Source organism: Mya arenaria, chromosome 7 (assembly GCF_026914265.1).
Source record: "Mya arenaria isolate MELC-2E11 chromosome 7, ASM2691426v1".
Classification (NCBI taxonomy): domain Eukaryota; kingdom Metazoa; phylum Mollusca; class Bivalvia; order Myida; family Myidae; genus Mya; species Mya arenaria.
In genome coordinates this window covers 11,328,940-11,401,028 of record NC_069128.1, presented here as the reverse complement: position 1 = coordinate 11,401,028, position 72,089 = coordinate 11,328,940, and the positions used below count along the sequence as shown (strand labels likewise).

Sequence of the window (72,089 nt, the reverse complement as noted above, 5' to 3'; positions counted from 1 at the left end):
GATCGGACCCGTGGGTACCTTAGAAAAGGGCCTGAAGTGTCATGCAAAATGTTGTATAATGAAGCATTCGGGTTAATAAATGAATGTAGTTTAAATTCATAGAGATAATTGGCAACTGCACCTACCATTTTCAGAATCAGATGCTTTTAGAAGTTTATCCATAAAGGCTTCTTTCCGTAACAGTAAAATCCTGTCGTAGGTCACTTTTGATATCAATTCGTTTTCTTCTAGCCTCTTGATTGAGCTTTCAACGGTTTCAATGGTGTCTTCGTCAAATCCTCTGCAAAGAGATCTGATAGCACCTTTTGCTTCGTCGAAAATATCATTGTTGTGTAATTGATATTTCGGAATATGCGACAAATCATTCCGAATAACCCTCAATTTGTCGATATCCGCTTCTTCTTGAACGCTAAGGCTGACTAGGTTCCGCAAGATGTAAGTGAGAAGTGTAACATCAAAACTTTCTACTGTTGGATGTTTTTCTGTAAGCAAATTGTGCTGTTTCTGCTTTAATATTTTCTTTTTGAAATGTTTTTTTATTGTGCTCGCTTGTGTCGAAAGTAGATTCTTTAGGCTTGGTGATTTCTTTTTCAGTAGCTCTCTAAGAACATCGCTTGTAATGTCAACATTCAGCTGGTGAGCTTTGGAATACTGTAGCGACCCATCTCTGTCTGACAGCATTTTATTGGTAGTTTCTGTCTCAGCTAATCACCTGTTGTATTCCTACAAAGAAGATACATTGCTCTTATTGAATGAGTTTTGATACTTTGGACTACTGATGAAACGATTATCGAGTACTATCGATAAATCGTTGCTGAAAATCTTATGTTGGCGACATTCGATAGTTGTTGTCCAAAATCGATGTCGCTAATATTACTTCCGGTTACAACGTGTTTATTTGATAGAAATCACATGAAAAACGTAAGAGGAGTTGCGAAGAAACCAATTTTAAATTTTAAAATAAGCAAAGGGCAATAACTCTTTTAAAAGTGGTCAAATCAGGAAAGCCCGACAATATGTGCTGCTTCACTTTATGATCATCAATCTGTGAAAGTTTGGTAGAAATCGCATGAAAAACGTAAGAGGAGTTGCGAAGAAACCAATTTTAAATGTAAAATAAGCAAAGGGCAATAACTCTTTCAAAAGTGGTCAAATCAGGAAAGCCCGACAATATGCGCTGCTTCACTTTATGATCATCAATCTGTGAAAGTTTGGTAGAAATCGCATGAGAAATGTAAGAGAAAATGCAAAGAAATGAATGTGGGACGGACGGACGCACACACGCACGCACACACGCAGGCACGCACGCACGCACGCTCGGAATCGCGCCTACCATTACTATATCCCCTCGCCTTTTCAAGGCGGGAGATAAAAAACACAATAGCAGCCAGCTGAATTAATCCTCTGGAACAATAATCCTATTTGACCCACTTTTTATAACAAAAACTGCCACAACAATAAAAGCCTTGTTTTAAATTATCTTAAAGCCTAAAAGCAATCAAGTTATTTTTCTTAAAGTTGACAAATTCTGCCATTATTGAACCTTTTCTTAAAATAACCTTGATACATTTTGCCATTTTTTTCTAAAATATATCACATCAAAACAGCAACATGTGCCAGAATAATGACTGAATTGATTTATCAGTGCAAAGGATGAGTAACTATGTCAGTACACTCTTTCTAACACAACTAGATGGTTTGGAAACTGTTGGCTTGGAACATGATGGACTGTTATTGCACAGAGGAGTGATCTCCTCTAAGATCTTTTTGAATGAAGGTGCCTGATTTCAATTCTCTCTGGCATTTCACCACTGCAGACAGGGCAACATCTGGATTGTCAACATATTCCAACACAAACACAGTCCCTGGATGGCTACTTGTGATCCTGCAAGACAATTAACACAAATATATATATAATAATGTAAAAAAATTGTTAGTTTACATTTTTTAAATATTTGCACAGCCATTTCATAACTGTAAACAAAAGCATTTCGGATAATATCTATCATCTATTTCCTTAAATGATCAAAAATCATTATATATTCGATTTAATCGCATGAACCATGAATATGATTTTGTATTATCCAAACTTAAGATTATGAAGGTGTATTTACCAAAAATGGTGGTACTTGGTCAGTCCTGGTATTGGCTTCAACATGTTCTTTAAGAAGTCCATCAAATTGGCTGGGTCACCGACTTGGCGGGGTCTTCTATTAGCTGCGGGATATTGTACAAGGTACCCACCATGGGATGTCTATTTGACAGTGTCCGCCACTTTTTTCATTGTACATATCTCTGCATTAGACAATCACCATTTGACCATTTCAGTTATCTTAAGTTAAAAACAATTTGAACAGAAACAATATATATCAATATCATTTATGTGTAAATTCTGAAATGTGCCGGTTGGGACTGAACTTTGCTGCCTTCTGTGTCCGAAACGTCAACATTGTCAACATTTCCAAAAAATTTTAGCCAGATCAGCGTCAAAATAACTAATCTCTATTAGTACTTACTGTATATTGTTGGCTGCACATGAATTTTTTAATTTATTTAAGCGATACACTGCATGACTAAACATAAAAATATGTCTGGACATCAGTGTTGACATTTTACATAAGTGTTTAAAGTACATAGCGACACCGATTGTATCATGTCAAACACAAAATCCAGGTCCATGAAATCTTTGATTTTGTATCCTGAATAGCATAATGTCACTATATTTTCAGAGTCAATGTACTGGTGTAAGTATTTAACTTGACTGTGTCCAAACACTAGAGCCATGGTTACTCCAAACACAAAGACAACATATATAAAAACACAAGTTAACACAGTAGAACACAATTAAATATATACGTTTTTTTAACACAAAATTTAATTTGCTAGCAGATACCAATATAAGGAACAATTAGCTATCTTTTATTTCCGAAATTAAACTTACCTTCTTGAAAATACACATTTTTGTATCTGGTCAATACTACCAATAAGTTTTTTTAATATGTAATGTCAAAGAAATCAATTTATTCCATCTTTTTTAGCACTTTTAGGATGATTTTTCTGCGTTTTCCCTACTTATATATCTATATTGGCTGCGCTGCTGCGTTTTATACCCTAAAAACGCAGCCTGCATATTGCAGGCTGCGTAAATCGCTGCGTTTTATACCGACCCACATTTTACATTGTCCGCCATTTTGACTTCCGGTTCAAATTTATTTTGCACTTTTAGCAATGTAAATCTGTCGGTGATCGATATTATGATTATTCCCCTGATGGTTTGAATATACAAATATAAAAACATGTACATACCTTCGTTTTATTACATAAATTCTGCCAAATTCTCACGTTTAAAGTCAAAAACTCCCGTAAGCTTTTTGACCTCAATGTTTCTAAAAATTGAGGTCATAAGCAATCTGAAACAAAGGGAGATTACAGCAACGAAACGCAAGTAAATGGGAATTAATTTGTAAAAACCTTAATGAAAAAGGTCAAATACAACTGTTTGTAATATATAAACCACCTGACAGTTCAGCAAGAGACAGAAAACGCTTAAATAATGTTTGTTTTGTGGTATCTGGTATCCAGCTAGTAGATTAGTCCAAGGGAGATAACCGGGAACCAGGACCTGGAAGAAGGGAGACGAATCCGAGGCATGAGGCCAGGAGCATGCTTGCTATAGTTGAAGGTAAAAAGCCACTTTATTAGACAAATATACGGGTTATGCAGATACCTTAAGGAGAGGTAATTGTCCCAAATAACCTATACTAATTGGTATATTAAAGTAAGCTTAAAGTCACCACAATGGTGGCAGCGTTGTTTGAAAAGGACCCGTTTCAATTTTCGTCCGCTCCGAGAGTTGTGACTCAGCTGTTCTGGCTGGGTTCACATTTCTATTTTAGCTTGCTTTTAAATTAGATGCAATGCAAAAAGCTCTAGTTCAGTACTGCCTGCAGTATTGCTTTATTGAATTGCTGTACCAATATGATTGCAATTTGGCTAATTGTGGCATTTTTCTGAGTTTTAATAGCCGGAAAAAGTAAATTTGTTTTTCAAATTGGCCGCCATTTTGTTTCATCATTCTTATTTGTTACCTTTGATAGTGGCTGGGACTTCCTCTATTTGTTTACCAAATGAGTGAAAATACTCATTAAAAACAATTGTTAAACAAATTGGCATGATTTTAACGTCTCCGGCATATTTTACTCTGAAATATGTCCATGGTTGCAGCGACCATGGTGTTACTGCTACTGTGACTCGGTTCCGTAATAATCGGCAACAAACAATTCCGAGTACTCTTCCATAATCCCTAATTTGGGATGGGGAGGGGAATTAGGGTGTGGTAAGTTCACTTATGCTGGGTGTAGAACGAATATTTGTGTGCTCTCAGCTAGTGCCTTTCAGGCAAAGGAGCTGATTATTACGTTTTGAAAGCCAAACTGTACTCTAATTGTGAGGAACGCTTTGGTAACACTGAGCTGACAGAAACTGGGTTATGACCTATGGAAACCTTTTAGGGACTTGACTGAAAAGTTTATGAATGCCGGCAATACAACTGGTACAAAGGTATCAGCAAGTTCACACTACTGTGTATTGTTCTAGTACAGACAGGAGTGTACATGTATTTGCCATGGGTCTTGCTGCAGGTAGAGCAGCGGGTGCCGTTCAGGTAACCATGCCCATCCTGATGTGGGAGAGGTTGGACTCGGGTATGTTAAATTGTAATTAATGTTATAAATGCCTCATAGACCTTAGAGACAGATTTTGAGTGGTAACCAAAGTTGGGTACTACCTGAATTGGTTTGAGCTCAGTCGGGGGGTCTCTCCTGATGGTAGCTGCAGGCCAAGTTAAATGCCTAGTGAATGACCAGTCGGTTATTTAAAATAGTCGGATGGGGTTGACACATTTCCTGGAACCACAGGGGGCAACGTGTGAGAGGGCCTGATCAGCCCTTAGTGAATATGGTACAAAAGTACCATGCTGGCCGAGATCATGGACGGAGCACTTTCTTGGTTACTCTTAAATAGAGAATGCAATGGTTGCCATGACAGGCTAGCTGAGTTGCCATGTGGACAATGTGTGCTGTTAGTGCCAGACATAGCGGTCTGCAACTGATTGACGGGTCAGGACTGTTTGGGAGGTCTTCGGGACCCGGTAACAGCTGTCTACGAGGGCAAATGCTTGACTGCACTGTCTCCGTTACACTTAAATAGATAGTGCAAATGTCGCCACGGTGGGGTAGCTATGCTACCTGGTGGGTGTTGGTATTGCGCATAGGTTCAGGGAAGGTGGGGACCTTCTTGGCTAGTGTGGACCACATGGTGCGGATAGGAGCCCGGTGTATACAGTGTAACTGACAATGGTCAGGACTGATCGGAGGTCTTCGGGACCTGGGTGCGGCCGTCCACTGAAATGCATGTAGAAATGTGGCCAATCCCTGAATAACAGTGTGAACCAGGGTTCTCCAGGTGTCACGGTTTTGTTAAGTGAACGGTTGGTTCTAGGCATGTCACTGTAAAACGGGTAAATAGAGTCCATGAATTCCTGTAGACATGAAATGCAGGGTTGGTTGACAAATCAGTTATCCATAGCCATAGGTGGGTTATGCTCAAAAGATGAATTCTGAAGCTCAATAGAAACCAAACCAGAATACTGTATTCTGGTAGGGTAATATCAGCTTTAAGGTAGCAATGTCCTAAACCTTAAAGCAGTTCCAAGTTACATGTACACCTTTGTGTAGTAATGTAAGTTGTCCTACCAGCCGACTGTATTGCTGTATGGCAATACAGTCACAGCATTGCTGCAATGGAAGATGGCTAACCATCTTCTTTCTATGAGCCCAAAAAGGTCTCTCATTTTGTGAGACGTTCTGTCTCGCACATTGGGAGAGAGTTGGGGTGCTACCCTCACTGCCGGTAGTCATTAAAAGTCACTGTCATTGGACGGGACAACCCTTGTGTTAACCAATAGGGTAGGTGTGTGGGCCCCTTAAATGCCAAGACTGAGGCATGGAAAGTAATGATGCTGGCTGTCTCTTGTTGGAGACAGACTCTCCATATTTCCGTCGTGGGCTTGTCACAGGGCACGGGAGGTCCATTCCCGGCTTCTGTATGGTCACTACGCAAAATATTGGTGAGGTCCTGTGACTAGCCTTGAGGGATGTCCTCCAGATCTACAATCGAAACATTCAACGGCTGTTTCTTGAAAACAGTTGTGAAATGGGATCTGGAGTGGTGGTAGCAGCATAGTCTATGGGAAAGATTTTCTAATATTTGTAGATTTTGGCCATATACACCATATTTCCTTGTATTAACATTATGTAGATTATACCTAAATTAAGCTATCAAACTCAGTGAGACGTTCTGTCACACTCTGGAGTAGGAGTATATTTATAAGTTTTTATATATCGCACGGATAGAGACGTACTGTCTCTTGAAGTATAAATACCAATTAGTGTGTATTCAGTGATTACCTATTTTAAACTTTTAGGCAAATTTTCCTCCAAGGCAAATATGTTGTTTTCGGAAGCTAGAGTACTGGCGGGGCTGATGAGTACTGGTGCTCATTAGTAACTAATACAGAGGTCTCTAAGTATTTAGCAAAATGCTCTTTGAGATTTCGTCTGAAGTCTCAAGGCAGTTTTGCCAGTTCTCTTTCTGGCTGGGCTGATGAGTACTGGTGTTTGTAAGTAACTAATACAGGGGTCTCTCTGTATTAAGATAAATGCTCTTTGATATTTCGTCTGAAGTCTCAAGGAAGTCTTGCCAGTTCTACTCATGCCGACAAGTATCTCAGGGGTTTGTCTGTTGAAATCCATGTCAGCATTTGCAAAACCGGTATGCAAGTTTGTTCTAAATTGCAACCTGTCGGACAATGTTGTCAGTGCGAAACTCTTGCAAATTCAGAATGGTACAGAACGTGTCATTGCCTATGGCAGTTAAATCCTAACGGAAGAGGAGCAGAAATACTGCACTACGAGAGAAGAGCTGTTAGCAGAAACTGTTGTAAGATTTACTCGGCAGTATAGACATTATTTTCTCGGTAGACCTTTCAAGGTCCGGACCAACCACTCAAGTTTGACTTTGTCGTTGAATTACAAAGAACCGCAAGATCAGTTAGCTTGTTGGATTGAGGAAGTGTCTCAGTTCAACATGGTCTTGGAGTGCCGATCAGGAAAGAAGTCAGATCCTGGTCTCGCAATTCATATGTAGCTAGAGTTGAAGTTGAAGATCTTCCTTGCGGTGGTTGTAATTATTGTGTGAAGGCTGACAACCAATGTGGTTCATTTTCCCGGAAGGTAGATGTAGTTCCAGTGGCAGCGCAGAAGGCTGAGGTTGGGGGAGGTCGCGCATTCGAGAACCCAGTATCCGGGAGTGTCTGTCAGGGAGTGGGGGTTACAGCCGCATTGGGTAGTACACAACGGGCACATAGTAACTCGTGGCCGGAGGGCTCAATGATGCAGTGGGACATTATGTACAGGGGATCAGCGAGTGCACAATACATTACAGAGCAACAACACCATGTCCGTGACGACAATGGCAAGCTGGTGGACCGAGTCGGCTCTCCGCAAATAGCTGTCTCTGAAGTAGCCGTTTCAACTGAGCCTGATACTCAGGCTTCTCCGACAACAGCAGAAAGCAGGACATGGGATCCAGGGGGGGGGAGAAGTACCAATGACAGCCAACGCTTATGGTCAGCGGCTGTAAGCGGTATCTTGAAGTACAGGATTAGCTACCTTCCTTTTCTTCTAGGTGGGATGAAGTCGAAGTAGATGAGCCCATTACACCTAGTTGCAGTTGGTTACTTCAAGTAGCCTCAACCAGAAGTGCTGGATGTAAATATTTACTGATGTAGATATTTTTGTAGTCGTCATTGGCTCATTCAATTCCCTCGTGGGACCAGTCCTAGCAGCAATCTTGTCAGTTCTTGATGACTTGATCAGTCTTCAGCCAACACCAGTACCGTCCAAACAAACGAAACAGGGGGAAGGTGTAGTGCGAGTGCACTATTTGACCTGTTTACACATAAAGTGCTGACGTCACTGGTCTGTGCGCACATTTCGGGGAGTTCGAGACCAGCTGTTGAAGAAGAAAGACGTTCTTATGAACTGCTAAATAAAAGACCTCAAGTGTTCATTCCTAAGACTAAATGGTAAGCTAGGTTTGGTCTGTATTAATAATAGGGAACACTTTAAAGTTAATTGTGTGACGTCAGGTTTGTAGTTGATTTTCTCGAAAATGAGGTTACCTCATTTGAACCCAAAATCTCAGAGTGCGTCACATATATAAACTACCTGACAGTTCAGCAAAAGACAGAAAACACTATAAAATGTGTGTTTATTGGAAATAAAAGTTGATTTCTGTGTCGTCAGGTTAGAATATTTATGCAAAAAGCTGCAGAAACAAGCTCAGTAGCAAAAAGTTTAAACATAAACCCGGTTTAATGGCACTCAGGGTAAACGCCCAAGACATAGAACATAAAATCACAAACAAGCAACCTAGAAGAACAGCACAAAAATCCACAAACTGCACAGTGCATACATACTATATATAAAAAAACTAGGTATTTTTATCAAGAATTGCTAGGTACTGCCTTGGAATTTTCTTGAAAACTGTCGTAATATCTGTTTATCTGTAAATTTCATCATATCCCCTAAAAGAGCCCCTCACGAGAGATAACGCAGCTACCGCAGCCGGTAACAGCAGGACAAGGCTTATCAGCAGCAAGGAAAGCAGGATTTTTTTTATCTAAAGTTAAAATATTTAAAAATCGTGATTTGTTGGTTACATCTGGGAGTAAGATTACAGGGAGAGGAAACCAAGCTATACAGCACAAGTCAGTCTGAATATGCTGTCGTCAGTTGATTTTATCACTGATAACATAGATTCGATCGATATCAGCGCGCGCTTTAAGATTTACAGCGATGCGGTATCTATCGAGTGAAATGTGCTTGCCTTTACAAAAAATGTCATTTCTTAAGTATTAAACTTAGGATTTTTACAATTTATACACTGATAAAAAGCTGAATAAATTACCTTTCCTTTGATATAAAATGCGTTAATAAAAAACAATGCATTGCGTTAAAACGGTGAGTTAAAAAGAGGCGTTAGATGAAAGTCGGCAGTATTTGACCGCCAGTACAGGTTTAAAAACAAGGAGTGGTCTAACGAAAATCATAATTTATTTAGTTTTAAAAATTATATTTCATTAGTTTATACATCGATATAAAACAGAATAAATTACCTTTCATTTGACATCAAATGCACTAAAGAAAGTATATGTTTAATGTTGATACGGCGAGTTGAAAACGCGTCGTTAAATGAAAGTCGGCAATAGTTGACCGCCAGTGCACGTTTGAAAAATGGGAAAGGTGTAATGAAAATAGTAATTTATTTAAAACTAAACATGAGAATTTGACAACGTATACACCAATGTAAACCTAATCAAATTATCTTTTATTTGTTGTAAAATGAACTTATTAAAAAAATGGTGTTGATCCGGCGAGTTAAAAAAAACGTCAAACGAAAGTCGGCAATATATTACTGCCAGTGCAGGTTTAGATGTCTTACGAAAATCGTCATTTATCTAATTTTTTAAAAAGAGATTTTAACTATTTATTTGCAGATGTCAAGCTTATGAATATATCTTTCATTTGGTTTAATATGCGCTAGGAAAAATATTTTCGGGGGTGGAATAATAATAAAACGATACATATTACCCCTAACTTGAAAACATGCCAGAATGTATTTTAAGTTGTTGTTGTTAAGTATGAAATAGATCGCCAACGTGTATTTTAAAGTGTGAGGTTAGAATGTCCTTAAATGATAAATGTTTGTAACACCTTAATAAGTAATTACGGTGTTTCATAAAAGTTGTTAAGAGGCGTGCAAGAAAAAAACAATGGGAGGGTAATTAGTATTCGCATCTTTTTTTTTAAGTCGGCACGAATTGGCTTCATGGCAATTAAACGTAATTACTCAAATTGTAATAAATGAATCGTAAACAAACAAATACCATCTTTTCGTCTCTTTAACAAAATTCAAACGTCTTCATTTGTGAGAATGGCATACTCGAAGGGCAATATTAAAAGGCTGACTAAATGGCTGCCCATATAGATATAGAGGGAAAAGGCTGACTAGGCCAGAAAAGGCTGACCAGAAAAATAAAATAGAATTTAAAAGATGTTTTTGATAAAAAAAATAGCTTTTATGTTTTAATAAGTATATTGTATTTTTATATGTTTTAACTTATCGTAATTGGCATAATAAAGTCAATTTAATATTTAAATAATTAATATAATTATGGACTTTGCTAGAAAAAGTTATGTAATAATTGTAACATGAGAACTATTGAGGATGAATACCATTTCCTTCTAGTTTGCCCTAAACACAGAGAACTGCGAAAAAAGTATTTAAGCAATTTTTACTGTAGATGGCCAACATTAACAAATTCAAAAACCTTATGATAACTAAATCGCCAAAATTACTTCTAAATTTATCAAAGTTCGTTTATTTTTCATTTTGCAACAGAAGTGGAAATTAAATGTTCACTCTTCTTCAATGTAAAAGTTTGTGTTCTTGTGTACTTGTACCACTGTATTTCATTGTATGTTATTTTTTGTATGGCTATGATGTTGCCACAACATTAATGCTAATAAAACTTATGTTATGTTATGTTATGTTTACAACTTGTGAAAAATTGTTCTACTTCAAACAAACATAAGGTGTTTGAAGTTTGCCCATTCATAATTGATCAAATTTAATTAGAAGATAAATCTCTTTAATCTGTTGTATAGTCTTGTTTTATTCGTGAATAATCAATTCAAGATATGCAAGCTGTTGTTTGTGAGCAATTGATATTAGTATATATTTCATGGTTCCTGTTTTATATTATTATTATTTTAGATTTCGCTGAAAAGTGAAAAACATATATTGCTCTAGATATTTAATAAATTGTGTGATTTGGATCTATGTGATTTTGATTATAATATTACGTGGATTTGTGTTTAGTTTATTCAAGTACTTGTGTTCATTTATAGACAGTTTAGTTTTTGTGAATTTAACCTTTGACTTTAATTTTTAAACATTTTCATTATGGCTTTAATACTTGGACATTCTCAGACAAAATACTTAAATGGTTTAACTCAGTACCCAGTGTTCTCTTACTCTGCATTTACCGTGCGCGACTTCCAGGAGAAAAGTCTAGAGTTCTATGAGTTGGTGCCACACAAGTCGGTAAGTTATGTAGTGGAATTAAATATTGTATTATTTGACAATGGTATGCTAGATATATGACTTACTTAAAAAATGTCAGTTGCTATTTTGATATTTCAATTTTTGTTGTTAAAAATGTTTAATGTGAATTATGTCAAATAACTATGGCTATTTTGATGAATTATGAATTCAGGTATATTTAATATGATAACTTGATAATTGAATGCAAATAAAAAACGAAACTGATCATGAACGAATTATAACTACTACACTCATTTCCATTATGATCACTCAAGCGAGAAATTGTCACATATCACAATAAAACTGCCACGAGGAGCAATTAGCGCCCCGGGTGTCGAGGTACTGTATTTGTTATGAAATTGTATTGATTTGGGTACAAATAAGGTTGAATTAGCGTACGATACATTTTTCATATATGAAGCTAAAAGACTATTTAAATCATGTTCAAATTACTTGATAATGTTTCAAAAGATCCACTCCTATGCAATCTATATCATTTTAATGGATGTTGTTTAATACATGTATGATACAATAGAAGGATACAGTTGATCATTTGTGAAACTTAATGTCATAGTGTAATTGAAAACATGTATTTCTTATTGATGACCAACACGGTCAGCCCGTATTTGTTATGTTATTCGCTGACTATCACTGTCCGCCTTTTTCGAAACTCAAACTAACGATAGTATATAATAGAAATAAAATATTTAAAAAGTAATGTTAATAGATGTATGCTATAATAGAAGGATACAGTTGATCATTTGTGAAACTTAATGTCATAGTGTAATTGGAAACATGTATTTCTTATCGCTTAAGTTCAAAAATTGATGTTTTATGCAATTTTCTTTTTTTTTACTGTTAGTAAAAGCTTAAGCCATAAGACATTAATTTTCAAATGGAAATATGAAAATCTGTGATTTGATCTTTTGTCAGTAATCTTAAATCATTTGTTTGCGGATATTTAAACAAAATTTGCGCTTTCCAAGATAAACAATAAAAAAAAGTTGTACAAATGGTAAATCTGTGAGAGTGCAGCTTTAAGCATAACAGGTAGTAAAGAAGGGTGACATGGCAAAATGACATAGTGATATAAATACAAGTATTTCTTATAAATTAACATTTTGTAACTGTTTAATTGAGATGTTGAAAAACAGAACATTGTTAAATATATGTACATATGAGAAATTAATTTAAACATTAATGGGAATTAAACTTAAATGCAAAAGCATAGTGATATCTACAGAGCATTATGTCAACATCAGTGTTCAGATAGACAAAACCTTGAATGAGAAGTCTTATAATACTGTCAAATGTCTCTGATTTTAGGAACATGTTTTGTAAATAATTATTGAAATTGCAGAACATTTAAGAAAACAATAGGAAGATAAGTAATCATCATGATGAGGTTATTAAATAATGTTACGATTCTGTAAAGTCATATATGGTGACTGTAAGATATTGGCACAACTGTAACTGAACATATTGACAGAATGGTAAAACACAACAATGGCAAAAAATGAAAGTACACTATTTTATAAATATCAAATCCCCCGCCACGGAGTGGGGAGGGGATTACAGAAACACTTCATCAGTCTGTCTGTCCGTCTGGCTGTAACATTTCGTGTCCGTGCTATAACTTAGCATTGATGGATTACCATATTGCTTTGTACAAATGTTGTCCTCATTGAGACGATGAGCAGTGATATTGACCAGGGTCCATAACTCAAAGATCAAAGTCACATGAGATATTTAAATGTCAGAGTACACATACTCGTGTCCGCGCTATAAACTCTTCCTACATATATCAAACAGTAATCTATTTTTAGTAACAGTGACAACGACCCTAGGGGGCCAAAAAGCATCCATTAAAGCTCTGCATAAACATGTCCTATATACCAAGTTTGGTCACACTATGTCAACCCTTACTTGAGTTATTCAGTACTTACCATATTTCTATTTTGACCTTGACCTAGACCATAACTTTTAGGGCCAAAAACACAATCTCAGGAAAGGTCTCTATAAACTCTTCCTATATACCAAATTTGGTACCAATTAGAAGACCCTTACTTAAGTTATTCAAAACCAACCCTTTTTCTATTAATAGTAACCTTGACCTTGATCATAGGGGCCTCAAACGCATTCCCATAAAAGGTCTCCATAAACTCTTTGCATATAGATATACCAAGTTTGGTCTCTTTAGGTCAAACCTAGCTAAAAAAATTCGATACATAAGGTGACTTTGACGCTGCTCTAACACCAGCCCGCCTGAACAATGACACAGGTCATTCAAATAACTTGTTTTCCCTTTATGAAAATGTGGTTAGGAATATAAAAATGTGCCTTTGAAAAGAAATTAAAAGAAGAATTAAAAAGAAAAAAAAAACATTCAAGGGCAATAATTTTTATTTAGGGCTAACATGAAGTTATGTTCCTTAGTGTAAGATGGTCGTCAATAATTCTGCGAATTATTAAGTGCACTGAATGAAGGTATAGAAGTTTTTTTATTAAAATCCCAACTTGCCCTAAAACTTTAACTTGCCCTTAAACTGAAACCTAAGTCAATCAGGGGCCATAACTTGTATTAAGGATAATATGAATGAAGGGTATAGAAGTTATCAATAGATATATAAACCTGCCCTAAAATTTTAACCTAAGTTCCATAGTCAATCAGGGGCCATTATGTGTATAAATGTGTCAAGGATTAAGTTAAATGAACGAATGGTAGAGAAGTTATTAATAAATATCCCAACCTGCCCTAAAACTTTAACCTAAGTTTGATAGTCAATCAGGGGCCATAACTTGTATAAAGGAGTTATCTATTCCCATTATATGATGGCCCTGAACAACTGTGTGAGGTATTAAGTCAATTGAATGAAGGGTATTGGACTTATAAGTGAAAATCCCAACTTGCCCTAAAACTTGAACCGAACACAGACACCAGAGCGAATAGTATAGCCCACCTTATTCTTAAAATAGTCGAGCTAAAAAAAACACCAATGTGATAATATATTTATAACATGTGTTTTCTCTTCAAAAACAGTGAAACAAGGTTATGACATCACCACAAAATATATGTATCACTTTATCGAAAATACTTAAGGCTTGCTATTTCATCGATGTTATGAATCAAGACTCATTTTCCTTTTTTTAGCCAAAATAACCTTGACATTGATCTTACCTACACTACACACAATATGTTCTTTAACAACTACTCTTTTATTATGTTCAAATATTCGAGAATATTTTAGGTTACTGATCATACAACTTGTATTTCTATATTCTTGACCAGTGGTTGTGTACAATTTTAATCAGATTCAACATACCGGTCAGGTTGTGAGAAAAACAAATTGCCTTGTGTTGACTTGATGTAGTATCAGCTAAAGCATTGAGGCAGGTTGTTTCGTTAAGAATCAGTTGGTCCTTTCACACTTGCAATGACAACTTTTTCATTTTCAAACTTTCGTCTAGTGTTCATAGGGAAGAGCACTGTGAGGTAGAAGTGAAGTGCAGGATCGTCACCGATTGTTTTCATTTCAGGTATTGTGATGAGGAGTAACTCAACTGTTGAAGATCAAGTTGGAACAGTTTCCGCATTTCATACTTACTGCTGCGTTTGATAACAACCTCAGCTGTGCAATAGTAGGCCACTTGTGTAAGGGACTGGCTCTAACATAGAAGACATTTGTCAAGGTCCATTTACTTGTTGCCACACTCTAAAAAGATATGAAAGGAGTTTGTTATGATATCATGATAAGTGAATGTAGCACTGAAGACCTGATAACATGAAACATGAGAAATAAAATAACTCTAAACATTAAACTGAGGTGAATTTGTTAGGTTTCAAGGTTGATTTCATAAGCTTTATTCGAAATGTGAATTGACAGGTAATTTGCAATTTGATGTCAATTCTGAATCAGGTTATACAAATCAAAGATTGATGTATGAATTGCAGAATAATAATTAAGATTAAGATAAATAAGTATTTATATACAAGTAATGATTTCATTCATTTATTCAGCTATTGAGTTAAGCAATTTTGTTAGAAAAAGTGAAAAAATGTTATTAATTTTTAGGAAGGCTTGTTTATAGGTAATGTATTTTGTGCGAAATAAATATCAAAATGATGTCTAAAAAAATGATTATATTGTGAAATAATGTAAGCTTGTAGAGTTATTTTTTTCAACATTATATGAAATTGTGAATAATTGTAAATACATTCAATTATTTATTGAAATGCATTGAAACATTCATATGTTTTTGTTTTATTAAAGGTTGAATGTTAATACCAAAAGCAATGCTATTTAAAGTTGCAATTAAAAACTTAGCAAAAGATTTGCCTAGCATTAGTTGTGTTACATAACAACACAAAATGCAGAAGGTTTGGGATTTCATTTTTAATATGAATGCTGGCTATTGTTCTGAAACCATAAAGTTAACAGGAAACTAAGAAAGAGAACAAACCTGGTTTTGGGCAGCGGGGCAGCACTGATATTTGTGGGCTGAAGAATACTCATTTCTTGGAACTCCTCAGTCCTGGCCCATTATTGTTGGTGGCCATTTTTTGCAGTTTTCATCTTTAAGATGAAGCCCTATCTGTTCAATATTTACAACTCTTGTGGTAGAAACTGGAATGTAGGATGATAAATATAAATATAAATTTTATTGAGACAGAATCCCGTAAAACATGTTTATTATTTTAAACTAATGCACCAGTCAATCGTAACCACGACCCCCAAGGTCCGGGGGTATACCGGGGATAGCCGGGGAAATGGACCATGTTTTTAACTTTCAGGTGGCCCTGCATTGTCGGGTGAATGGGATGGTTATGTCTTCATTTTAAATATAGCAGGGAATCTGTTCATCCTCGCAGGACGGGATGTTGGCCAAGGTTGGCTTAGCCACAATAATGCGCGTTTAGGAAACGTTTTTTAACATTTGGATATTTATTGTGTTCCCTATAACGCCGCGAAGAGTCGCCAACACAAAAATCTTCAGACTCTGAAGCGGCTGTTTATATGGACTAAGATTGGATGGACCTACGGTCAGGGTCCTCGCTATTCCCCTGACCGGGGGGGGGGGGCGTGGTTTCAATTGACTGATGCATTAGTCTAAAATAATAACTGGTGCATAATGAAAACGATGCAAAATTTTAATGACTACGAACAAATCACCTTAAACTCGTTACATACAGACTGACATGCAAACTTTGCGCATGCATTACAAAGAAGGGCTTGAAATATCATCCCTACCATTGTGACTCATTGAGCTAGACGCGTTAATGTCCAAATCGAAAGTTTTGGTTGCGGTATTTCACTTCGAATCACCCTCTCGCAATTTTGACCTTGACCGCACACTCGCCTATGTCTGAAATGCAAGAAGCGTTTTCATTGGACGGCTATCATTCCTGGTTTTAATGACGCAATTTGGAAAAGCCTTCAAATGTTATCCAAAATGAAAGTAGGAATACCGCAAAAAACCGTGCTACTGTTTAAATCGAAAGACACGAAATCTGCTTTTAAAATGATAAATATAAAATAACAATAGTTTTTCAGTTCACTACGTAAAAAGAAAATGAAAATACCTTTTCCCAACCGCCAGCGTGTTGACCTCGATATCCCTAGTCTACTGGACGCTTGCATCTGACCCGTACGTGTCATAACCGAGTAACCAGATAATAGACTGGTTCACAGATTTTCTAAGATTATTGTAAGATACATTCTGCGCATTCGTGGTTTATTCTTTTATGTAAAAATATTTAAATAAAAAAGAGAAGTTTTCTCAACAACTGTGCATTTATGATATTTTTTCTCTAAAAGAGTTATTTAAAAAAATCTCTGGTTTTAATTTGCCTTATATTTTCAAAGCTTCACATATTAGAAGATTACCAATCTTCTATTGTAAAATCGAACAGGAACCAGTCTAATGGCGAACTGCTTCGGAATTATCCGAGAGCGGACGGTAAGAAACGGCGCATGCGCGATCAAAAAAAATGAAAACGCCGCATGCGCAAGCCCATTGCACCAGGGACACTTCATCCTCTTTTATAGCCTGTTTATGAAGCTGTTACACTACTGCGTTTACATATTTATACCTTATAGTAGATAATAATAATTGCATAACGCTCCTGTAACACAAATATTTGTTCAACTTTTAAACTTACCTTGTACAAACACATAACATATTTAAGTGAATTATTATATGTGATTAGACAATGTACATTAGTATAAGTCTTAATAAAATGTCTGTTCTGTTCTGTTCTTAAACAATCAATATATGCGCCGGGCGCCGATGCGCCCGCGCAATAAGAATAAAATTTATTTAATCGACAGCATGGGAAACGAACGGCGTGATGATAGAATTATTCCGGATGGGCTAAAAATTCAACTATCGCAGATTTATGGGGAAAATGAAGACTGTCTAAATATCGTTGTACCTACAATCCAAAAACAAGACAATGCAGTAGAGTGTGGCTTATATGCCATTGCACATGCAACATCTTTTTGTTTTCTGCAAAAACCGTGTTTCGATTTATTATTTAATTCATTAAAACTGCGTGATCATTTATTAGAATGCTTAGAAAACGAAGAAATGTCTGAAATTCCAATCACTTCCAAGACTATCAGTGGACGGCGAAAAAATTCAACAAGAGGCCCAAAAGGGCCTATGCTCTACTGGCATGGCTTTTGTGGTCATATCAATCCAGAGCATGTATGTATGGGTATAAGGCAACAGACATATGGTTTATGTTTTGTGTTTGGCTTACCTGAAAACGTAGCACGTTCAACATCTGAGCCCAGAAAGTATTGTAAGCAGATTAGTTCCATGAACTATTTTAATATGTGCCAAGTAAAAGTCATCTGACAAAAAAAATGCTTTCAAAACTGTACTCATAGTAAAATTTTCTGTAGTTTTAAAAGTTAAAAAAAGTTGGTCAAAAGGTCAAAGTCAAGGGCATCCAAGGACAACATTGATCAATTTGAACAAACATTCACAATCAATTGTGCTGAGATGGATGCACGAACACACAAAAAGATTTTCAAACCTTTCCAGATTTATGTTTACCAAACCTGTGAACCCTGGGTGTGGCCAGTAATGACACCAGGTGCATAACTTAAACATTCACAACAAATTTTGTTAAGATGAATGCGCAAACTACAGAACTTAAAGCTAAAAAATGGCCTCTGGGCTTTCAACAAGAACAAGGCAGAGTAATTCACAAAATCAGCTGCAGAAGCAAAAAGCAAATTGTCTCTCAAAATCCTAGACTTGCAAATTGTCTCCCTTAACTCTAGACTTGAATTTACATGTACATGTAAACTTGGCTAAAAATAGAATTAGCTCATGCAGACCTGGCTAAAAATAGAGAGCATTTCTTTAAAACTTTCATGGCCCATAATCTAGGCATTCATGGGCGGATCTGGCTGGTTTTCGAAAGGAACCGAGCTGTAATGGATATCTAGATACTGTACAAGTTTCATTGAGATACAATAACAAGAGGCACATCAGTGCCTGTGCTCCACTGGCCAAAAGGTTCAAGCAAAGACCACCTAACGAACATTTTCGTCAAGTTTCATAGAAATACAATCATCAATTTTTGAGGAGAAGTTATTTAAAAAAATTTTTTACTTTAATAGCTCTGGCTGCCATGTTGTGCAGTGGACCGAAATGATTTGGGCAATTTGAGTAAAGGAGCACCAAACAAACATTTCTGTCAAGTTTTATCGAAAAAAGGTCATCGGTTTCGACGACAAGTCGTATAAAGTTTTTTTTATTTTTTTAGCTCTGGCAGCCATGGTGTGCAGTGGACTGGAACCATTTAACAAATTTTGGTTAATGACCATCCAAGGAACATTTCTGTTAAGTTTCATCAAAAACTGATCATCGGTTTCTGAGAAGATGTTCTTTAAAGGTTTTTCTATTTTTTTGCCCTGGCAGCCATGTTGTGCAGCGGACCGGAACCATTTGAGCAATTTTGGTTAAGGACCACCCAAGGAACAATTCTGTCAAGTTTCATCAAAATCTGCCTATCCGTTTCAGAGGAGATGTCGTTTAAAGATTTTGCTATTTTTAGCTGTGGCGGCCATATTGTGCAATGGACCAGAACCATTTGAGCAATTTTAATAAAGGACCACCCAAGGAACATTACTGTCAAGTTTCATCAAAATCTGCCGAACCGTTTCAGAGGAGATGTCGTTTAAAGATTTTGCTATTTTAAGATCTGGCGGCCATATTGTGCAATGGACCGGAACCATTTGAGCAATTTTGGTAAAGGACCACCAAAGGAACATTCCTGTGAAGTTTTGTCAAAATCCGCTTATCAGTTTCAGAGGAGATGTCGTTCAAAGTAAAAGTTTACGCACGCACGCACGCACGCACGCACGCACGCACGCACGCACTCACGACGGACAATCTGTGACGACATAAGCTCCATGGCCTTCGGCCAGTGGAGCTAAAAACTGAAGACTGTATCGTGTTCACAACCAATTGTTTACACAATAGCATTTTTTTATACTATCAAGGGCCATAATCTAGGCATGCATGGGCGGATCTGGCTGGTTTTCGAAAGGAACCCAGCTCTAATGGATATCTAGATACTGTACAAGTTTCATTGAGATACAATCAAAACTGAAGACTGTATCATGTTCACAAGCAATTGTTTACAGACGCACGAACGCACGACCACACAGACGCACGGTTGCACATACTACGTACACATTACCATCGCATAAGCTCTTCTGGCCTTTGGCCAGTAGAGCTAAAAATCATTAAAATTGTAAACTATTGTGTATGTAATTTGCCAGAATGCTTAGGCGACCAAGTGCAATGTGATAAATGTTCTCAATGGTATCACAAACACTGTAAAAGCACCACTAAATATATCACAGATTTTTTATTTAACCACTCACTCACTCACTCACTCACTCACTCACTCTCCAATTTTTAATTATAAGATGTTTTTAAAACTGAAATGTGAGATATAACACAAACATCACCGCTCTTTCTGGATGAATGAAAATGTATCATAAAATTTCTGTTAAAAATGTACAGTATTTGCAATGTTTCAGGACAGTAAACGTATAATCATGCATCTATACTTTAATGAATTCATTTACTGTTGACATGTCTGACAGTGATTTTTTGGTGCAATTAACTCACATATTAAGCCTGTTTCCCCTTTCTAAAATGTCTATCCCCCCATTTATATTTTTTCCCTATTTCATGAATGAGATTTTGTTGTAGATAATAAAGCAATGAATTTATTGAAAATTAGACAAAATCTTGACAAGACTTACTCTTTCATAGCATAATGAATGCACAAAAAGGTGAAAACATGTATATTTACCATGTTATTTGCTATTGTGTCCGATTTTCTATTTCTCCCAATCTGAACTTTTATCCCTATTTGCAGGTTGTAAACATATTTCCAAAAAACATGGACCTTCATGCATACCAAAATCTTGTACATCTTAAATTAATAAATTTATGTTTTCTGGAGGTATATAGAGATAAAAAATCAGTAAAATAAAACTGTTGTGCACATTAATGTGACAAATAATTTGACAATATCTTGAGAACAGATACAAAATAACCTGAGGATAAGGATGCATACAGACATGAAATTATTAGAAGCAATGAACAAATGTAAATAAGCATTATCATATGTAACGTCTGGGACCGATAACTAATCCTGCTCTCATGTTTCTAAATGTAATGTTAAATATTCTACCAAAAAAGGCAACCTTAAAGCAACTGTGCACCAGATGATCAATTTGCAAGAAAAAATAAAAAAATTGTCGAAAACTGACATAAACTTGGTGTGTAAAATGCATTGAAACTTACTCAGTGAAGTACCACATAGCTTACAATTTATTTAAGTTCAGCAGTTAATTCATATTTTTCCATTAAAAAAGATTACCTAGTAGAATGCATTTTTTATGCCTGATTTGCTAGTTGATGTTACCACTTGATATTACAGAGTTAATTATGTAACCCTATTAGAGTAAGCCGTCGTAGCCTAGTGGTTACGACGCTAGACTGCAATTTTGGCGACACGAGTTTGAACCCAGTCTCCTACATATCTTTTTTTTTACATTTCGTCCCATTCGTGTATTATTGGTCCCAGGTTACATCAACTGGTAAGAATTTGCTATATTTGTATTAAAATCCTTACTTACAGCTTCATGAGAATTTCCAGGTTCTAGAAGATTTTGTTCAATTGCATTTCACGACGAAATATTCAGGATGACGTTCGTGAAATACAATCAATGATCAATTATACATGTACTGTCTACAGATGTAGACGCTTTCACACATCGGTAAATGCCGTGCGTGATTAAGATTACAGTCGCAGAAAATCTGCGTTTTCCAAAGGCAACTTACTTTAAAAAGTCTCAATAAAACCCACGGCAAACCACCGAGGTAGTCAACATTACAGTGGAAAAATACACCGATATTCCGAAACGTTCCCCATTGTCGATACGACTAAAAGTCAAACAATTCACAAATTAAGGTCGAAAATCAACTAAATTGATTAAATTAACACATGAGTTTCGAAATAATGAACGAAAAATTGCTAAACGCATTCAAAATCTAAAGTATTCATCGGAATTCTTCTTCAATAATTGGTAAAAAAACCTTTGTTCCCAGGTCGCCATTATGACCTACTTTTAAACATGTGCGCGTGGTGCGCGATTTTACTTATGCGCGAACTGACACAGTAGTATTATACTGTCTGAAAATATAACGCAAACTCATTTACATGTGTGTTTTACATACGCTCAAGTCGACTTATCTAAAAAGTTAATGCTACTTTAACATATCACGTGATACAAGTTATTTATAACTTTATGGAAAATCTGTTTACTCTGTCATTGAACATTATATAAAATTGAAGGCAAAATGCTCATTAATAAAAAGACACTCACAAACAAAGAAATGTTTTTGATAAAATGTACTGCAAACAAAATTTGTTGCATTTAAGAGCTTTACATTTATTGTAGGCTAAATGGAAGACGATCAAACCCCGCCGCTGGGCTCCATTGAGAGGTCGGAAGAGTCTAATGTTAAGAGCAGGGGAGATGCCGTGTTATCACGGTTAGAAACAAACATGGAAAAAAATGTTTCTATAGCAAAAACAGTGGGAACGATGAGCAAATCTCTTGAAGATCTCAAAAAAGAGGTAGCTGAAATCAAACGAGAGGACGGGAAAATGACGAGGAACCCGGGCCCTCCAAAACGCAGGCTATAGACTCGCCCTCTGAATCGGAATCTGACAGCTCTGATGATCTTGAACAGTTCCTTGAACCAAATAATGACTGTTCTGATGACGACTTCTGGGCAGATTTAGATCATTTTGTAGCGGAAAATGAGCAAATGGGGGATGAAACATCCCAAAAAATGGCAGAAATTACAAACAAAGCCATAAAAAATAAAGCAGAAGATAACAAAATGAAAGAAATCAAAGACAGAAACAAACGACCCAAAAATATCGAGCATCTGCAAGTCCCAACTGTTGAAGACTTTTTCTGGCGCCAACTTAAGCCATCTACTCGCAGTTATGACTTTATACTGCAAAAAACCTATGCCAGGCTTGCACAAGCAGCAGTGCCAATTGTAAAAGCACTGGACCATGCACAGACTTCAGGTGACAAAGTATTGAAGAAGCACTTGTCTGACTCATTCAAAATTCTAACAAATGGAATGAATCTTAATACTGGACTGAGGAGAGAGAAAATAAATCGAGAACTGGCCCCCAAGTATCGACATCTTGCAAAACTTGAGCCAACAGCAGAGAAGTTGTTTGATAAATTACAAGAAACTCTGAAAACAGTGGAATCAACCAAAATCATCGTTGTGAACAACAATGACAGTTGCAAGAAGTCTTTTTTAGGGCAAAGCCACAGCTTCAAACACAAATGGAATCCAAAACAACAGTACCAACAGAACTGGAACAAGAAGAAACAAAGTTACGAGTGACCAAAATACAACCAGTACCAACAGAAAGGGAAAACGAAATTCAACAAGAAATAAATGTAAGTCTTCAGCAAGTCATCTTGAAAAATAGAAAACTCTGTAGCAGGAAAAACAAAATTACATTTACATAATTGGAAACAAATAACTAAAGATAAATGGATCTTAAAAACATTAAGTGGTCATTCACTTGAAGTAAACAGATCTCCTTTTCAATTGCGTACACCAAAACCATACAAATTTGGTCCACAAGAGGAACATTTTATACATTTAGAAATTATAAAGTTTTTGAAAGCACACGTAATAGAAGAAGTTAACAATGAACCAGAAGTAGGAGAATTTATATCAAATATATTCTACAGACCAAAACCAAACAATTAAATTTGAATAATTTTAAACCTTAAACCATTCATTGGGTTAGACACTAACATTTTTCACAAGGTAGTCCCTCGGACTACTGGATCCAAAATCTGGGTAGTCCAGCAAAAACTCTGGTAGTCCATAAAATGAAAGCCTTCAGTGTTTTGTGAAACTTAGCCTTCTTAGAACATTGTCGGTATAACCCTTTGATTGGTCATGATTTTTATCTGTCTCAATCTTAAAATTTCCACATTCTTCAAAACAATTTTTGGCCTTTAAATTTAATTTTAAAACCAAAAAAATGCTAAAAACTATGCTAAAATACCTCAGATTAAAAATCTAAAAACCATGCTAAAATACCCCATAATCTGTCACTTTCAGGAAAATGTTGCAATAAATCACTTGACACTAAAACACCTCGACTGAGATCGTTGCTAAGTTATGGCACAAATGACAGACATCCTACTGATAAGCAATATTTGATTATTGGTATCCTACTATTCAGTATTCTTTGTTAATCTAAACAACATATCATATAATACTTAATAAAACATAATGAAATAAATTCCGAAAGTGTTATTAATTATTTTTTTGTATGGGAGTAAGATAACAATTAACATGACGCTGCCTGTCACTCAAACTAGGGTCCAGATTAGGCAGGGCTTATCAGTTGCCGTTGCTATCCGCCATGACCTCCGACAATCCTCACATATCAACAGTAGTGTAATTATGCTGTTATATATATTTAACACAAATTATGTCTCATAATTGAGAGATAGTAAAGACAGTTTAAGAAATTCGAAATACTGACATTTTCCCTTTATGCTGCTAAAATTATAATTGATAACAAGGTACTGTTTAGTAGACTAATTCAATTCTCAAAATGTCTTAATGTAAACGTACATAATATACGTATATTTCCGTTTTAATAGCCTTAAAATAAGAAATATCATTATGAGAATTCGTGTACAATATTGATGATATCTTGGGATTTAGTTTGATTTTGAAATTTGTCTCCTTATTGTGCGAAAAGTTTTAAAACCGAGGCATATACATTTGCATTTAAGTTTGTTTGACATATTAGTGAAAAAGACACCTCAATTTATGTGAGTTACATTTTTTATTAAATTTAATTAAATATTTGATATATAGCTTAAGGTCACAAAAAGTATATACGTATAGATAAAACAAAATCATATTTTAAAATGACGCAAATCAAAGTAAAAACCTTTGCATGTATAATGACTATGGTCGTTTCAAAATTTCTATGCTGATTGTTAGAACAGTTTTGCATTTCATTTAAAACGGAAATTTATTCATTGAGAGAAACAATAAGGTAGTTATATAAATAATGATAATAATGCATTACACTAGTATAAAACAGGTGATTCTGAATCGAAAAAGGAAGAAAAACAGCGAAATCCATTAAGTTTTGACAATGGATCTATACAAACATCTTTTTTGTTGATTTTCGGATAGGAAATTAATACATGTTTTGTTTCCCATTATTTGAGTTTTAAAATAGAGACTGTTATTGTACTGTAACAAAATTCCGATGTTATTTAGAAATAAATTATTTTAAAGCCTAGACATTTTTCTACCTGAATTATACATTGCATACAATTAATAATAATGAACTTATTTAATGTTATACTTGGTTTTATTGCTATGTTTTACCATGTTCCATGCATTTTTTTATCTGATTGTCATTTATAACTTTTGAATTATTATCGTCTGCTTCTGGGTATTTGTCGGAGGTCCTAAATTAAGAGGTCATGTGACACTGTAGGTGTAGCCTTATCGCTATCGGCGTGGTGTTAATTGTTATTTGCCCTAGCTTCAAAGTATAAATGTTACATTTTGGCGCGAAAATTAAAGCACACAACTCTGTCATCGTCTGCACTTACACTGCATTATACCTGTTTTGGCAGTATGATTAATTTATCAGCTGTTCTTCTAAAAGCCAGTTTGAAAGATTTCATAAGCCAGACATAATGTTCCTTCTGTTTGCTTTAAATAAACACCGACATTTGGCAATACCCTAAACCATAATAATTATGACGTATTTTCAGAAAATCTAAATATAGTAAAAACCGTCAAGTGTTTATCTGCATCGTATCTTTCATTGTTTTTGACTGAAAATGCAAGGGATTTAGAAAATCTGCCACTTGGACCCAAATCTACCTTGCTGACATTTAAGCAGAGGTGCACATGTCTGACGATTAAAACACACCATAGAGTGTGAAAATGGTTTTTCCCTTTCTAAATAAAGACATTCTACTGACTGGTTTAAACATTAATCGAAAGGCTATACGAAATGCGCGCGAAATTCGGTTAACAGTCCATGTTGTCCGGAACTGCTCGGCCATCCTCGGCAAGCTTTACAATGAGTGTTTACCGGTGATAATCGGCTTCTTGACATCAAGTTTTACGCAACTTTAAGCGTAATAAAGATTTTATGCTCAATTAACTGATGTGATATTTACTTTCTTCTAGCAGTCCGACGGACTATTGACTTAAAATGTCTTGTAGTCCGACCATAAATCTGGTAGTCTCGGACTACCGGACTACTGTTAGTGTCGAACCCTGATTCAATGAAGAATACACAGACAAAATTCATTTTAAAATGGAAACGTTGTCCACAGCTATCTCAGCCATGCGAAAAAAATGTTGGTTCGCTTCCGTAGATCTAGCAGACGCTTTGTATTCAATTGCTGTGAATGAAGATGACAAGAAGTTTGTGCAGTTTTGTTTTCAAGGAATAAAGTACCAATTCTGTGCCCTAGTTATGGGTCTTTCTAGTAGCCCAAGGTTTTTTTTCCAAAATATTTAAACCAGCATTTGCACACTTGCAATCCCGTGGACATATAAGTACAGCATACAGAGATGATTCATGTTTGCTAGGCAATACCAGAGAACAATGTGAACGAAATGTTGTTGATACAATAACACTTTTTGACTCAATAGGACCAATAGGTCTTACAATTAATATTGAAAAATCGGTTTTGGACCCATGCCAAAGACTTGTTTTCCTGGGATTGTTACTGTACTCGTTAACTATGACAGTCAGATTAACTGATTCTAGTAAGGAAGAAATTCAAAAGTTGTGCCAGCAAATGATGTCAGTAAGGCGAACGACTATTAAAGAATTTGCTAAACTCATTGGAAAATAAATGGTTGCAACAATTCCAGGTGTCGAACATGCAGAATTATATATAAAACCCCTGGAAAAAGCAAAAGATGAACAATTAAGACTACGGTACATAAAGGAAATTTCAAGAGCTTCATGACAATACCATTGTCAGTCAACGTAATTCTTGAATGGTGGGTCCAAAATATCAGGACATCTTACAAAAAGATATCTCATGGCACCCCAGACCTTGTCCTAAACAGCGATTCGTCAATGCAAGGATGGGGATTTTTTAACGAAACAGAAAATGGAGGTTTATGGTCGACAGAAGAACAAAAATCACACATTAACATATTGGAATTAAAAGCTTGTCAGCTTACCATCAAAGCATTCTGTAAAAACTTACATGACAAACACATAAAAGTTTTCATGGACAACACAAACAGTGTTGCATATTTGAAAAATTACGGGGGAAGAACAAACATTCTGAATGAACTAGCCAGGGATCTTTGGTTAAGGTGCATAGATAAGAAAATGTCTGAGAAACTGTTTGCGGAAATTTCAAAGAAATACCCAAATATGAAAATTGATCTGTTTGCTTCAAGGCTAAACACAAAACTCTAGATATCCAGACCACAAAGCTCACAAAATAGATGCTTTCTCGTTTTCTTGGGAAAATGATTTATTCTTCATGTATCCACCTTTCAGCATCATTGCATGGGTTTTGCAGAAAATAGTGGAAGACAAAACAGAGGCAGTGTTGGTGTGTCCAATATGGCCAACACAGCCATGGTATCCTATCCCTACACAACAATCCAACAGCAGTACACCCACTGCAAAAGATGAAACTCGGACTTTTTCGATTATCAGGAAATCCCTTAAAAAGCAAAAAATACCAAGAGACGCTAGAAATCTCATCCTTCAATCATGGAGAAACTCAACAAAGAAACAATATGATGTTTATATTAAAAAATAGATTGACTACTGTGGATCAAAGATTAATTCGGTTAAACCAGATCTAAACAATGTTTTAAAATATCTATCAAACTTGTACAAGGGTGGCTGTAAATACAGTGCTCTAAATACAGCTAGAAGTGCTATTAGCACTTTCTTAAAACTTTGTAGCAATATTAACATTCATGAAAATGAACATATATCCCGGTTCATGAAAGGTTGTTTTAACAGTAGGCCATCCCTACCACGGAACCATCACACATGGGATGTGAATGTGGTTCTTAATTATCTACATAAAATGAAAACCAAAACGCTTTAACAGTTATCGAAAAAACTTTGTATGCCATTTTTATTAGTCAAAGGACAAAGAGGCAAACACTTCATGTAACTAAGTTACAAGACATTTCATTCAATACAGATAAAACAGTCGTAACAATTCAGCCAAGCGAACAGTTAAAGCAAACTAAGCCAGGAAAACATTTAAAACAAATTGTTTTAAAAGAATTCACAGGAAAGAGAAACATTTGTATTGTGAACACACTGCTTCAATATATTGAAAGAACAAATCCGCTGCGCAATAGTGACTGTTTGATAATAACAACAGTAAAACCACACAATGCAGCAGCACGTGCTACAATCAGTCGCTGGACTAAACAAATTTTACAAAGTGCCGGTGTTGACAATATGTTTAAACCACATAGTACCAGGTCAGCTACCACGTCTAAGGTACAATACGAAGGAATCTCCTTGCAAACTATTTTGGAAACGGCCGGCTGGTCTAATGCAAAAACTTTTGCAAAGTTTTATTCTAAGGAGATAAAGGAACATAATTCGGTTAAGTTCAAATCAGCTGTTCTTAGTCAGTAATATGAGAACATAAAATGTTTGTAAAATAAAATTAAAACTGTTAAAAAAAAAATATTTTTTACTTTTCCTTCATCGCAAACAAATTGTCGAAAAATCTCTAAAATCTCGTGAGGGGTTCTTCTAATTAGGGGATATGCAGAAAATGAAATTGAATAATTAACCGAGACTTACCTTCGTAGATGGGAAGGTGAAGGTTGATTGTAATTTCATCTCTTCAGCTCTCTCAAGAGCTCTTTTGGAGATTGCAGAAGATGAAATTACAATCAACCTTCACCATCCCATCTACGAAGGTAAGTCTCGGTTAATTATTCAATGTTATTGCGCATACTCACATCAAATATACTCCCGCCATTTTGTGCTTAGGCTAAAACTTATTAAACCATTGAACGGTGTACACGTCTTGTGTGATTTGTTCCACTACATTTGTAGATACTCGATCTGAGTTATTATATAGCAACAAAAATGAGGCTATCTGATATTCTTGCACTAATTTTACATAACATTATTTATTTGTATATACCATAACTTACAAACTTAAATAAGAAACAAAAAGAAGTCTGAAGATAGTACAGCCGAATTGGCTAATCTTAATTATGGAGTACATTATATTCAATACTACGGTGTTTATCTCCGTCGCTATCCATAAGACACAAAATTATTTTTCCAACACTAGTCACATGACCGAAAACACATGTCTGGTATGCAAGAAAATATATATCTAATCATCTCCAACTGTTACATACCTTTGAAATCATGATTAAATCTGATAGAAGGCGAACTATTTCCGTATACTCGTATTTATGTAATTCATATCTGTAACATTAGTAGGTTATAAGCTGAAAATGATACCTGTATACTAATGCATTCTAATCACTTCTTTTATCTTTTTTCTGCCTTTGTGGATACATCGCCAGTATCAAATAGTTCCAATATTAAAAGTCCTGACACACTTAGCCTTCAATGAAAAATGAACAAGATACTTGATCCATTCATATCAATATAGAACTTGTGCGCATGCGTTATATCCAGCTAGACTTGTTTTCAGTATCGTCGTGTGGATGGTAGATAAATTCACAATTCTGTGTTGAGCACAACTCACAGCCGGAATATCAAGAAAATAATCAAGATATTTCTCAATCTCAAGCGCAACTCATTTTTTCCCATAATATTATCTTTATGGCATTTTTTTTAATTTCTATTTTTGACACTTTTTGTCACTTTTTAAGAGCGCATTCTCTTGTTATGTTCATAAACCTCATTCCTCAATATCATAAAGGAAAATATTTCTAAAGCACAAATTGAACTGAAGGTGATTAATACCCCCGAACACCGCCTCTCATTATGATTTATCATTGTATGAAGTTTTATGAAATTCCATCTAGTAGTTTTCAAGTTACTGTACGCACAAAAGTTTGACAAAAAAACAAACAGAAAAAGGCAATAACTCTGTAATTTGCTAAAATAGTGTAATGATTCATGTACACTGAACTCCTTCTCATTGTGCTGTACCATTGTATAAACTTTTATTACAATCTATCCGGTAGTTTTCAAGTTATGCTCCGGACAAGAAAAAAGTAACAAAGGGCAATAACTCTGTAATTGGCTGAAATAGAATTGCGGTTACTGTGCACTGCACTTCCTCTCATTATGATCTATCACTGTATGAAGCTTTATTAAATTCCATCCAATAGTTTTCAAGTTATGCTCCAGGCAAGAAAAAGTAACAAAGGGCAGTAACTCTGTAATTAGCTGAAATAAAATTGCGGTTCCTGTACACTGCGCTCCCTCTCATTATGATCTATCACTGTATGAAGCTTTATTAAATTCCATCCAATAGTTTTCAAATTATGCTCCGGAAAAGAAAAAAGTAACAAAGGGCAATAACTCTGTAATTGGCTGAAATAGAATTGCGGTTCCTGTACACTGCACTTCCTCTCATTATGATCTATCACTGTATGAAGTTTTATTAAATTTCATCCAATAGTTTTCAAGTTATGCTCCGGACAAGAAAAAAGTAACAAAGAGCAGTAACTCTGTAAATAGCTGAAATAGAATTGCGGTTCATGTACACTGCGCTCCCTCTCATTATGATCTATGACTGTATGAAGCTTTATTAAATTCCATCCAATAGTTTTCAAATTATGCTCCGGACAAGAAAAAAGTAACAAAGGGCAATAACTCTGTAATTGGCAGAAATAGAATTGCGGTTCCTGTACACTGCACTTCCTCTCATTATGATCTATCACTGTATGAAGTTTTATTAAATTCCATCCAATAGTTTTCAATTTATGCTCCGGACAAGAAAAAAATAAGTAAGTGAAGTAACTCTGTAACTGGTTGAAATAGAGTTATGGTTCTTGTGCACTGCACTTCCTCTCATTGTGCTTCACCATTGTATTAAGTTTTGATAAATTCCATCTAGTAGTTTGCAAGTTAATGTCTTAAAAAATATTTGACAGCAAAAAAAGCAAATGAAGGGCAATAACTCAGTAATTAGCTAAGTTAGAGTTATGGTTCTTGAACACTGCACTTCCTCTCATTGTGCTTTACCATTGTATGAAGTTCCAATGAATTCCATCCAGTACTTTTCAAGTTATACTCCGGACAAACAAAAGTAACAAAGGGCAATAACTCAGTAATAAGCTAGAAAAGAGTTATGGTTATTGTACACTGCAGTCCTCTCATTATGCTCTATCATTGTATGAAGTTTAATCCAATTCCATCCAGTAGTTTTTAAGTTATGCTCCAGACAAGGTAAATTGCAACGGACCGACCAACAAACCGACCGACCGACCGACCGACCGACCACAGGGTGACTCCAATATACCCCCTTCAAACTTCGTTTGTCGGGGGTATAAAAATAAATAAATTGTAATCATGTACATTGTTGTTATAATGTGGAAATGAATTGGGATTGGTACTGAGATTTGACATCAGCATTTTTGCGATATTGTGACCCGATCATGTATGAATATTGTTACTTCCATGTATTTTTATACTTATATAACATGTTTATGTGCTGAATGAACTTGTAAACTGATTGGGATCTAACTCTCACTGTTACTTCGTTTTTGAAAAAGAATCCTAGCTGTTAAATTAGGATTATTCACAGTCGGTTGTTGGTAAGCTGATGGGCAGGAGACCCTTAGGATCAAGGGCAAGGTAATAGTTGACTCCATAACATCGAAATTAGTGTGTAGTGATAAAATTTGGTTTATAGCAAGCTCATGAAGAAAGTATATGGGGATGGTAGAAAAAAGATGAACATCACTGCATGTTTCTAGTTATCCGAAATTTAAGTATGCCAAATTTCTTGATTGCACACGCTTAAAACCTGGTATTGTCGGAATTTAGAGTTTTTAGTTTAACTGAATTTTCTGATATGAGTCTTGTCATTTACAATTTTGCTCTTATTGGTAAATGTTTGAATAACGTTGAAGTTGAGATTTCGTACACTAGCTGACCCCATAGTAAACTATTTAAATCACGTTGTTGATTTTGTCGTCAAACTGGCAAACCAAAACACCATGATGGGTGTTTAAAATAAAAAAACAACAACATGCATTTATATATCTATAAGTTCATTTTCATCATTTCTCTTTGACTATTTGTAAGGATATTTCACTCCGTATACCAGCCTACATTGAAATGTGATCCACTGGTTTATTGAATCATTCAGTTTAGATATCTAGTGAGTAAACAGAAAGCATGCAATATTCTTGTTTTTCTTGTTTTCAGAAAATTCTAAAATAAACGAATTTGTTTTTATATTGCTATGCACAAAAAGAATTTATACTGATTACAAAAACTTTAATTTAAACTGCATGTGTATAATACTATATTACAAATAACATTAAAACTGTTAATTAAAATATAAACTTTAGGCCCCGATCTGTGAAATGATGACTGAAACCTTTGTATCTTATCACACATTTAAGATAAAAGTTAACTGCTGAAGCCAAAAAAATGGTTTGGTAAGGGTTACATCCTTTTCAATAATAGGAAGGGTAGGTAGACATTTTATTTATTTTCATCAGACTTTATATAAAAAACTTTATTAAATTCATCATTGGAGAATGGTATTAAAGAAAGATTCTGTATAAAGCGCTCAAGGTATTAAACTACATATTAAAATACACTTACATATTAAAAAGTTTCGTATGTAGGGTCGGGTAACCCGAACCAAATGTTTGTAGGCCTGACTACATATACAGCAAAGAAAAGTGGGAAGTGAACCGTAATGTTAAAGTAAATGGTATGTACACAGCAGAGAAAGGACTCTAGTATATTAATGTTTTTAAACGATATGCACTAAAAATATAATGGTTTACAAGTGTAAACGCATTTACCTGTGATCAGTTTAATACGTTTATTGTGGATGTTAAGGTGTGTTTAATTTGCATGATGTTGTATTATATATTCACTACTCAAACACTAAAATAGACCATAAGTTCAATTGCATTACAACCCTTAAATCATAAACTATTGCATGTATTGCTTATTTTATACTTATAAAGGAGAAGTTATACGCCTTAGACAAGGAAAGAAATGGGTACCAGCTATTGTAAGGAAAATAGTTGATGATAGGTCGTACATTGTTGAGACTGCCGATGGGGGTTCTTTTCGAAGAAATCGAAGGCACTTGCTTAAGTCTAGTGAAAAGCCATTTCCGATAATAGACATCAGTGCACAATCACATGGTACACAGTCATCCAGTTGGAAAATTCCTACCCAATAATTACCTGATCAAATACCATCACATAATGGTACATCATCGCAAACACCAGCAATTATCACACAAAGTTCAATGACATCAAAACCATTGACGTTCCCAGTAGTGCAACAGCAACAACAGCAAAGCAACGAGTTGATGATAATAATGATAAAAAATTATGATGTCACTCGTACTAGGTCATGGGAAGACAAATCAGGAAATCTGAGCGGCTGGATTCGTGAAGTATAACAAGTTAACTCATAAAAACAGTGCTTTTACTGCAGTTGTTGTGTAAATATTCATATTTGTTATTTTCATATAATCCGTTTTTTTGGTTGTGTGAAATAGACAAACTGTGGAAACTCTGCCATGGATTTATAAGAACATAATAACATTAAACACATGGTTAATTTAACATTTCTAATGTTTCAATATTTTGAAAAACAAAGTGTCAGCCAAAATAATACAGACCTATAACATATGGAGAAAACAAATTAGTGGGACATTTATCTACGAGGGAACCCCAGAAACATTCTCTCCAAGCACAACTTATATTTTATTACTTGTTATAACTGTGAGTCGATGCTAGGAAAAAAGAAACAAGGTATGTAACTCAAACTTACCAAAAACTTCTTTTTTGTATATCAAAGACACTAAATATCTTCAGATGTGTTGTTTATGTACCCAAAATGGTTTTAAACAACATTTTAGTGACAAACAATGATTCAGATGCCTGTGCAAAAATGAGCGTTCTGGGATACTTTTTTGAGCGTTCTGGGATACTTTTTTTTATTTATTGACATAAAATTTCTTATATATACTGTCTCGAGTCTCTCCATGGACCTGTAAACCTCCGTGGTCTGTCAATAGCATGAACCAACAGGGGAAGTAACTCGACAGTGTCATACTCATAAAATCGTGAAAAGACTCGTTGACGATCATTTTGTAGAACTGATTAAACAAGCAACACAAAAATATATGACTTACCCATGATTGTTAAATCAATTTTGCAAAAAGTGCAAGTCCTCGTCTTTCAAAGCTCGCTGATTTTGTAAATAATATTAACACAAATAAATCGTCTGACACATTCGGAACGGAATTGCGAAAAGATCCAGTAGTGTTGATTACTATATTTATAGTAATATTATGTTTGTGTTAAACCGGTTTGATGTCACATTCAAGTTCTAATGATAAAACGAATTTACGTCATGTTACAACTTGTATTTAATACTCATATTAATGTTATGATATCTATCATCTACAGTGTGTGTATACCACGTGATAAATGACGGCATTCATGCTACGTCGGAAGGCAAAAATGAAGACTTAAATCAAAGATAACTTTTCATTTACAACACCATTTTAAATGAAACAAAGGGCAGTCTATGCCGCTTAAAGAGCCCCGCATTTGTTTTATTACCAAAATTTGATGAGGTCATTAGTTTCATCAAACACTTCGACAAACCTGTTTCCAAAATAATGTTTTGACAGTGCTCCGTCAGACGGCCGTATTGTGAAAAGGTTTGTCGAGGTGTCTTAAGAAACTAAACTCTCGATCAAATTCTGATAAAAGACCGAAGGTGGGGCTCCGTAAGCAGCGTAGACTGCGCTATGTTTCATTTAAAATGGTGAAGAAAAAGTGAAGTCATCTTTGTTTAAAGTATTTTTTCAAATCAAAATATTGCCTTCCGACGTAGCATTTATGACGCAATTTATCACGTGGTATACACACACTGATCTATGTAGTTTTCAATTATGGTCGGTTAAAAAGGCCTTTTGGGCTTATGTTTTATGTATATAACCTTTCCCAGGGGCGGATCCAGGAATAGTCTTTAGAGGGGGCGTGACTTAGGGGATTGACCTTTTGACCCGCGCCCCTCCCTCAGTTCCGAAATATGGCATAAACGGTTTGCATTGGGGTTAAGAGTTACTCCCTGAAGAAAATGTTAACATATGTAGTCAGAAATGGTGCATTTTGACCGTGTATTATCACTTTTTACCTCCCATATTAAAATAATAATCTTTCACTGTTCAAATTTGCCGAGTATCTTTTTAGCATTGTAAGTATTGACCAGGGTACCAGTCCTTATCGCTAATTTTTCTCTTTCACTGTTCAAATTTGTACGCTATATATCATGCTAATTTAAGTTTATTTATAGCATCAATGTACTCGTCAAACATAATGACGGTACGCATCCGATGTGTTAAAGGTAACAGCCCGTGCGTCAGAGGGGCAGTGTGAGAGCATTAATCAGTCTTGTTAGGTTGTGGGCATCCTCGGCACCCCAGCGTATCATAACCTATATATCATATATTTTATGATACGCTGGGGTGCCGAGGATGGGTTGTGGGGCGCAGTCCACAACCTTCTAATGCATTTTTGGTTAGAACTACCCTGGTTCTTTTACGAGTATAGACATGGATGCGAAACAGTGGCCCAGCTCTTTTAGGAGCTGTACAGAAAAAAGAGATGATTGACATATGATTAAGGTACAGATAAAAAATATTACCCTTAATGAATGTTTTTTAATTAATAGCTACGTGGCCATTACAAATTTAACAAGCGCCAAAACATCGCTAATATTTGTTTTATCTGTTCCTAAATCATAAACCTGACACAATAATGCATTTTTGCATGGATCTATATAGTGCTCCTTTAAAATCCCCCAATCTTCATAAAATCCAGATATGGTCAAATTTTAGCATTGTATCCAAGTAGAACACAACAGCAGTTTGCTTTATTGTTACGATAACATACAGACATAAACACTTCTAAGTGTCCTTGCCCACTTTTACATTAGATATGAATGAATGAATGCATGAATGAATGAATGAATGCTTGATTGAACAACGAACGAACGAACGACTGAACGAACGAACGAGCGAACGAACGAACGAACGAACGAACGAACGAATGAATGAATGCATAAATGAATGAATGAATGAATGAATGAATGAATGAATGAATGAATGAATGAATGAATGAATGAATGAATGAATAAACTTACACAAAACACAGAACAAAATAGGTCCTGGTGGGATCTGAGCCTAAAACCATCAAAAGCAGATTTTGCAGCCGCTTTAACAATGTGCAGGGGAGAAAAATAAAGAATTAATGACTGGTATCTCTGGATACAGGTTGCCTCTCTTAGACTGGGCTACACTTGGCAGGCAATCCTTTTATCTTTTTCGACAAGTTCCTGTAAATACATGGAAATGTAAGGCATCTATTTCACTTCTTTGTGCACGTTACTGTATACATATAGAAACATGTTAGGCATATATTTAGTCCTCTAAGAACAGTACTGTAAATCTGTAGACATTAAATGCATCAGTTTAACTCTTTTTGACACGATTAACTGTTAACAAAAAGACATGTAATGCATTATTTTAACCCTTTTAGAACAGCGCCTATAAACATGTTAGGCATTAATTTAACTCTTTGGGGCCAGTCCTTGTTAACAAAGAGACAGGTAAGGCATCCATTAAGCCCTTTTGGAACAGTTCGTGTTTTATTAACATTTCTGGAGTGGCTATGTGTTTGTTAGGTGTTCTCATAACGGGTGTAGCCGTTCCATCAGTATTTGATACTGCCTCTATCAAGATGCTGGTATAGAAGTTTACCAAATAGCTGGTTGAGGAATGGTCCAATGCTGGTACTGGTACCATAACTAATGTTGTGTCGTTGTTTTTGGCGAACCTATCGTATGTGTCGCAGATTTATGAGAAGATGTTGTCGCGAGAGAGACATATTCTGCAGTAGACTGCGCAGGTGATGAACTAGACAATTAGGCAGTTATGAGTGTTTTACTCCAAGTCGTCCTAGATGTTCGATTCATTGTCACTGGTGATGACTTCGTTGTCCTGTAGTTTGTTGTTGTTGTTGTTGTTGTTGTTGTTAGTAGTAGTAGGAGTAGGAGTAGGAGTAGGAGTAGGAGTAGTAGTAGTAGTAGTAGTAGGAGTAGTAGTAGTAGTAGTAGTAGTAGTAGTAGTAGTAGTAGTAGTAGTAGTAGTAGTAGTAGTAGTAGTAGTAGTAGTAGTAGTAGTGTTCTAGGTCATGTAGATGTTGTCGTAGATAAAGCCGTAAATGCAAAATTAGGTAAATAACTTAACGACAAAAAGCAAACATACTTCCATCCAATTCGACAAAATATAATTTCAAACACTAGCGTCAAATCTTGGACCCGCCTCTGTTAACATTAATTAATAATAACATCCTTATTAAGATAAATGTGACTCCTAAATCAAGGATACTTTTCCGTATCGACAATAGACCACTTCAAGTGGACACTACTTAAAATTGCCTTTAAGCCCGAATCAAAATGAGCAATCCCCTTATCACAATGACATTTTTTCAATGAAAATGGATGGGTGTGTCGTTGTAAACAATTTCCAAAGTTAGACCGAAACTTTATCAGTAGAAACTATGAATACATCACAAGATAAGAGAATAATAGAGCTCTTGATTTATAATCATGTTTCCTATTTTATGGTGAAATATTTATGCGACTTTCATTTTATGTTTAAATAATAGTCAGAATTTAACAAAAGTGTAGATTTGTACAATAATACAGTTTTATAATAGAAAAAGGAATAACAACATTAAAGGTAATTTATTTTTATATCAGGCTGTGTTGAACCGTAATTTTCACACATACATATTCGTACGAATTCCTTACACGTGTGACAAATTCGTTCGAATATGGCACAAGTAGATGTTGTGACATCGCTCGTTAATACTTTCAGCTACCAGCCGCCGTATTTAGTTAATATCAGTTCGCACGCGAATCCTAAATTAAAAGGTACCCCTCTATCTGATTTAGATGTGCACCTTTATATTTAGAAGTGCAGTTCTAAAGACAGAGGTGCACCTCAATTTTACAAAATAGAGGTGTACCTCTATATCTAGAGGTGTACATTGAATAGGTTTTTGATTACCTCATATATAAAGATGCACCTGAGTATTAGGACGGCACCTATACTGAAATAGAGGCGCACCTCTACTTTGGGGGATATGGTTAGGGGTATATTTCTTCTATGTATTAAATTGCTCTATAACAATATCATATAAAAGATGACATGCATCTGTTTTGTAAATAACAATATTAATTAACTTTATGATCCCTTTTTAAAATCGAATAAAATACGCGGCGGTATGTATTATACACATTGTAATATAACATAGAAATACTAAAACCAAGCTAAGTCATAGTATTTTATATGGCTTTCAATACAAAGAATTTCAAGTTATTCAAGTTGTTCAGCGTTGGTCAATGATATGATTAAAGACGTAATTTAAATTCACGATTTCAACTTCAAGAAACCACGGTTTTACGAATTTTACTCCACGAATTTATGATTTTAACTTCATTTTTCAATACGATTCATTTCATGATTTCGTGAAGTTGAAATGGTATCAGCGTTGAACATATATAAATGCAGGTGCATTTCTTGTTACGGTATTGAAAAACATGTTTAATGTACATCTAAATGATATACTAGGCGCATCTCTTAAAATAGAAATACACCGCTATTTTGTTGTTTAAAAAATGAGGTGCAACTCTATTTTTTAATTACACTTCTAAATATCGAGGTGCACCTTAAAAATTAGATAGATATATATAGATAATTCTTTATTTTCTCCTTTGAAGAAGAGATTGAAATAAATACATACACATGTATAACAAACATCAATTTTGACTGTAAACTCTTTAACTACTCACTAAATAATGCATTTATGGAAAATTTTAATAACTGATAACAAGATTGTGACCTGTGATTGGTGAATGCTTAAAGATTTACTGTGGTCTACTATAGTCTCATAAGGAAGAAATACCATGTTTATGCTCATTTCTTGCCAAAAAAAAAAAACCTGTATACTTCATAATAACCATTGTTTTATAACATTTATTATCCTGTTTGAAATATTAAAACAATTTTATTAAATGTGGTAAATCTTATTTGGGAGTAAGAGTGCATCTTAAAGGAAACTAGCTTAATTAAATAGACGAGCGATAAACGAAATGTGAAAATTTCGTTCTTTATTAAGAGGTGGTGAAAAGGGGGGTACGGTCATTTCACAACACTTACTTGTGACATATTAGAACGAATTTGACACATACGTGTGAGGAATTCGTACTAATTCGTATGGGTGAAAATTACGGTTCGACAAGTTTATATTTAGCGTTTTACTCTACTTACTCTTTTGTACCTTGATGATAAGTACACTTATCGTGTTTTTTTTATTTCTATGTTACAGTGCTCAAAACATGAGGGGATTGTATTTTTTCGCGGCCGTTATGTGCTTTGCTCTCACGGTTCATTCATCAGTAGCACAAGCAGATGCAACACAATCAGGATCCCAAAACTGTACAGATTTAGATCCATCGGAAATTAATAATTGTACAAAAAATGCAAATGCTTCGAATACCCCTGTTCCCACTTCGAACAATTCGACGACTCCACCTGCTACAAGTCCGAATTCTACTACTCCTACTCCTACTACTCCTCCTACTACTACTACTACTACAACTACTAATATTGCAAGTACAACACCAACTACTACTTCTACTCCTACTACTACAACTCCGACAACAACTACTGATGATACTAGTAATCCTACTACTACTACTACTACTACTACTCCTACTACTACTACTACACCTCCGATAACAACTACTAATGATACTAGTATTGCTACTACTAATTCTACTTCTGATCCTACTAATGCTGGTCTATCAACAATTGCAAAATCTAATATATCCTCTGCTGGTAATTATAATTCATCTGCTAATACTACGAATACTGCTGGTGCGTCCTCCGCTAGTTCTCCTAATGTTCAGACATCTAGTGGTTCAGCAACAACATCCTCCACACCATTAGCACAAATAACATCAACAAACGTACAACCCACGCCATCTACAACAACTCAAGGACCCATGGCCACAACATTGTTTTCAATCACAACAACAAAAACAACATCCACTAGCACTGCAGATTCAAATTCACCTACTAGTAAAACGGTTGCTTCAAATATAACAACAGTTACAGCTGCGATTTCTACTACGATGGAAACAACAAAACAATCAACATCTTTAGTAACGAGATATCCGACACAGAAGCCAGATGTAGGTAAGACGTTTAAAATATATAGTTACTATTCCTCGCTGAATATTTAATAATGTGTGATGGACTTGTAGCTTCAAATGTAGTTTAGAAAACGTACAAAACATGTAATTTATCAAAATGCCTCTATAACAAAAACAAATATATTTTCTGCAGTTGAGTTACATTCTGACAGTGAGAGCCCTCATACTTAGACAGAATCAAAGCGCGAGGCGCTGAAAGACTCTCTGCGGGCAAATATGTGAGAGTCGCAAATTTTATTTGAACTATGGGAATGGGTGAAGGGCACATTGATAAAAGTGAAAAATGTGCCGAGGGCCAAGAGCGCTTTTGCCCACACTGGGCGAGGAAACAACAATATCTATACCTATTTTATGGCGTCTTGTGTCATTTCGTTTATGTAAATGTCACTTCAATCGTCGTAAACCCCTCCCCATGTATTTAATGTGACAATGCATACTAAAGATTTTTCGTTGCTTTTATTAGAAATCATACGATAGGAAAATACAATACATCATATATCATTTCCTTTAATGAACATACACGTTTTGTTTAAGGAATATCATTTTTTTACAAACAACTTCAGCAATAATTCAAGATGCACAGCTTATCACTTAAGTCGACGTATCCCCATGTATTTAAAGATACAATCAGAGGCGTAGCCAGACTTTACCGAATTTTACGCACCAAAGGGGGAGGGTGTGGGATGGGGAATATCCCTGTAGCCGGTTGGGGGTTCGGGGGTTCTACCCAGTGGAAAAAAATAGCAAATGGAACGAACATGTTGAGCTCTGAGGTGTATTTGGAGGGATTAATAGGTTCGAGGCCGCCGACTTTGTAGTTACCAAGTGATTGATTTCGGCTCAGAAAGCTATCTATCACAGGGAAGCAACGTTTACTTTTGCTGCTCTTCCTTTTATTCTGATATCAATTTTTCGCTTAGCCCTCGACCTTTCATTTTTCAAATTAATGTTACGCACATGCGTAAGTGCGTAACGCTGGCTACACCCCTGACAATGCATGCCCCTTTCAATCGCTTCTAAAGATTTTCAGTGCTTTGATTATATATCATACGTTATGCATGTTTTATGAACATACACGTTTTAATTGTTTAAGGAAATGATTTTATTTTTACGAATAATTTTAGCAATAATTCCTATCCGATTGAAAATGCAGAGCTTATCAGACAGTCGTTTTTCCGCGGTGAGGGCAACATGTGGTCAGTAAATGTATGTAGAAACTATTTTTAGAAAATCAGTCAGTTAATGTAGTTGAAACTATTTCTAGATAAACGGAAATTGTCTGTTCTAAGAATGGGAATATGATTGTGCCTTTTCAAGTATTATTGATAAATAAATGTTATTTATATTGTATGTAAGTATCTGTGTAGAAATAATACTAGTGCTGTAATGAATGCTTCGCACTCTTTGGGTGTTTTACAGGTTAAATCCGAACTACTTTGCTTCATCAAAAGTATGCATAACTCACTGTCGTATCAGGGAACGTGTGTTAGAATAAATTGAATGGCTAATGTCCAAAACTATGCCAAAAATACACCGAAACGAAGCTTTTACGCAAAAAATGTAAACATCTTATTAGAAAAGTATACGCCTAAAAATCATAGAATGAATAGTATTGTGTTATTGTATAGCAGGCAAATCATAGTACTTGAAGCATTAGCATCGCGAAACCTGGGATACAACTATTTTGAATTTCAGACAATCATTTTTGTTTCTTATCTCATAAAAGTTATATTAGAAATACACCCTTACAATTAAGCGTGCTTCATGGTCACACAAGGTTATAATAACAAACCCTGCAGGCGATGGTACACTTGCGGTCGGTAATAATTTCTCAAACATCTTGGGCTGAACTCAGAGTGAATATCAGTATATGTTACTTTCCTACCAGAGCATCTATTACTTTGACCCACACTAATCTGATAAATATAACGATCTATAAATAGTTATATTCCGCTAAAAATAAAACGCCGGAATACAGAAATACAGCGCGGAAATAGCCGACCAAGCAAGAACTCATACTCGGAAAACTATTTTTATGGTTTCGACGTCATTCTGCTACTAAACATAGAGCGCATTGAGGCAAAAAAAAATGGGTTAAAACGACATGAATAGAAGTAGTTCTTTGGAGTTTGCGGTCTTAAGACTACCTGCGCGCATGCGCAGATAGTCTAAAAGTACATATTTCAAATGTTATAGTATGCACACATCTTAATCCAAACTACTTATCTGTTCCAATTGATACACGTATTTAAAATATTGTAATTGAAATAAACATGTGGAACCATTCATGAAATTTTCAAATGGATAACTAGCAATTCTTAATATCTACAAGTATATGCCTGAGATGGTCAAATATATGTCTAAATGTCTACTTACTGAATGGTTAAATCGATGTCTTAAATATCAACATGTGTACGTTTGCCAAAAGGAGTAAAATGCATATCTGATACGCGTCCAAAAAGGTTAAAGGGATGTCTTAAATGTCCACTGGTGTACAAGAATATGCAAATAAGAGTCATAAATACCTACATGTTTTTTTTTCTCTTTGGAACTGCAATTATTCACAGTCCGTTTATTTCTTTAAAAAAATACACAATCGTACATATATACATATATAATGATCCATATAATTGATATGAATATACATATCTTTAATATATTGTTAAATAATGTGTTTAATGGTGTAAATAAACTCATTCAGAATACAAACATTCACATTTCTTTTTTTAAGAACGTCTGTAAACTAAGCAAATCATCCAAAATAACAACGTGTTTTGCTCTCCTATCACTGATGAGGATGTTTTATAAATACAGTAGCAAATTTGCCTCAATACAATATTGACGCAATTATATTTTTTTTGGTATATCTTATATCCTACCAAGATGTATTTTATGATGTTGAGAAATTTGTTTAAACCACAATTTTTAAACACGACATTTATGGTGTTCCAAAAAGTGGATAAAGTAGAACACTGTATAAAAATGTTTATAATCTTCTACTTCATGGCAACATATATGTAAAGGACAGTCTCTCAATTTCCACGTGAATAAATTCGGGTTAGTTGCCATAATATTATGTATCAGTTTAATTTTGAACTTTATTCTAAACAATACATTTATGATTTATATAATACCATGACTTCCATTCTAGCTTTTCTCGAAGACGGCGATTCCAGTAACCATGAATGGAAGGTTTTTCAAAAACTTGCCTAATAAAAAGCTGGTTATATCTACATGTTTACAGGTTCGCGTTCAAAAGGTGAACGCGATGTTTGAATTGTCCAGAGAATGACGGGCACGCATCCATGAGGGTTAAATCGATGTCTTGAATGTAAACAGATATACAGGAATACGCCCAATATTTTCAACTCGATATTTGCATGTTCACATATGCATTTCTACTCAAAACATTTAAATTGATAAATGGATGCATTACATTAAATCGACATTTGTTATTCAGGAGGCTGTTCAAAAGGGTATCGACTTCAAGATAACACGACATGCATTCATTTGTGCGAGGACAAAACATGCCTGAACGAAGGGGAGTGTGAGGTTGTCATTAAGGCTGATGACAAAACGGAAGCACATTGCAAGTAAGTGAGTCTTATCTGAAATGTTATCTAATGACTGTTGTCGCCTTTCTTTATTAGGCTGTTTGCCGATTATTTTATCTTTGTCAAATAGTTTCCTTATGAATGTTATCATTTTAAGAGGCAAATGTGACGTCAGTCCTGTAAACAAACCAAGATGTATCCGCAAGTTGTTTTATGCATGGTAACACGTACCAACACTCCCTTTTATGGTTTATAGGTCCATGATACTTATTTAGTAATCACACAATCATTTTTGCACTAGAATACTAGTGAATAAAAATAGAAATCATACTTCAAAACAACCAGAAATTATTAATTAATTTATTAAATAATTAATAAATGTTCTTTCTTTTCATTTTTTCTCGTGAGAGACAAGACCTATATCTAGTATTTATTGTTTACTTATCAGTTCCTCTCTCTGCCAATGTCCTAAACAGTACATGTGTGTATACCACGTGATTAATTACGTCATAAATGCTACATCGGAAGGCAACATTTTGCTTTAAATAAAGACTTCAATCAAAGTTTACTTTTCTTTTACTACACATTTTAAATGAAACAAAGGACAGTCTATTCCGCTTAAAGATCCCCGCCTTCGTTTTACTACCGGAGTTTGACAATATGAAAATTATTAGTTTCATCAAACACTCCGACAAGCCTGTTTCCAAACTAAAATGTTGACCGTGCTCCATCAGACGGCCGTTTTGAGAAAAGGTTTGTCGAAGTGCGTTAAGAAACTAAACTCTGGTAAAAGATCGGAGGCGGGGCTCTGTAAGCGGCGTACACTACGCTCGTATATTTCATTTAAAATGGCGAAGAAATAGTGAAGTCATCTTTGTTTAAAGTATTCATTCAAAGCAAATTGTTGCCCTCCGACGTAGCATTTATGACGCAATTCAGCACCTGGTTTACACAGTATGCTAAATTTTCGGATTGTATCCTTGTAAAACATGTTATAATTATTATCATAGATATTCAAAAGGAGTGTCAATCAAACCAACAATGCGGTAATGTAGATTGTGGTTCCGAAAAATTGTATGTGTTTTTTAATTAAAATTTACATTTTTGAACACACTCATTTATTTTCCGTTTTCTCTCCATTTTCTTTCTTTCTGTGCCGATGTTAGTCGTGTGACTATCGTCTGTTTCAAACTTCCAAATCAAACGTCACGTCAACGTGCATAGGACAGGGCCACAAATTCAACGACACCATTAAGTAACGTTTGCATAGAATTTGGTATGTTTCTTTGAAAACTAAAATTACCCGTCATTGATATCCTTTTTAGACATATCAACGAAAATATTTTTGTTTCAGTTTTAGATCGCAATAAACTTTACACTATCATATTAACACTATGAACACAAAAGAATATATTTCACTCGTGGCAACGACACACCTGAAATATAGCTTTTGATGATTACTCAGTGAAATTGTGTACGATCTTACAATGAAACAAACAAATACCCTCTATGCTCTATGTCTTCCTTTTATACAATTATGTGCCTTCAGAATGCATCTATAGTCTGCCTGTGTAGTTTGTACGTTGTGTGTCTCTAGTGCGTCTGTTTTGCCTTAATCTTGTGACAGTTGACAATGTATTCGTTAATATATTGTCTACTAGTCTTGTCCCTATAGCTTCTATTGTATTACCAACATATTCCTCGTCTTCACTTACATCTGATGTGAACTTTCTTCCTATCAAGTCATAGAGATTAGACTTTCGGGTGAATAGCCGGAATTTCCCTAGTTCTTGGCATCAAAACATCTCTGTAAGAAATCGATAAATTGAGCAAACGGGAAAAACACTTTACAAGTGCGGGGCTTGCAGGGTTGTGCTCATTTCGACCACTGCCTGTCACTTCTATTATTTCGTTCTATTTTTTTCCTTCTATTGCATTCCAAACATTTTTACATGCAATTTGTACGCAATCCAGACTTTACATACGTATAGAAATGTACTCGAGCGTAAATGCAAACATTCTTTTTCATTGACTTTAACATGCATTATCATTCCCTGGTTCAGTGTCATTTGTTTTCATAAATAGATATGAATAACTGTCCAATCTACTTTCAGGTGCAAGGAATACAGTGACCACATTTACACAGGCGCTGACTGTGCGGAAAAGCAGATTAGTCCTAAGAGGCAGCGGTCGATCATTCTTGGAGTTCTTATACCAATAGCATGCATCTTGTTACTAATGGTCATTTATACATGCTGCAAATTACAACGACAAAGGTAATATAAACAAAGTTTTGTTATTTTAAAAAGACTTTTCATCATCATCATCAGCAGCAGCATTATCATTATCATCATCATCACCACCAACACCACCATTTTCATCATCATCATCATCATCATCATCATCATCATCATCATCAATACAATTAAGGAATCACATATTACTTTAAGAAGCCAGCAAATCTGTCAAGAAATTTAAATTTGTTGCCACATTTCTATAATCAGATTTGAATTCAAAGTGTAATAATATGTGTGTGATTTTCTGTTTTCAGAACAGCTGAGAGGTCATTTCGAAATAAATACGATTTGAATAACCTGTAAGGCAACGTGAAGTGTTCAACTTTGTGAAGAGCAGATGTCATGCTGCATAAAGAAGTACGAACCCCTCTGTGACATTGTGTTGGTACTACTAAGTGGTAATTTAGTCAGCTCGTAACTTTATTTACATGTTTAATATCATGAATATACATATGAATACAATGTACTTATTTTTATCAAAATGGTGATGTTAAACATTTATATATCTATTCCATACACGCTTAGTGCAATTGTGTGTGACAAAACGCATAGGCATTTGTATAGTAAATAGATGTACATAATTATAATGTATATATAATGTATGAAGGTAAATACATGTATTTTATGAGTGAATATAATGAATTCAAATGTACATTGTGGTAAACTAATAGGCACTTGTCTCTCTTAAGTATAAAATAACACTCGTCTCTCTTGATTTTACAATAAATACTCGTCCCTCTTTTTAATTCAATAAACACTCGTCTCACTTAATTATACAGTTAACACTCGTCTCCCTTAATTATACAGTTTACACTCGTCTCCCTAAATTATACAGTTTACACTCGTCTCCCTAAATTATACAGTTTACACTCGTCTCCCTAATTATATAGTTAACACTCGTCTCCCTTAATTATACAGTTTACACTCGTCTCCCTTAATTATACAGTTTACACTCGTCTCCCTAAATTATACAGTTTACACTCGTCTCCCTAATTATATAGTTAACACTCGTCTCCCTTTATTATACAGTTTACACTCGTCTTCCTTAATTATATAGTTAACACTCGTCTCCCTAAAGTATACAGTTAACACTCGTCTCCCTTAATTATATAGTTACTGGTAACACTCGTCTCCCTTAATTATACAGTTCACACTCGTCTCCCTTAATTATACAGTTCACACTCGTCTCCCTTAATTATACAGTTCACACTCGTCTCACTTAATTATACAGTTCACACTCGTCTCACTTAATTATACAGTTCACACTCGTCTCCCTTAATTATATAGTTAGCACTCGTCTCCCTTAATTATACAGTTAACACTCATCTCCCTTAATTATACAGTAAACACTCGTCTCTCTTTATTTTACAGTTAACACTCGTCACTCTTTATTTAACAATTTATACTCGTCTCATTTTATTTTATAATAAACACTCATCTCTATTAAACAACAATTAGAGCGATTCTCTTTGTTTTACAATAAACACTCGTCTCTCTTCATTTTACAATAGACACTCGTCTCTCTTACTTGTACAATAAACACTTGTTTCTGTTAATTAAACAATAAAAACATGTCTCCCTTATTTTTATTATACAATAAAACACTCGTTTCTCGTTCTTATTACAATACACACTCGTGTCTCTTTATTCTACAATAAACACTCGCCTATCTGTAGTATACAATAAACAATTAAACACTGGTCTCTCTTTTACGACAAGCACTCTCTTTACAATAAACTTGAACTAATGTGCACTCTTCAAGCTTTAAAACGTAATATATGAACTCGCATATTTGCCTCGTAAAGTCTAAATGACCAACGCAGGGGATGTTTTGTCCACCTAAATCCCTGTTAAACCCCAAGCGAGTTACAGTTTCGCTGATCATTCGAAGCCGGTAAGCCCAACATATATCTATTAATATATTTTTTTGTGTGAGTAGTTTGAACGTGATGTTTGCTTTTGCGACAATGTGTCTCTTAACAGGGCATTATTTAATGTTTAGCTACTGGGCTTGTACCTGTAGTTTCCATTGTATTATTGTCTAAGATGTATTACTGGTTGTTTAATTGATTGGTCACTTGTGATCGGTCAATATTTGACATATGTTGAATGTTTGGGTTGTATATTCTTGTATGTTTGGGTTGTATATTCTTGTATGTTTGGGTTGTATATTCTTGTATGTTTGGGTTGTATATTCTTGTATGTTTGGGTTGTATTTTCTTGTATGTTTGGATTGTATATTCTTGTATGTTTGGGTTGTATATTCTTGTATGTTTGGGTTGTATATTCTTGTATGTTTGGGTTGTATTTTCTTGTATGTTTGGGTTGTATATTCTTGTATGTTTGGGTTGTATATTTGCTAACAATTGGCTTCAAAATGTTCCTTCGTATATTTATTTATTATTTGTCTTTGATTGCTTGGCTTGTTTAAATATTGCAATAGATAATTTTTTCATAAATAAACTTGGTAATCATTGTATTTCTAATTTCTTGACGATAAATTAAACAAGCATTTAATGAATAGTTAACAATGCTTTAAATAAATACATTTTGTATTTAAGTAATGAAGAGAAAAACTATAGTTTATGATAATACCGGTGACGGAAATTCTCTTTTCCAACGCTTTTGAATCCAGCACACTATTTTTAACCCCCTGCCACGGAGCGGGGAGGGGATTATAGGAATACACTTTGTCCGCCTGTCAGTCTATCCGTCCGTCCGTACTTCAGTCTGTATGTCTGTCTGTCTGTTACATTTCGTGTCCGGGCTATAATAAATATTAGTATAGTGTAGTAAAATGTCATAAATATAAAGAAACGACCATTGAACTACTTATAAATATGCAATGAAAACTGTTTTTTTCTAGTATTGTCGATGCTGTGTTTAAAACAGTTGTGTGCTCATAAATGATGTAAAAGAAAAAATGTCAATTGACATGTGTACTATTAGTTTAAGCGTTAAGTTCATGAAGATAAAAACAATACATACATTTATCATTGTAAGGATTGTGGAGATAACTAGAGGTTACGCCTCTCCTTTTGTACTATTAGATTGTTTAATGTTTATCACTTAACTGTATTATTCGCGCCCACTCTAAAATTGTTCCAAGTTTTTTTTATATCAGTATCTGAAAAACAATATGAAAAGAATCCACTTGAATGCTCTTTTTCGACTAAAATGACTCAATTTATTATTGCGAATGATCTTACGCCCCAATAACTCATTATCTAAGATAATCATTCATTTAACTTTATTTGAAATTGAAATAACAACATAAAAAATTATAGTATCCAACACAACGATAAAAATTCATATACCAGTAAATTACACATTAAATAAAAATTTGGTCAAATTCTGTAAAATGACTAACAAGATTTGCAATTGAAAATGGAAAATATAGCACTTATTTATTTAATACTGCAAAAACATTGATGAAACTGAAGATATTTATTTTACAAATACTTTAGTAAAATTGTTTGTCTTGAAATTAATACTAACAAACACGTTAAATCATCAACATTAAATAAAAGTATGCATCAATAATCAAAATATGATGTTAAACCAGATAAGTTCATGGAAAAAATATTCATAAAAGTCGGAAAAACTCCTATCAATTTGTTGAAGGCTCTAATTCTAATTTAATGAAAACAACTGTTCACATGAGACAATCATATACACTGTCAAAGCTAATCATTGCCATCATAAATGTGACGGGTTTTTCCAGCGAAGGTCACAGATTTGTGCCAAATGGTCGGATGGAAAGACAATGCTTGGTATTGCTGTGTGGAACTCAACATCTTTGTGGTCTGGTTGAGGTATAACCTGAAAATGAATAAACAATAAGAAATAGGCATCCTGCATATGTATACTGATTATCATGTACTTAATATATCATAAATTCTATAAGCCTATAAAATACTCAACTTGTGTATACCGTATAATTATGATCATACACATTTAAATGAAAATATTTTGAATTTTACAAGTATTTCTCTGCAAGTTCACATACATATTATAGTGCAGTTAAAACTAATGATGACACGACAAAACTTGATCTTAAAGGGACTAGACACCAGATGGTCCCAAAATCAGCAAATACAGTATTTCTTCAAAATAACTTACAAATACGAACTAGTCTAAGCCCAATAATACATATTTTTATAAATTTTCAAGAATATTTTTCTGCGGTATCAGCTGAGTTTACCCATTTAAAAATAACGCATAATGGTTTCCCAGTTTATAGTGTATATAAATAGCATTAGAAAGTCTTGTGACTAATACAGATACATATACCGACATTATTTTCAAATTTACTGGAATTTAAGATGAAGACAAACCCAGTAAATTCAAAATTGGAAAAATATGCAAAAACTGCGAAAGATACATGTAAGGGATGTGGTACATCAGTCAGTAGGTTTCAATGCGTTGTAAACAGCGATATCAATTAAAGTAAGTTTTTGACAATTTTCTTTTTTTCTTGCAACGGTATCATCTGGTGTAAAGTCCTTTTTATAATATAATGTTTAAAAAAGCAAGTAGACAAACAAGCATTAATCTGACAATACACGTATATATATATATATATATATATATAATATAACTGGACACCAGATTTAATTTTACAAATTGATATCAATTCTTTTAAAGTTTAACAGAAAAGCACATGAGAGACCTCTATTGCATCAAAAATTAATAGATGGATATGCAAACATTGATTTTGTGCACTTGGTGAAATATAATCGCTATTTCAACCCTCCAAATTCACAATAAAATACCTGAGGGACTTAAAATGTATCAGAATCATAAAACAACCATAAAATCATTCTTGCACTCCCCCCAAGTTTTCTTAAACATACCTGAGAGACTTCAAATGCGTCGGTATCATAGAAAACATAGTCTAAATGACCATTGAAACCATTTGTGTAGTTGGTATAGGCAGGCAGGCCACATCCACTGCCTATATTAAAGGTGTGACTGAAGTTCATGCCAGCAACAAACTGGTCCTCTCCTCCTGAAACAGTCATATTCCTTGGTAAAAGACTGAAGATAAATGTCATACTAGTACCCAGTATTCGAAATTAACACAAGTCCGCAAGCCCTTCACTGGTAAAATGTCATCCGCACTTGCTAAAATTCTGATTTTTTTATAGCAGGGCTTGTTCAAAAATTTAATGCCAAACAATAGTATAAGAATTTGGGCTTGATCATCCGAAAGTCTAATTTCGATGACTGATTTACTATACCTGGAACAGTCTCCTGGTGGAATATTTCAAAAAGTAACAGCAGAAGTTTACAAAACTTATTAAGACCATAACAAGTGAATGTTTTCATCGCTACAACAATTTGAGCCAGAGCGAAGGGCCTTGCATAGTTAAATGTACATACCTTTAATTTTATTAAGTTTCTTGTAAATCAAGCTTTCATTACAAATTAAAAGATTTCGATTTTCCTCATGGGAGACTGACAAAGTCCACCCCCTTGAAAAAATCCCCTCCGCCACCAATTTTTGCATAGACAGACCAATCCCCCTACCATAATATACATCATTGCGTATAACATTTCATTTTGAACCATCTTAATATATCTTACTAACAAACAATACAAAAAGTTTTGGGGGTTTTCAGGGGGGGGGGGGGGGGGGGGGGGGTACTTTTTCCACCTAATCATAAAGCTAATCAAAATTGGGTTTTGGGGGAGGGGATTTTGTCCAACTCAATTTTACACCTAAGTTTTTCACTGTCAGGTCTTCTTGAGCAGAAATTTGTTAGCCATCATAATGTACTTGTTTGTGCATCACATTTATGTCCCAAGGCTGTTGTAGAGAATTACAAAAGGTGAAAATCCGTACCAAGGAGCCACAAAAACAAATCATAATTTTGTAGTAGGTGAATAAACCATTAACATCTAACAATTACAGCCAAGCAGAAAGAATAGCCTACCACTCCGCCAAGCATCATGGTCCTCCTTTATAGACTTTGTTGTCATAAACTCATACACTCCACGTGTAGGGGTACTGTTGAAATCTCCGCAAAACACAAGGCATGGTTTCTGAAAATATGGGACAACAGACTTATCAGCACAAGCATAGAGGACAAACGCTGCTTTGATAATCTTGTTTTTAAATTTTTTTTAGTACCGATATATGTTAGTTTCACCTATATTGAAAAGGCATGATTAAATTCATCTTAGTTTGTGAACTGATTTAACATACAAATCTGCTTCAATATTATTAGTGGTAATATTTTGTCCATTGCAAAAGCAGTATTTCTTAAGATTTCAAATACATTTATTCCAGTAATTCCAGCATGCTGCCATTATTGATTTTAATCGGTAGAAGCTTTAGATATAAACAGTGGCTGGCCCAGTTAGTAGGTAGTTTACACAATATAATGTAAACCACTTAAATGTTAAAGATGTTTAGAATGTACTTGCACAAAATAAACTGTGTTGCATTAAACCAATTATTTATGTAACAAGAGCCGTCGTAAGACAGCGCGCTCGACTACGCCGCTTTGACTTAGAAGTGAATACAATAACAATGTAATATTACCAAGTCTGGTCTCTTTATGTCAAACCTAACTAAAATTATTCGATACCTAAGGTGACTTTGATGCTGCCCTCCTACCAGCCCACCCGAACAATGACGCAAGTCATTCAAATAACTTGATTTCCCATTATGAAAATATGGTTAAAAATATACAGATATGTTTTTCAAAATAAATTAAAAAAAATAAATAAATAAATAAATAAATAAAAAAATAAAAAAATTCAAGGGCCATAATTTGTATTTAGGGTTAAAATTTGTTATGTTTGTTATGTAAGTTATGTTTCTTGTTGTAAGATGGTCGGAAATAATAATTTTGAATTTTATTAAGTGCATTGAATGAACGGTTTAGAAGTTTTTTTATTAAAATCCCAACTTGCCCTTAACTTTTACTTGCCTAAAACTTTAACCTAAGTCAATCAGGGGCCATAACTTGTATTAAGGATATGTAGTTATGTAACCTCATTGGGTGATGGTCCTGAACAATTGTGTGAAGTATTAAGTCAATTGAATGAAGGGTATAGAAGTTATTAATAAATATCCCAACCTGCCCTAAAACTTTAACCTAAGTTCCATAGTTAATCAGGGGCCATAATTTGTATAAAAGATAATATGGAGTTACCTAACCTCATTATGTGATGGCTCTGAACAACTGTGTGAAGTATTAAGTCAATTGAATGAATGGTATTGGAGTTTTAAGTAAAAATCCCAACTTGCCCTAAAACTTTAACCTGCACTAAAACTTTAACCTAAGTCAATCAGGGGCCATAACTTGTATAAAGGATAATATGGAGTTATGTAACCTCATTGTGTGATGGTCCTGAAAAACTGTGTGAAGTATTAAGTCAATTGAACAAAGGGTATAGAAGTTATTAATAAATATCCCAACCTGCCCTAAAACTTCAACCTAAGTTCCATAGGCCATTATCTGTGTAAAGAATAATATGGAGTTATCTAACCTCATCATGTGATGACCCTGAACAACTGTGTGAAGAATTAAGTCAATTGAATGAAGGGTATTGGAGTTTTAAGTGAAAATATCAACTTGCCCTAAAACTTTAACCTTAGTCAATCAGGGGCCATAACTTGTATTAAGGATAATATGGAGTTATGTTACCTCATTGTGTGATGGTCCTGAACAACTGTGTGAAGTATAAAGTCAATTGTACAAAGGGTATAGAAGTTATTAATAAATATCCCAACCTGCCCTAAAACTTTAACCTAAGTTCCATAGTCAATCAGGGGCCATAATCTGTGTAAAGAATAATATGGAGTTATCTAACCTCATCATGTGATGGCCCTGAACAACTGTGTGAAGTATTAAGTCAATTGAATGAAGGGTATTGGACTTATAAGTGAAAATCCCAACTTGCCCTAAAACTTTAACCGGACGCCGACACCGACGCCGGGGCGAATAGTATAGCCCACTTATTCTTCGAATAGTCGAGCTAAAAACCAAACTAGAGTACTGCATAGCAAAAGCAAATGCTTATCTTGTATCATACCAAACAAAGGGCATAACTTTACAACTATTAAAGCCAGAGTTATGGGCCTTACTAAACATGTGCATATATTGTCTCTGGCAACATGTGTACCAACTTTCTTTGAATAGCTTAAATGTTTATTTAGTCATAACCATGGTAAATCTTTTGCACAATGATGCTGATGGTGCTTGCCACAATGAAGAAAACAACACCAAGGCTATGACAATGGCTTGTTTTTTTTTTCTTCCATAAAAAGATGAGCTAAAATTGGTATGTATACTTCAATAACCGATCAGTTTTTTAGCAAGATGTACCTGCTTCTTATACTGTTGAAACAGTTTGTTGATAAACCGCATTGAAGTGATGGTCTGAATCAACCTGACATGAGCGAAGTCTGGGTGGAAATACAGATGGGTGTTTGCCACAAGTAGTATCTGTCCTGGCCTGTCTACAGGTTCCAAAGCTGCCACCTGTAAGGGATACAATATACAGGTGTGACTACATGTACAGATGGGTGTTTTCCACAAGCAGTATCTGTCCTGGCCTGTCTACAGATTCCAAAGCTGCCACCTGCAATGATTGCAAGTACAGGTCTGATAACACTTACAGTTGGATGTTTGATACAAGCAGCGTCTGTCCTGGGCCAGACTTCTTGAGCAATCTTAAACTTCTTTAATTCTTTTTCATTATTATAAGCAAGAAAACTTACATGAATAATGGTGGATCTAGTCTCCAGCATCTCTTTAAGAGCAGGAACAGCATAGGTCTGCTTTACCAAGTCTTGGCATGATTTGTCTGTCTCCATAAAGTCCTTTAACAGTGTACTGTGCTCCTCGACTAACCTATAATGAAGAAGGTGAATGATTTCATGCTTTTTGAGTTCATTGAAAGATAGTGGTAGACTAAGAAATAAATATGATCTTGTTTCTTCTGACAATTAATTTGAATATAACTAAACAGAGATTCTGTTCATGCACATCACAGTGCCAGCAGTATGCTGGTCTTTTACAGATTTTTTTGCATATAAAGGAGCATAACTGTGTTTCTAATATAATTTCAGGATAACTGTTCCAAAACTCATGAAACCTTTTCATATGGTACCAAATTAATATGGGGTCACCAAGCACTCAAAATACACATAATTGTACAAGGGATACATTTATGTACCAACCTAAACTTGGACATTCTGAAGAATATTGCTGATCCCTCTCTCACCCCACCTTTTTCTCTCATAAGTCCCTGAAAATAGAGGAAGGTTTTTAAAATGGTAAGGAGGTTGATCAGTGACCAAAAAGTCAAGCCAAGATGAATTGAAATGTTACACAAATCGCTAGTTCATGATTCCCCATGATGACCAACATTTCTGTGAAGTTTCATGTGCATAAGTGCACTACGTTTTGAGCTTCATGCATCACAAGATTTAATGACGAGAAATGACGTGTGCAACTCCTATATATACAAAATGTAGGCTGTAGTGGTATAAAAATAGTATTCAGGTTTGCAGTGTTGTGTCTTGAAAAAAACGCAGACTGAATATTTTAAAAATTTACATGCTTTTTTCTCCTTCAGTTTTGTTACTATTATAAAAGCCAAGTTTTTAATAAAAGGCAGGGTGCTGCTGAAGACTGGGATCTAAGTGAGAAAAGGCAAGACTGCATCCACCTATTAAGACCTTGAACATTATGAATTTGATCAAAAATGTAAGAAATTGTGTTAAATTGTAAATAATACATGTATTAGGTTTCATCTGCCAAATATGTAAAGTTTGTATGTATTTATAATCTTATTATAGGTTCTAGCCAAATTTTTGAGACTTATATTTTTAGTCTTATACATCTAATTCTCTGAAGGCAGAAAAGTATCCATGCTGGTCTCCATGAAAACATAAGCATGCTACCAAAAAAGGACAGAGTACAGCACCCTTTCCATAACCCTTTGACTTAAACAACATGTTATGTCTTTCAACTTAACCTGGAATCCAAGCAGTTCGAAGACTGGTACAAAATCATATATAAACACTTTGTAGTCACATTCTTGAAGGCAGATTATATCGCCTTTGTAACCTGAAGCACAGAAAAAATAAAATAATAATATAAACAGCCACTTTATAGGCCATTATTATTGTTATGTAGATATGTGTTTTTTATGGGGTTTTCTTTGTTTTAATTGTTTAGGTATCGTTGGTCTTCCTTATTTCAAGCACAGAAAGAGTCCATAAAATGAAGTACAGGCTTTTAGTATGTGGTTAAATAAATAGCATTACTACATGTAGTTTAATACATCTATATAGCACAAGTTACCTAGACGTAAGTATTTGCGCAATTTTGCATGAGGTATTTAATATATAATCTATCTTAGAATATTAAACTAAAGCTGTCACAGGAGTGACGAATACCCCCAAATGCCGCCCGGACACAGGAATGGAAAACCATTCCTTTGAAAAGAGGCCATAACTCCAAGGTTACTGCACACTGCATCTTCTTTTATCATGCATGTATTGTTTTATTTAAATCTGTTGAGTAATTTAGAAGTTACACTGCTGACAAGAAAAACTAGCTGATGCTTTAGCTGATCTCTTCTGGAATAAGACATCTAGAGCATTCATGAGCTTTTCTTCCAACACGATCATCATCAAATTTTACAAGTACATATTTGGGCTTGAATGCATCCTTATCCACCTGGGAATAAATCCCGGGACTGTTCCTGTCGCCGAATTAACAAGTCCATCTGACAGGTCAATATTTGTAGTAAGCACTACTGTGGCAAATATGCCATACTTAAATTCTGCTGGTATTCCACTGGCATCTGGTTCAAATGAAACATGCTGGATTTGTTTTGTTTGTTCATCTTTCCAAGTGTCAATTACTTTTAAGGTAAATATTTACTCATTTAGTTTTTGAAGGATCTATCAAACTTGACCTGTATCTTCTGATGTTACACCTGTGTACCAAAGAATGTTCAAATCTGTCAAGCCTTTCATGAGTTATCGTCCGGAAACCGTTTTTCTATTTTTAGTAACAGTGACCTTGACCCCACCAGTCCCAATATCGAACTTGATCTGTATCTTCTGATGTTACACCTGTTTACCAAAAATTGTTCAAATTCGTATAGCCTTTCACGAGTTATCGTCCGGAAACCGTTTTTCTTTTTTTAGTAACAGTGACCTTGACCTTGGCCCCACCAGCCCCAATATCGAACTTGACCTGTATCTTCTGATGTTACACCTGTGTACCAAAATTTTTTCAAATCTGTCAAGCCTTTCATGAGTTATCGTCCGGAAACCGGTTTTCTATTTTTAGTAACAGTGACCTTGACCTTGGCCCCACCAGCCCCAATATCGAACTTAACCTGTATCTTCTGATGTAACACCTGTGTACCAAAAATTTTCAAATCTGTCAAGCCTTTCATGAGTTATCGTCCGGAAACCGTTTTTCTATTTTTAGTAACAGTGACCTTGACCTTGGCCCCACCAGCCCCAATATCGAACTTGACCTATATCTTCTGATGTTACACCTGTGTACCAAATATTTTTCAAATCTGTCTAGCCTTTCATGAGTTATCGTCCAGAAACCATGAAAACCGACAGACTGACCGACCGACAGACCGACTGACTGACAAGATCACTCCTATATACCCCCTCAAACTTCGTTTTTGGGGGGTCATAAAAATGACAAGTCCTGATGAGCATGACAACAAATCAAACTAAAGAAAAAAAGATAAAAAACAAACTAACCAAACATTTTGAATTTGTAAATAGATTTATATACATATTATTTATACATGTATAAAACATACCAAAAGGACATGTTTGCACAATATTGTCAGAGGTATTTTTAAAAATAATATATATATAATTTATTTAAGGCTACTTATTTTACAATTCATGAACCACAAAGTAGACTACATGGAATTTAAAGGAATTACAATAATGTATAAGGAAATAAAATTTGCAAAGGTTTGGAGTAAATAGATTTATGTGTACATGTACATGTATTAAAAATACAAAAATAACATAAAATTATGTAAAAATAATACCTTTCAGTTCCTTTATCATTAGGTGTTTTCTGTAAGAGATATCGAGGGCGTAGGGTGGACAGTAATTAAACAGTACATTTCGGGAAAACTCTTGGTTGGCATACACATCAGCCAGGATGTTGTAGCTTACAACTCGTAGTCTGTCAAAAAGTGAATATGAATCTAAATTCAAAGAATTAAAACCTATATGTGTAAATCTTACCTAGGAAGGGAAAAAGTAAATGTTTTATTGAAAATAGGGCTGAACTATTCAGAAAACAATATTGCACAACATCAGTGTGTGTATACCACGTGATAAATTGCGTCATAAATGCTACGTCGGAAGGCAATATTTTGCTTGATTGAAGACAATAAAGCCGTCTTACAGAGCACTCTCAAAACATTGTTTTGGAAACAGGTTTGTCGAAGTGTTTGATGAAACTAATCACGTTATCAAACTCCAGTTGTAAAACAAAGTTGGGGCTCTTTTAAGCAGCATAGACTGGCCTTTGTTTCATTTAAAATGGTGTAGTAAGCGAGAAGTTATCTTTGATTTAAGTCTTTATTTTAAGCAAAATATTGCCTTCCGACATAGCATATATGACGTAATTTATCACGTGGTATACACACACTGAACATAACAAATAAGTTAAATTTTACTTCAGAATATTTTTTTTTTGATAATTCAAAATTCCTCTTGGAAGGAAGGACTGGATATCAGACTCAAGAACAATATATTATTAAAGTTCTTACTCTCCACTTCCTGTCTCTTTCTGTGTGTACAGGTGTCGTTGCTCGAAAGGGCACAGATCTGGACCAGCAGTCACATCATACTTGCATTCCACAGTCATCGGTTTTCCTTCTCTATCACCCAGTCTAGGAGTCATTGTCAAAGCTAACCTGTATCCAATTTCGTCATTTGTTGGAGTAAATGTCAACGATTTACTTAGTTCAACTCTTTCTTTTGGAACTTGAGTAATGTCTTTTTGACCCATTTTAGCACTGGTATCATATTTGAGTTTTTCCCAAACAAACAAGGAATCTTCCAAGCTAGCAAATTCTATCTCAACATTAGGACAGATTTGGAAGCCAATCATTACAGTTTGTGGCAATACAATGGCATTGCAACAAGGAGCATTTATATCAACAATGAATTTGGAATTCTCAATGGCGACAACATTTCCATGTTGAAACGCATCTTCAGTTGAAGTGTTTTCTTCTAGTGTTGTTATGCCATCGTTTTTGTAGACTTTGATATTTATTTCACTCAGAGAACTTTCCCCATCTGCTTTGAGCTTGCGTTTCAATTTCTTGCTTATAAATTTACTAATATTTTGTGAGATTCTGGTAAGAGTGTTGTCAATTATCTCACTTTTTGGTCTGCTGGCATTATAAACTCTACTTAAAATCTTTTCTCCACTCGTATGGGAGTATTCAAAGGTAATCTGAAGAGACCGGTCATTTTCCACGTTTCTTACATAAAACTTGGACATATTTCTGGAAATATGATAAAATATTCTTCTCCTGGATTGTGATAAGCCTGAAAAACAGATCATTTAATGACTTTGAACTGCCAACCGATGTAATTTAACAAAAAAATATTGCATAACTGACTAGCAATTTATACCGGAAGCGCTAATTTGGCGAGCTTGATTCTAGCTCTTTCAGACAATTTGGTTTAAAAGTGCTTGAGATGTCATTTTTACTGTTAATTTTGATCGCTCAAAATATATTTAATTTTATTTGTGCTTTCGTCTCAACAAAGATGTTGCCTCACACGGTCCATGTTCATATTTTAATCGATTAAAATTCAAAAAGATTAGTTACTTCCCTTATTTCTAAATTTGCCACTATTAATTATGTGGGATAGCACAACCGACCAATATATCCTCTCCTAAATCATTTGTTTTTTATTGTCAACGTATAGTATAGCAAGAATTGAACAAAGTTCCCTTTTCCTCTCTCGTCCAGCATACAGGTAGATGCCAATAATTAGCATGAAACGCTATGTTGTCAATTAAATATTGTATTTTCTATATTGTCCCAAAAACTGGTCACTATCTTTTACTGGGTTACTTAATGCCGGAAAATACCGAATAATACCAAATAACTACCGAATAATATATTTATTTTGCAAATAAAACTTATATTAGTATAAATTTAGGTGAAGTTTATATAAATATGACGTAAAAAGGTACATTTTTATTGTTTTTATTGCTTTTTTCAACATTTTATTTTATCCAAGATTTGCCTCCCTTTGTATTTTCCCGCTATCAGTTCATGAATAATAATATCATATTATCAAGATGGAAGTCCGCGATCCTTGTTTCAACGTTCAATAAATATAATTATACTCAATTGCAAAAGAAAGTATTCATTTTTATTTTTTAAGTATCTCCGAATTGAAACACGTACCAGTTTGAAATTAGGTGTAATATATGTATGCAGCATTTCCTATCGCTTAAGCCAGAGCCATATAATATATATCTTTATTTTATGTCTCTGCATAAGCGTATCAATTCCGATATTAATCGTAGAACATTCAATTGTAAAGCGATGATGGTATTTACAATATACTTTTACCATGGCTTAGTAAAGCCAATGTCAAGTTATGATACCGTAAATGATGGCAACATCATGCGTAACGGCTTAATGACGTAACGTCACACAAGCTTCATCCTAGCCCCACACGAAAAGACACAAAGAAGTTGTGAGCAGAGTTGTTTGACCAAGACCTTAGACCTAAGTGGGGTCAATGGGAGCCTGGTGTTTGACCTTCTTGGAAGTTCTTGTTTTGATGTTGACCTTGCGCTTTCGCGCTCCAGGCTTTTTTCCATTGGTGCGGGGTTCAACAATTATACAACGTCCATCAGTAGAGTTAACCAAGGACTTGTTTGTCCTATGTGACCTAAACTTCTTATACAAATTTGACCGCTGAGTAACTGTCATGGCCAGCCACTCAGTCTTAGTAACCTTGAATTTGCTATGGGACGGGGCAAGACGAAACTCGCCAGTTCCTAACAGGGCACGTTTGACCTCTTTGAACTGACCTATTACTAGATCATGAGCTAACTGGGCAAATTCGGTTAAAACTTTTGACTTCCAATTTACAGTTTGCTTCAACAAATGGTTGATGGATTCACAATTGTTGTTCATCCACTTTTGGCATAATGGTGCTTTCCTAGAGGGTTCGTTGACCTTGGTTTGCAAATTTGCTTTTAACTGTTTTCTAAAATACTCCAAGAAGGGCCCTGATGTGGAGGAGTATTCTTGGGCAAATTCGTCACAGCGCTCCTCAAAGCAAACTGTGTCATCTGCACTCACTATGCCATCATGACCAAAGATGTTTTTCATCATCTTTTTCCTATCGTTCCTACCTAACCCCCTACATCAGTCATTTTTTGCTTAGCATTTTGTTCTAAATGCCGGGTACAAAGTATATGGGTGGACTCAGGGAAAGTTGTCGTTATTGCCTTTACCAGTGCCCTTTCATCATCTGACCCAATAACCAATTTTCCTAAGTTGGCACCTGGTAACTTTAGCCTAAGATGGTGGAAAAATTGGGCGTATGTTTCATAATCACTGCAATCGTGAATAAACATAGGTCCTATGCAGATGGGGGGTTCTCCTGTTAGAGATCTGGTGACTGTTAATTGCTTGTAACACATCACTGTGACATGCATTTTGCAGAGCATAAATGTCTTATCGACACCGAGAACAGTTTGACCTGAACAGCAAAAAGTCTTTATATCTGCCAACTGCTCATCGGTGTAGAGGAGGATTGAAGGGGGCTTTCCACTATTTCTGATGATGGACTTAATAAAGGGATGACCTTCAGAGACCATGTTCTCTAACTCAAGAATTTGGTCCGCCATGTTATTTGAGTGACCATTAGACTTCTTACTTTTGACTCGCTTATAATACTGCCTATTGTAGATCTGTTTATGATCTGACGGACCAGTGACCTCATCAAAATTGTTCTTCAGAATGACGTTAACATGTCTAACAGAAAAAAATAGTTTGTGCATTAAATAAATAAACTTCGTAATATTTCTTCAAACTAAAGGACACAGTTTCATAATGGTATAAATTAGCCAAATTTATTATCTCTATGGATTGCATTCGTCACTTTTTAACCCTTCAATGACACAAATCTGACGTATTCTTCATTGGTGGTTAAACTATTAATCAATAATAGACAGTGTTAATCAATGGACATAATGTTTAAACATATGGCTTATATTTGTGGATGATATTTTTTGTACAATATGATTTTAGGTCGTGTCTGAATTTGAGCTGTTCCACGTTTCATATGTTGCTTACGTCCCATGCGTTTCACACGCACTGCTATACGCAATCATGAATCTGAGTACGTAACCTCATGAAATCATATTTACATTTACACTCAAACTCGTGAGTTTCAAATGATATGTAAACAAGAAGCTTACCAATGAAATGAAACATTTTGCTTTTTACGGGTCATTTCGACGCTCATTTTATTATATCCTTTAAAAACAAGTCATCATTTCAATTTAATTTATATTTTTACATGTATGTCGTATGCTTATGCTTTAATGGAGACCCCTTTTCTATGAACAATCTCTGATATGACAACCAACCTGTCATCGAAGATTCTCATGAACAGTGTTTCTAAAAATGCGCAAATAAATAGAACAATTCCAGAATATAATTCCTTTCTAAATTTATTTTTTAGATATTGTCATAATCATTTAGTTCACTACATAATCATTTCATACGTGGTAATACCTTAAACAACTTCTTAGTAGTTTATTTTGCAATGTTGTTACATGCTTATATTCAAACGAAACCTTTTACATATGACTTCAATATGTTGTTTTTTTCTGTCACAATTATTTTATATAACTTGATACACAACTTAAAATAAACACTTTGAATCTAAAGACTTCTTGATGGACTGAACAAATGGAAACACTCTTATACATCTAAAGGGAGAACACTCAAAAATATATGAAACAGACATTTTGAACAATAGGCCTATATGCTCAAAACAGGGTTTTTTACTAAATATTTAAAATATTTGTATATATTTCAACTAAATTTATACTAATATAAGTTTTATTTGCAAAATAAATGTATTATTCGGTAGTTATTTGGTATTATCCAGTATTATTCGGTATTAAGAGTAACCGTCTTTTACTGTTTTAGATTTTGTTAAAACAGGTTATAGATTGTACACAAATGCAAACATATTATGGATGTTTACTTTTGGTACGAATGCAAATTGTTGTACTGGCGTACAGTTACTGTGATCAATCCACCGCTTCAGGAACAAATGTTTTGAATAGCCACAATAATGTGCTTATATGGATGTTGTTTTAACATTTGCATATTCATTTTGTTCCATAAACGCCACAAGCCAAGTGATTCATAACAATGTTAAATATATTCTTTTACTGTAACTCCACAATATTTAATACTGCATTGTTAAATAAAAACACAAAAGTAACACATAAATTATTTTTAGGCTATATCTATCTAAATTACACTTAAGTGTTTCATGAAACACAAATTCTGATTGATCTGTCAAAAAAGCTTCTCCAGTTTTTAACTATCTAGCAGTTACCCATTATCTTTCCGCTCAATAAACTTAGCGCTGTGATCTGTCATTCTTGTCTAGGAAAACAACAAGTGGGATATGGACGCGTTGAGTGGCAAAAAAAATAAATTGCCAAAGACTGAAGCGGCTGTTTATATGGACTAACGTTTTGACTAAATTGAAGATGCATGCTAATTCAGTGTATGATCACCTTAGTCCTCTTCATGATTGTTGTGTTTTATAGTGCAAAGGGATTGAAGCGCTTTTAGTGTTTTTAATCCATCAAGTTCTGCTTTAGATTTGCCAATTAATATGGCCTTGTGGATCGTTTGGTACCTCCCATGCCAGATGAGTCATACACAACTTAGCTCCACTTCTATTTTTTTTGCAGTATGGTTTGTTAATATAACATTTAGCATTTCAGTAAAGAACAGTTAAATAAGGACCTTAATTTTTGTATACCAATGGATAATTTAAGGTATTCAAGAAAAAAATCAGTCATTTGTTACAGTCTGGATGGAAAAATCTTACCCTAGATATGCTGCATATCTTGCTACTCGGTAGCCTAGTTTAACTACTATGTGCATAACCTCAGGTCAGAATTTTCTATCCAGAAACACATGACAGATAGTTTTCTATTTATAGTGCACTTCTTTATTATTGTCTGGATGATCAAACCCATTGCAATTAAAATTTAGACCTTCACAGAAGTGCACTTTTTTTTCCAGTGAAGTCATGTTTCTATTGATTTGTACATGATTTATTTGGCAGAATTATTTCCTAGATGTAGTATAAAACTATATTTATTTTACATGATTGTAAAGAAAGCTTTATTAACTTAATGCTTAGTCACACTCGTTTACATGATGTTGCTTAAGAATGTGGTGTTGTGATACAAGGGAAGCAGATGTCGCAGAGAGAACTTAATAGTCTGACTATGTGACCATAAACAAAACTCACATATAGGTACATCCAGGCCAAGAATCTAATCAGGGACAAGTTGGTTTGAAGCTTGTACGCTAACCACTGCACTAACCAGACATGTTAATAAGGCAAACAACAATGTCAATGTTAGATGCTTGTTTTAATTAGTAAAACAGAAAGTTACAAAGATACATCTCTTATGTAGTATCCAAAAATGAAACAGTAACTTACTGTACAGTACGCCCCTGATTTGATAAATTATTTGTGAATCAACTGATATAAATAAGTTGATATAACAATTAAGTCATCAATATATTCATTCTAAACTGGTTTTAAAGTTGTTTGTACACTTGATTCTCAGTATTTTGGCATTTCATGATTTATTTAACAATATAAATATACGTTTTCTAGTTATGGAGCAGCCCCAGCCCTCTTTGAAGGAGGAAGCACATACAACGCTCCTTGTACGACATCTACCCGCTGAACTCTCACGCCAGGAAAAGATCGATCTTCTGTGTCATTTCGGAGCTCAGTGTGCGCGACCCATGGGCGTCAGTGGTCCCTTAAAGCATGCCGCATTTGCAAGGTTTGTTTTGTTCATTTTGAATTGCAAATAAATCGTTTTTAGCTGCACATTTTTAGCCATACACCGACATGCATCCTTTTAGAAATGGAAATGCATGAATTTTCAGCATGTCTTTTTCACTCTCTCTAGCATGGAGCAAAATCTGGCTACTGCCCCATTGAAAAAAACAATGTAAATTAAGGTTAGGCATGACAAGTAGATGACACCTGTTGTTTTTTGGGTCGTCAGGTCTTAAGGTTAAGGTCACAATAACCTCAGTAAAGCTTGTCTCAGTATTAACTTGGCAATGCCTGCACAGATGGTCCTCAAACTTGATGGGACATTGGGCATCACCAGTAGATGACCTCTATTTACTCATACATCATTAGGTCAAAGGTTATATGTACTGATACCCTTCTGCCAGGAGCATACATGTTTATCTTCAAATATCAGTCATCTCATACTGATTACGAACGGTACCTACTATCTTCAAATTTTGAATGGACATTTGACATAATGTTCAAACTGCCTCATCCAATGCGAAACCAATGCATCCAATGTGAAATGACAAATCAGCTAGCATTTTGGTCCATGCATGTTTTAATTACTTGTCCAAATATTCCTGACAACATGGTGCTGAGGGGGGCAAGATGTTCAAACATCTCTTGTTGTCTTACTTTTAAAGATGCACCCCCACAGATTGTCAGTATTGACACTTATTTATTTTCTGTCACTAAGAATTGGCTGAATTTGGTTTCAATGCTTTTAATTCAGTCATATTAGATAACTCAATGACATAATACAACAGATCTCAACAGTTTAACTGTTTGATAAACTGCAGAAAAAAAATCTTAAAGCATTAGTTACACTTTAAGCCATAAATCATCAATTTTTGAAGGTAAATACGATGTACTACGATCTGATCTTTTGTCATCAGCCTACGGTCAATCTGTGAGAGTGCAGCTTAGGACTCATGAGCATGATCATGAAATGTATTTTGGGATAGAATCATATATCGCTCTAGATAATAAATCCTAAATCATAAAGATAAGGAATATATGTCAACAAGTGTATTATTTTAACAGGTTTGAAAGTCAAGATGCTGCAGAGAAATGCATTCGTCGCTTACACCAGATGGAGATATTTGGCCACCGACTGAATGTACAGTACGCCAAGTCAGACCAAGCTATCAATTTCCCATCTGAAGATGATGATTGCAAGAAAACAAAACTAGACGAACATCAGGATATGAAAATTGAGGCAAAGATGAAAAAAGAAAAAGAGGAAAGATTAAATGTTCTTGAGGCAGAAGATGTGGCATTCCAAAAGATGAAGATTCCGTACCCTCGCAAACCAACCCTCTTATATCGGTACCCGCCACCAACTGTTTCAACACTCACCAATATTGCTAATGCTCTGGCAGCTAATCCAAGGTTTTACACACAGGTAAGGCCTTGACATAAAAGCATTTAATGTTTTTTAGCTTGACTATTTCGAGGCAATAAGAAGGGCTTTACTACTCGCCAATGCATTGGAGTCTGTATCGGGTTAAAGTTTTAAGGCAAGTTGGCATTTACATTAAAACTTCATTTCCCCGTCAATAAGAATGAAGGCTCACACTGTAAGGTTTCAAAACTCAATATCATTCTTTATACAAATTATCCCCCCCTCATTGACTTGGAACTAAAGGTTAAAGTTTTAAGACACATTGTGTCCGGTTAAAGTTTTATGGCAAGTTGAGATTTTCAGTAAAAACTTATATATACCCTTCATTCAACTGACTTAAAACTTCACACAACTGTTGACAACCATCATAGAATTAATAGGTAACATAACTCCATAGAATACTTGATACAAATAATGGCTCTTGATTGACTAAGAAAGTCTGGTTTAAGTTTGGTTAAAGTTTTAGGGCATTTTGGAGTTTTAACTCAGATCCCAAATGCAAACAATAAGGTTACATAACTATATCATCCTAAATACAAATTATGACCCTTGATTGACTTAGAAAGTTTGGTAAAAGTTTAAGGGCAATTGTGGCTTCAACTCAGGTCTAAAATCTGGTTTATTTAATGGACTTCCTATTTTCTACACAGTTGTTCACAGCCATCACACATTTAGGTTACATATCTTAATATAAATTAACCTTAATACAGGATATTGCCCTTGATCGTTTTTATTTTATTTAACTTATTTTATTATTTGTTTTTGACAAGCACATATCACAACATCATTAATGCATTCATTTCAAAGACAAAGCGGTGTATAGTCGAGCACGCTGTCCTACGAAAGCTCTTGTTCAAGGTGATGATTACTTTAAATATCATGTTAAAATCTTTAGCCCCCTATATGTACCTGTTACGTATCCACAAGATGAGTTTTTACCAGATGCCATTCTGAAATAGCTCTATAATACAAAAAAAAATACATGGACAAGCCCAGTAGGCAAGAAATAAAAAACCTGTTTAGAGGCACAAAGCAAGGACCAAATGGCAATGAACGAGAGACACAAGCGTATAAACACCATGTGTATACACAAATGCCAACACCACAAACTGCCTTTTCTCATATTTATTGGTTGATATTTTGACTTCAATGATAATTTATTTGCATTTCATCCTTAAAAGACAGTGGTAGTATGAATCATATGCCAGTCGTTATAACCTTTATGCCCCTTGCACTTTGGGATGAATTCATTTGTATCTATCGTATAATCTTTGGCCTGATGGCAGGAGCCTTGATATGGAAATAATTCCTTTTACACTGGTAATGTTAAGTTGAACAGTATTCTGTTATGTATCAAATAACACACTTTTGTCTATCAAATAACACACTTTTGTCTATCAAATAACACACTTTTGTCTATCAAAAACACACTTTTGTCTATCAAATAACACACTTTTGTCTATCAAATAACACACTTTTGTCTATCAAATAACACACTTTTGTCCAAAAATAGTTTACACCAAAACTTTGGTGATGCTACAGGTGCTCGTTCTACATTTTGGAATGACTTAATTTATGTCCATCATAGATTCTATGGCCCACTTTTGCCAAAAATATAGTTAGCTCCAAAACATTTGTGATGCTACACCTGCTGGTTCTACAATGCAATTGTTATTCATTCTTTTAGGTTCTCCATCTGATGAACAAAATGAACATCCCCTGTCCATTTGGCCCCACCACTCCATCCCCACCCCTTGCCATGGACCACGCCCTCACTCTGAACCCCCAGGGCGTGCCTCAGGGGTCAAAGAGAGGTCATGGAGCAATGGGAGGGGCAAGATCAGGGGAGATAGAGGAAGTTGAAATGGGCCAGGATAGCTCTGAGGAGTCTGAAATAGAGTCTGACGGTATGGTATTTTTTATATCATTTTAAGGATTGATAGCATTTTTTATTGTGTTTATGCTGTGTGAATCCAGTAGGGCACATGAGCAAATTCTTGAAGCGTGCTTGCATTTTTTTTTTAATTCTGATGAAAAAGCTCAAGCATATCGTTTAAAAACATAACAAACAAAAAATGTTTATAAATTCAATGTTAACTTAATAAACTTTTTCTTGTACACTGAACAACATTTAAATGCGGCTTGTTTTTGATTTATAGCACTTAAATTTAAATATTTTTATGATGTTTTGATTAAATAATCGAAATTGGATCAAATTGGCTAGACCGAGTTTGTCTGATATAATCAATTATGATTTAGGACCAAATTTGAATCCCTGATATTTATACACACTTTTATATGTTTGTTAAAGCTGCACTCACAGATAGAACGTTTTGATGACTTTTTTTGTTAAATATCACAGATCTGATCGTTTGTCAGCAGTCTTTTATCACTGGTTTGCAGATATTTATGCAAAAATTGAAAACAGTTGTCAATACGGTAAATCTGTGAGAGTGCAGCGTCTACAATATCATTTGGTGTTGATGATGATGATGATGATGGTGATGATGATGATAGTGATGGTGATGATGATGATGATGATGATGATGATGATGACAGCAATGACAACGAAATTAAGTTTTCAATTAGTAATAGCAACTAATGGGAGTACATACATGTACATGCATAGTTCCCTTGAAAAGATTGCATTCTATCTCTGATTTGTTTTTGCAGGTGAGGACCAAAACAAAATGAAGCATCCTGACACATATGGATTGACAAGAGCAACAAGTTCGGTCAAAAGACCAAGAAAAAGGATGAGAGCTGTACAACCAGAGTTTTATGTTTCTACACGGCCAGCGGTAATTCAAACACCGAGTGATGTTTTTGATGACATTAATAAACCACGTCCAAAACCAATCACTTTGAATATTGCCAATATGGATTCAGCAAGGAATCTTGGGAGTTCTATTAATATGTATACTGATGATGAAGAACTGGTAAAGAAACTTGATGGTCATGAAGATGGAAGTGATGGTGTGAAAGAGGGAAATCAAGCTGGAACTGAACAAAAGGTTAAAGAAGATACTGTGGTTGTTATTGAAGGTGGCTTCGGCAAAGTTGAACCTCCAAAAACTCACACTGAGGTCAAAGAGGTTAATAATCCTGAGGTCAACTATAAGATCGTTTCTGACGAATTTGTGACAAAAGAAGCCATCAAGTCAGGACGACTAAGGGAATCGCAGCTTAAAGAATTCTCTGTATTTAAAAACTATAAAGAAGGCGAAAGAACAAGTAGGCTGTACATTAAAAATCTTACGAAGCATACAACAGAGCAAGATTTAGTGAATCTCTTTGGAGCCTTGATTGATTGGAGCGCTGATCTTGCATACGAGGCTTTCGATGTTAGGTTAATGAAGGAAGGTAGGATGAAAGGACAAGCGTTTGTGACTTTACCCGACGAGATGAGTGCTCAGAGGATCTTACAAGAGTGTAACGGCTATGTGCTTAAAGCTAAACCTATGGTTATACAGTTTGCAAGATCTGCGAAGGCAAAGGTGGTGGATAAACCAGTCCAGGAATAGTTATCAAATTTTGTTGAATCAGTGTACCAGTGTGCAGGGCTTTCATTAGCCAGGAAATTCCAAGTTTCAAAATAAACTTAATGACACAGATCTTGAATGAGCCATTAGTCAATTTTCCTTAAACACTATTCCATGTTTTATGTGACTTTGACAGTTGGTTCTGTATTAACAAGTGCCAAAATGCAGGATTGATAGAATTTTAGTATTCAAAGTCTTGGTTCAAGACTCAAAATCCTTGTTCAATAGTTAAAGTTGTCAATGTCCTTGATCAAGACTCAAAATCCTTGTTCAATAGTTAAAGTTGTCAATGTCCTTGATCAAGACTCAAAATCCTTGTTCAATAGTTAAAGTTGTCAATGTCCTTGATCAAGACTCGATATCCTTTTCAATAGTTAAAGTTGTCAATGTCCTTGATCAAGACTCAAAATCCTTGTTCAATAGTTAAAGTTGTCAATGTCCTTGATCAAGACTCAAAATCCTTGTTCAATAGTTAAAGTTGTCAATGTCCTTGATCAAGATTAAAAATCCTTGTTCAATAGTAAAAGTCTTTGTTCAGTAGTCAAAATCCTTGATCAAGTCTCAATATCCTTGTTCAATAAAAAAAAGTCCTTGTTCAGTAATCAAAATCCTCGATCAAGAGTCAAATGAAGGCCCTGATATTATATATAAATAAATTACAGTTTGTTAATTGATTATTCTTGTTGCTGTATGTATTTTATGTATAAGAAGGATTAGTTATTATTTGAGTGGGTCAATCGTTAATTAAACTTATTAGATAATTGTGTAACAATAATTATGCTGATATTTTTAAAACCCTTTGTCTTTTCACTCTTCAATCACTACTACTCCAACAATCATCGTCATGTAACAAGGATTTTCTTAATTTAATTAAATCCTTTATTGGTTATAAAAAGTTGCAAGTGCTTTCAATCCAAGTGTGTTAATAGATACAATGGTATTAGAATCACTTGTACATACTTAAAGACACAAAATAAGCTTAAATTGTATTGAAGCAAAAAAGAAAATATGGTTATCAATAAAAATATAAATCTTTTTAATGAAGTTGTGCAAAACTTCATGACTGGTGGTTAATCCAATGAGGCGATGGAATTGGATTTAAGTAGCCGTCATTGCTGGCTTTGGGGCTTATCAGCGTATCAATGATATCTTACCACTTGACTGGCTCTTGCAGTGCTGGCATACAGATGGGCTGGTTTAGCAGTTATTGTTCATTGTACGTTTGGCTAGATATAGGAAGATACGCAACATGGAGTGTATGAGGATCATTAGATGCGGACTCCAGCCTCTATACTAAGGGAAACATGTTTACAATTTTCAATGGAGTAAAGTCTATGGATGAATATTTAGACTGTAAGGAAAGTGAATACAGCCAAACACCATTGGCTCGAACTTTCTGGTACCGGCAAAAATACATCGAGCCTCGAAAAATTCGAGCCAAGCGGGAATGCTGACCGTACATCCAGAATAAAGAACTCGGTCCTTTACATCCAGTTCGAGCCAACGATGAATGTTTTTTTTTCTTTTATACTGGTTGCTTGTCAGGCTCAGACAGGTACCAGCTTCAGCACGGTATGTGTTTTCAAAATCACTAAATTACCACTTGACCAACACTATAACCAATCAGCTAACAATATTACCACTCGGCCAACACCATTATCACTCTGCCAACACTATAACCACTCGGTCCACACAATTACCACTTGGTCCACACCATTACCACTCGGTCCACACAATTACCACTCGGTCCACACCATTACCACTCGGCC

The 72,089-nt window shown here is 35.0% G+C and overlaps 4 protein-coding genes across 6 annotated transcripts in view; 2 read left to right on the top strand and 2 right to left on the bottom strand.

Annotated features, from left to right (window-relative positions):
• The window catches only part of LOC128240280 (sterile alpha motif domain-containing protein 9-like), a 58,443-nt gene extending 28,987 nt beyond the window's left edge, over nt 1-29,456 (bottom strand). For 2 of the 3 annotated variants that reach the window (XM_052956844.1, XM_052956846.1), the window contains exon 1: nt 126-763. In XM_052956844.1, the coding sequence (XP_052812804.1) occupies nt 126-681 (556 nt within the window). In that variant the 5' untranslated portion in view covers nt 682-763. Of the gene's footprint in view, nt 1-125; nt 764-29,359 lie in introns of those variants that run through there. The other variant, XM_052956843.1, reaches the window with a different exon arrangement.
• Nucleotides 29,457-37,723: 8,267 nt separating this feature from the next.
• Nucleotides 37,724-48,814, top strand: LOC128240279 (uncharacterized). Its single transcript, XM_052956842.1, has 5 exons — nt 37,724-37,832; nt 39,484-40,355; nt 43,833-43,965; nt 46,041-46,202; nt 46,478-48,814. Exons 2-5 carry the CDS (start codon nt 39,494-39,496, stop codon nt 46,524-46,526), a joined length of 1,206 nt encoding a protein of 401 aa, XP_052812802.1. The 5' UTR covers nt 37,724-37,832; nt 39,484-39,493; the 3' UTR covers nt 46,527-48,814.
• Nucleotides 48,815-48,864: 50 nt separating this feature from the next.
• LOC128240278 (2',5'-phosphodiesterase 12-like) lies at nt 48,865-59,923 on the bottom strand. Its single transcript, XM_052956841.1, has 9 exons — nt 59,019-59,923; nt 58,287-58,426; nt 56,223-56,314; nt 55,423-55,490; nt 54,961-55,093; nt 54,566-54,721; nt 52,163-52,271; nt 51,080-51,234; nt 48,865-50,045 (listed from the first exon to the last, which is right to left on the bottom strand). Exons 1-9 carry the CDS (start codon nt 59,819-59,821, stop codon nt 49,923-49,925), a joined length of 1,779 nt encoding a protein of 592 aa, XP_052812801.1. The 5' UTR covers nt 59,822-59,923; the 3' UTR covers nt 48,865-49,922.
• Nucleotides 59,924-60,126: 203 nt separating this feature from the next.
• LOC128240088 (RNA-binding region-containing protein 3-like) lies at nt 60,127-71,334 on the top strand. Its single transcript, XM_052956580.1, has 5 exons — nt 60,127-60,243; nt 65,179-65,353; nt 66,418-66,778; nt 68,466-68,685; nt 69,452-71,334. The coding sequence occupies exons 2-5, from the start codon at nt 65,181-65,183 to the stop codon at nt 70,300-70,302; spliced, it is 1,605 nt and encodes a 534-aa protein (XP_052812540.1). The 5' UTR covers nt 60,127-60,243; nt 65,179-65,180; the 3' UTR covers nt 70,303-71,334.
• Nucleotides 71,335-72,089: the final 755 nt, after the last annotated feature.

What these genes read in the sequence shown, in the direction of transcription:
- LOC128240279 (XM_052956842.1), top strand. Translation starts at nt 39,494, where the DNA reads ATGAGGGGATTGTATTTTTTCGCGGCCGTTATGTGCTTTGCTCTCACG. An exon ending in GACACAGAAGCCAGATGTAG is followed by an intron (nt 40,356 to 43,832) that starts GTAAGACGTTTA and finishes TTTGTTATTCAG; the next exon opens with GAGGCTGTTCAAAAGGGTAT. An exon ending in TGCAAATTACAACGACAAAG is followed by an intron (nt 46,203 to 46,477) that starts GTAATATAAACA and finishes TTCTGTTTTCAG; the next exon opens with AACAGCTGAGAGGTCATTTC.
- LOC128240278 (XM_052956841.1), bottom strand. Translation starts at nt 59,821, where the DNA reads ATGATCTGTTTTTCAGGCTTATCACAATCCAGGAGAAGAATATTTTAT. An exon ending in AATGATAAAGGAACTGAAAG is followed by an intron (nt 56,315 to 58,286) that starts GTATTATTTTTA and finishes TCTGTGCTTCAG; the next exon opens with GTTACAAAGGCGATATAATC. An exon ending in CTAGATCCACCATTATTCAT is followed by an intron (nt 54,722 to 54,960) that starts GTAAGTTTTCTT and finishes TATCCCTTACAG; the next exon opens with GTGGCAGCTTTGGAACCTGT.
- LOC128240088 (XM_052956580.1), top strand. Translation starts at nt 65,181, where the DNA reads ATGGAGCAGCCCCAGCCCTCTTTGAAGGAGGAAGCACATACAACGCTC. An exon ending in AAGCATGCCGCATTTGCAAG is followed by an intron (nt 65,354 to 66,417) that starts GTTTGTTTTGTT and finishes TTATTTTAACAG; the next exon opens with GTTTGAAAGTCAAGATGCTG. An exon ending in ATCCAAGGTTTTACACACAG is followed by an intron (nt 66,779 to 68,465) that starts GTAAGGCCTTGA and finishes TCATTCTTTTAG; the next exon opens with GTTCTCCATCTGATGAACAA.